The sequence below is a fragment of the Arachis hypogaea genome, chromosome 6 (assembly GCF_003086295.3).
Source record: "Arachis hypogaea cultivar Tifrunner chromosome 6, arahy.Tifrunner.gnm2.J5K5, whole genome shotgun sequence".
Taxonomy (NCBI): Eukaryota; Viridiplantae; Streptophyta; class Magnoliopsida; order Fabales; family Fabaceae; genus Arachis; species Arachis hypogaea.
Genome location: NC_092041.1, coordinates 113,674,448 through 113,746,536, shown reverse-complemented (window position 1 = coordinate 113,746,536; position 72,089 = coordinate 113,674,448). Strand labels below are relative to the sequence as shown.

Here is a 72,089-nt window from a genome sequence, read left to right as displayed (position 1 = left end):
TTTTGTGTGTTTGGATTAAAGTTTGTATTTTATAGTTGAGTCTTTTAAATTTTTATTTGAATCTTTTTAAGAGTTTAAATTATCGGGAAAAAAAAATCACCAAGTAATTAACATAAGTAGTCGCAAAGAAATTATTCTTTAATGAAAATGTTTGGTAACTAAACAAAATCAGCCAAAAATAGTCATAACTTGCCTTATTTAGCATTTATTAATTGTTGCGACAATTAATGAATGTTAAATAAGGCAAGTTCTGACTGTTTTTTTTGTCTCCCTAACATTATCCCATTCGAATAATGCTAAAATCACCAACTAATTAACTCAAATTGAGAACCGAGGTTGACCTTATTATTTAAATAAAAAAATGAAAATTAAATCAACATTATGCCCATATACAATATAAGACGAAATAATTACAAATAAATAAATAGAAAATTAGGCCATGGCTAGATCTGAAATCGAAGTTCAAAAAGTATGGGCGTAAAAGATCTTGAAATCTTGCAGATATATATACAATTACGTCAATATATATGACTTATTATTCTATGCAATTTTTTTCCCCTTAAATTATAGCATTATTGCTTAAAATAAATGGTAGTGTATATTCATGCTCTCACCATTTTTCTTAAGAGCATTTTAGACAAGTCATATATCTAGTGTGTTAGTTAAAAGAAGTGTGCAACTTGCAACATGCATAAAATGTACGTTTTTAAGATAGTATAATTCTAAATTCTTCATCATCATCAGAGGATAAAAAAATACCATGTCCAATTCAAAATTTTAAAGTCTCAAATTAATTTGTTCCCTATCTTATAAATATTCTATTTCTCTCTTTTTTTTTTTTTCTGATGTGAACTTAAATCATTACAATCATCACGCTTGCAATTTTAATATCTTGCATTGTTTCCTTTGTTGATTTTACTTAGCGTCAATATTTTTTAAGTTTTACAAAATAAATATACGTATATTAGCTACAAAAGTCAATTTGCGAGAAACAAACTTACTTGTGAATTTCTCGCTAATCAGTCACTTTTCTCAAGTTCGGATATTTTGTGACCACTCATTAATTTTGTCGTTAGTACGTCACTAATTTCTCGCATGTTAGTGACGAATTAACAACAAAAAATATTTCGCACAAAAATCCGTCGCTAATTTGTCAAATTCTTGTAGTGTACTTTCTCTAAATCAAATCATATCCTTATCAACAGTTATTTTGTCCTAATTAATGTAGGTTATTAAAAATGGTTAATGAAGCATCCTAACCACAAGAAAAAAATTGAAAAGAGAAAGATTATTCTAAATTCTAATATTGGGGGGGTGGCACAAAACCCATGCATAAATGATGGTGATATTCCTCACATACATTTTGATAAGTAGTTTGCATCATTTGGTAGTAGGATATAAAATAATGAAAGGAAAGTGGTTAAATAATGTACTAATTATAGAATAGAAATAGAAGTGTGGAGAGTGAAATCCCCTTGGGATCGCCAATGAATATGACTTGGTCTTTGTCTTTGTTGCTTTGGCTAATAAGATAACATAACAAAGCAAAAAGACTAAAGAGTGTAGTGAGTGACCCCATAACCTTTTCTTTCTTGCAAACAGTCTTGGAGATCCACGCTTGACTGCTTTGGTTAGTTACAACGTTATCTAGGTACCTCCTTAATCCTTATTATAAAATCCCTCCAAACAATAAATAAGACTTAATTATATTAACTGCCTAACACCTGTATATTTAATATCAGATAAAAAATATTTTGGTTATAATTTTTTTTTTTTTTGGTGATGGTTTGAGACGAGATGATATTTGTGATATTTTGTCAAAATAATATCTTACAGGTTAATAAATTTTTTATTTATTTGATGGAATGATTAAGATATTATCTACGATTAAATTCTTCATAACTTATCAATAGATATAAATCCTTTAGTATAAATAGTTTATTATCCTTTAATTTTGATATGTTGAAAATTAATTTATCGTAAATTTGAGTTCTATTTTAAAGTTTATTATTAGATTATAGATTATTGTATACACAAGATTCGATTCGAATTTTAATATTTATTTAAAGAGACGAAAAAATTAATCATTCGAGAAACTCAAATTGATTTAATGCACCAAAAACTAAAACTAAATTTGTGTGTTGAGTAGGTTACGTTATGTATATAATAATGCACTAAACTTTAATACCACCTATTGCATTATTGTATACAACAACATCTGAATAATTGAAGGAGATATCAATATACATGAAATGAACTTGATTTATATCATACACAATTTAAAATGTGAATGCTTCGGTGTAACATTTTATCCCATAAAGTGTGAAATGAAAATTTCAGTTGTAATATTAATGCAATAGAAGAGAGCGTATATTTTATTGTATGATGATGAGATGGAGCTTTTGAATAGAGTTTTTTGTCGTGAAGTATGCATGATTCAAATTAGTACATTAAACACCGAAATTTCGTGGCATAAACTAGGTAGTCCCCACAATGTTGTGTTGTGATTAAATCATAAGCATAAGGTGCCATATATATATAAAATAATAATAATAATAATAATTGCTTACTTTACCAAGAACAGAGAGTGGCATGAATATGATCATGATTTTGAAGAAGAGTGAGTGAGTGTACTATGTACCTAGTAATGCCCAAAAACAGAGGACACCCTAAATTTGCAGTGTTTGCCTCTTTCCTTACCTTAACTTCTTCATCCATCATTAATTTCCTCACTATGTCTCTGCTCCATTGCCTTCTTTTTTTAATCTTGTAATAACTGCTGCTTACCTTCTACCCAAAATAGCATCAATGCTACCTACCATAATTTCAGACATTATTTTCTTTCTTTCTTTTTTCTTTCTCCCTTTAAAGTTAACCTTTTGGGAGACATACATACATAGTCTCATTCTTTTATATATATAAAAGAATACTAAATGACTATTAAAATTTATTATTTTTAGTTAATAAATAATTAATAATATTTAAAGATATAGACTAAAAATATTTTATTAAATTACTAAAATAAAAAATTTATACTAATAACTAAAATACTGATAAAAAATAATAAATTCGTCATTTAATTTGATTCGAAGTTGAGTGAGTTTATGAATTTTTTTTTTTACCAAAAATAATAGATATATTTCATTCAATAAGAAAAAAATAAATGTCCAAGTTATACGATTACAGCACAACAACAAAAAAGGAGACTCTCAAAATTATTACTAAAATTAATAGTTTTAATAAAGGCAAACATAATTGCTAATAGATGAAGAAAGAAATAACGTGAAAAAGAGAGAAAATTAATAAGGCTTACAAACATATAGCATGTTAATAAAAAAAATATAAAAAATGGACAAAATGTTATTTAAAATAGTATAGATACAAAAATCTGTAAATAATTGAAATGTAAACACTTCTCTTTCTTCTTTTAGTATTTATTTATCTATCTATTATTTTGTTGGTTAAAAAAAATTAGTCTCTAACAAAATCGATCTTATAAAATTATTTTCCATTATTTATGACTCCAATAAAATTAGGAGTTTATTTGAATATATAGTGAGAACAAAAAAAATTCATGCATACCAATATTTCAGTGTAATTGAATAACAACATAAAAGAATCTTACTCTGTAATTAAATTCTTCTGACACTAGTTGATGTTCTAATAACTTTAAATTTCTTTTGGGTTCTTGGGATGTTTCTTTCAAGACAAAGGCTTCAATGTTCATGAATTAATGTTGTTGTGGCCAGAAGAGGAAATGGTGGTAGCTGATTCTACAAGTTACAAGGGAAGTAAATAAATAAATAAATAAATAAACAAGTATTTTACAAAGTACAAGAAATTCTTGTTCCACATAGGAAGAAATCAAAGATCAAAAAGAAAGAAAGAAAGAAAGTAAGAAAAGCAAAAGCTTGAAAATTTTCACTTTCTCTATTCCCATGGAACGAAGATCTGCCCCTCATTTTGCTTTGGTTTTCATTCTCTTATGTTGATTGTGTCAGTTGCTATCACAATCTGAAATGTTTTTGATCGGTGATCATCATCATCATCATCAAATAAAAGAATGAACGAATCCCCACTCACTTTAATTTCTTTTTCAGAACAAAATCAATGTCCTATCTATCTATCTATCTATCTATCTATCTATCTATCTACCTATTCACTTTTGCAAAATCACTCTTTGTTCATTCAAAACAAATGCTACATTCTATGACACCTACTTACACACTCACACATATACCTAGGTACACTTTCATATAATAGGCAACATATATATAAAACCTACCTTATATTATTCTCAAATCAATATCACGTGATTTAATTTTATTATGGAGAAGGTAATTGTGTAGGACAGCGATATGGAGAAGCAACGTGCTTTACAGCCATGTGGTGTCAGGGAGCTACAAATCGAACAGTACGAGTACTCTCAAAAAAATCGGACGGTCCAATTTTTGTTTTATTTAAAAAAAAACCCTTTTCATACAATACAGACAATTCGATTTGCTTCTTCCAAAATTCAAAATTTCTCTCTTTGTGAATTGGACCATCCGATTTGACTATGATATTTTTTTTGAAAAACAACTTGCATGGTTCGACTTGTACTGCCCCACATCTTAGTCTAGCACCACTATACCCTCATAATGCAGCACATCAGCCTCCAATAACAAAAAAAATGAGCCTCAATATTACATGCATATTTCAATTTCTCATATCTAAGGTTATTTTTTAAGGAGAGAATAATGAAAAATTTTTAAATGTACTTAGAACATCATTTCAATAATTTTAATAATTGATTTCAATTAATATATATTATATAATTAAAATTAATGGTTAAAATTATTAAAATATCCGATATTTTAGTTACACTTAAAATTCTTTCATTAGTATTATATTTTATTAAAAGAAATTACAAACATTGAGTGGCATGCAACGTAACTTAAATTATACATATTTTTACAAAATAAAAAATATAGTATACAATATCATCTATGTACAAGTGAAATTTAACTTAATAATATAACAAATATGTGTCTTTTTTTATTTTTTTATTTTGGATGTTTAAATTGAATAACAAAATTGCTCATTTAATAACAAATAGTATAACCTACCTAATATAAATGTTTAATTGTTTAGTTAAGGTCTTGTTATAAATGAATTTAATGTATAAAATCAAACATTACTTAAAAGTTATTTTACAATTTACATATAACTAAAACTTTACATTACAGAGGATGTCCCAATTCTGTTGACTCATATATTGTAAAGGAAAATGGTTTGTATTTTCCAAGAAAACACACACTCACACACTATTCATCGTTTATATTACTTATTCTGTTTAATAATAAGTTTTGTATAGATACTCCAAATTAAAGAAGACAAAAATGCAGAGCAGCAACGTTGCTTACATTTTGGTTATAAAATTCACACCTATGCTTATACCATCAATCAAGCTAATTAAGCCATTTAATCTTTTTTATTTTATTATTTATTTATTTAAATCAAAGATAAAACAAAAGTATACTAAAATTGTGAACTGCGCATATAGAAGCAGAGTTCTGTCAACAAATAATAAAATACCAAATCACTTGAAAAACTGTAAGAATCATGTGCTTAATTAAGGGGGGAAAAAACAATAAAATCAATTTGATATGATAATAAAAAATAGAGAAGAAAATTCCATAAAGAAGATTTATGTCCAAATTTTCTTCTCTATTTTTAACCCATACAAATGAAATTAAAAGCTCATCCTAAATAAACAAAAATGAAAATATAAAAATTATTGTACAATAACTAATTAACTACACAGCAAGACCATTAGCAATGGCACGATTAGTGCAAACATGAGTTGTTTCATACACAGGAAGCTCAGCCAAATGATCAAGCTCAAACAGATCCGAACTTGCACAACTTGCCACGTCATCGTCGTCGTCGTCTTCGTCGTGATTTGCATTATTTATTTTGTTATTATTATTTTTATGCAAATCCATTAAAGCTTCTGAAACCAAATTGTTCTTGTTCTTGTTCTTATGGTACTCTTCCAAGAACTCCCTTGCAGCTTCTTTCACCACCTTGCTCTTCTCTACGTTGCTGCTATTCTTCCATGTTTTTGTGGCAACTTTATTATTGATTCCTTCTTCACCCACAATCACGCTCACGGGGTAGAATCGAACCGTTCTTTTTGTCCCGTTGCGAAGCTTTTCCCTTTCGGAAGTTAGACTCTTGCTCAAACAAGATTTAGAAGAAGAAAGAGAAGAATGTGTTGAAGTTTGAACTAACTTGGCTTCTCTTTCTTCTTCTGGAATGTCGTTTGATCTATGTAGCCGACCAGTCTTACTCAAACAAGACCTCGAAAATGAACAAGTAGAAGGCAATGAAGTTTGAATTGACTTTGACTTTTTTGCATCGTTGTCCACGTTCTTACTAGCGTCGTTTGATTCATGTAACCGATTCTGATAAATATTCTTTATATCATGGTTGGTGGACTTGGTTTTCTTGGAAGTAGCGAAGATCGAGTTGAGAAAGCTAGTGATCTTAGCACCGGGTGAAATTGGTTGCTTCACCTTCTTGAGATTGTTATAGATCTTCAACGCTCTTGACTTGGATTTCATGGATAATGATTCATAATCATCTTCGCCACGATCTCCGCCGATTAGAGCACCTAATTCGGTTTTGAAATCGTGGCGAAAGCTGTGGAACTTTCGACGATCATCGTCTCCTTTCTCCTCGTCCCTCAAGGACGCGCTAGTCTTCACCGGCCTCAGAGGCAAGAAGCACGATGAGGACGAGCGCGTTCTTGACGGCCTTGTTGACTCCGTGTCGGAGGATGAAAATCCCGCGGAAGAAGAAGAGGACGAGCTGGAATCGGAGGAAAGTGACGTGGAACTGAAGCACGTGACGTCATTGTCATAGTCACGTGACGTGCTTCTTGTTGATGGTTCCTGTTTCTTGTTCTTCTCTGTTCTTGAAGTTGTTTGTGTGAAGAAGGTCTTCATGTGATTGGGGGTATTTGTGTAATTGTGTTGTTCGGATTGGTCAATGGAACGGTAGATTTGGTCAAGGAGGGTTGAAGAGAAAGAAGGATTGTGAAGGAATCTGCTGCTATGGTGGTAGTGTTCATGATCTATGAGTGTGTTGTTCTTCATATTGGAAAATTACTAATTGGTAGTAGTAGATGGAGTAGGTGAATGAGAAATTGAAAAGGGTAAATTTGGAAGAAAGTTGAGAATGAGAATGGAGAAATTGGGGGAAGAGGGGAACATGGTGGAAGGAGTTTATAAAGGGGGGAAATAGGAACATGTATGTGACACATTGGTCACTATGGTCTATGCTTATTTGGCATTCAACTTCACTCTCCTTTCTTTTTCCAACATCATGTTGCTTCTATACTTCTTTTCTTTTTCTTTTTTTCTTTTCTCACAAATCCCAAAATTTTCTGCTTTTTTCTCTTTCTATTTATGGACTATGCTATCACTTCTTACAAATTAAAAGATTTCTCTAGATTTAATTGAATATTCTAGAGTTAATCTATGTGTTTTATTTGAATATGATGAATGAATCTTTTAATTCAATAATTGTATTCCGTAAATCTCAAATTCTAAATGTTATTTAATTTAAGAGAAAAAGATAAATAGGTCCCTAACATTTTGTTCTGCGGACATTTTTCGTCCCTCACTATTGAAAAATACTTTTAAATTTCTGACCTTTACAAAACTTGGACGGATCAGTCCCTGACGGAAACATTTGGATGGATCAGTCCCTGACGGAGGTATTTGGACGGAGGGACTGATCCGTCCAAGTTTTATGAAAGTCAGAAATTTAAAAGTATTTTTTAATGATTAGAGATGAAAATGTCCGCGAGACAAAAGGTCAGGACCTATTTGTCCTTTTTTCTTAATTTAAATTATACTTAAGTATTTATCATTTGTATTAAACTTATATTGGTTCAAACTCTCTAAATTCAAATATAATTTTTTTTTAAGTTCAACGTAATTTTATTTGCTAAAGTAAGTCATGTCAAATTTTGGGGGAAAAAAAAAACTATTAAATTTATTGTGTTTGCAGACTTTAAATGATGAATTGAATAAATTAACTTGAGAGTTATCAGTTATGTCAATATTTTCTTTTTCTCCTTTAGTTTGATCACTCATTACCCAATTTGAATTTGTACCTTGTAGCCGTTGATCAAGACGAAATGAAAAGAAGAGTTGCATAAAAATAAGTGTTTTTTGGTATGTGTATTTATTTTTGGCAATGCTTTAAATTCAGGAATAAATCATCGAATCATGAATTAATCAAATATGTCTGATCTATAATATCAAATGTGATTTTAATACCTAATTTTTTTGGTTTGGTATCCAAGGTTTCCCAATACATCATTATCAATAAATGAAAATGTTAAAATGATTAAATACTCTTTATGTGGTAAGCAAAGTGGGAAAGAAAAATGGCAAGATAATGAGTTTGTTTGGATGTTATTAATGTTAAATTTTTTTTAGGTGTGTTTAACAAAATTTGAGTAATAAAAATAAAAATATTAACAAAATTTAAAAAAAAATAATTAGAAGCTATAATTTATTAATTTTTTCAATATTTTTTTAAATATTTTTAATATAATAAATAAACAAAAAAAATATTTTTTATATTGTTGTATTAAAATATAATTATTAAAAAATATATATTTTTACATGAGATATTTAAACATAAAATTATATTTATTTTTTAAAAAAAATTTAAAAAAAGAATTCACCCAAATAAGTCCAATAATATTTAGTTGTTGTTGAGTAACATTAATAATAAGCATAGTTTTTTAAGAAATTAAATTAATGTTATCTGTTACAAATACAATAGGGTAACCAAAAAAAATGGCACAAGAATTCGTTTTTCGGTTAGAAAGAATAAAATCAGGTTCTATATTAAAATAATGTTCCTATCTTCCTTTCTTTTTATTTTTTCTGGGTGAGATTCAATGCTTCTATATTATGTCAATTCATTATTGTATTTTTTATATTATAACCTACGAGGGATGAACATGCGATAATCTTGGTCTTATTTATAGTAGTTAGAACATAATCTCAATTACAATTATTGGAAGATAGAGAATTGAATTAGATATGAAAATTATTAATCTGATTTTTCTCCATGAATATAATTTATGACATGATATAGAAAAGTTTTATGATTAACAAATTTAGAATTTGAGCATTATTGTTCTTAACTCTTCTATTTTAATTTAAATTTGAACATTTTATAATTTTTTATTTTATCTGCCATATTCAATAGCTTAGCATGGAGAATAATGGATATTGTTTGGCAACCCTGGCACATGTATTTGCACAAGAATAATCTAAGATGCCGTGATAATTATATATTTTTTTATCCATTAAAAATATTTTTATTAGTAATTATATAATTGTCACTAAAATTTTTTAACAATAAAACATAACACAATTAATATTTAATTGTCTGTAAATATATTAATAGTTATTTTATTATCATTAAAATAAAATAAATAGGCGCTAAAAATAATTTTTCTATCAATATTAACTTATTTTTAATATAAATTTTAACATGTATTTCATACTAACAGTGACTGATTTTAATATATATTTATCATGGTTAATTATTCATACTCTTGTGATTGTAGAGAGTTCCATATTTGTTTTTAGTTCCTAATTTTAGATAATTGTAGCTCATTTTTTTGGATATTGGGTAATTGTTGGTAGAATACCTTGTTATTGGATATTATAGTATTTTGTAAAGTTCTAACAATTCGCAGGAGGCGGATTGCTTTAGGCAATTTTTTTAAAATATAAAAACACAATACAGGGCCGTATTGCATTTTTAAAGAGAAAAATTCAAAACAGTCTCTGACAATTACTTCGAAAGACAACGAGATCATTGACAAAAAAAAAATTCAACCCAACCCTTGACTATTTTTTAAATATTTTTACAGATATCAGATGGAGTATTCACTATTTTTTAAATATTTAAAAAGACCATAGAAAGGGGCGTATTGTGAGAAAAAGAGTGAGATTATGTACTTCATTTGGTATCAACGGCAACGAAGTCACGGAAAAAGGTCATACGCCATATATCGACCATGCAAGTATCAGCCTCCTGTTAAACACCGTTCATATAGCCATTCTCAAGTAAAACTCTATCTTCTCTCCCATAACAAAATAAAAAATCCGACAAATTGAAATGCAAATTTATTTGGAAAAAAATAAGATTACTAAAACTCATTTATTATTATTTCTAATATATTATTTTTTGTTTTTGAACAATTACTTTAAAGCAGAAAAAATAATGAATGAATTCACAATTATTGTTGAGCACCAAAAGGATGGTAACATGAAAACAGAGGTAAAAGGGGATTCTCAAATCCCCTAAACAATTTTACAGAGAATATTTAAAGATTCTTATACTATTTAGAAGGTTAGTACTTAGTACCTTAGCCAAGATATTATGGGGATCGGGACCCGTTTTCCTTTTGTTAATATCATAACGGTTTTCTTTCTTTTATTCCTTTCCTGCTTTTTTTATTTTTCTTTTTTATTTTTTTGAAAGTGATAAAAGCTATTGGGGTAAATAAAATTGAAACTGACTATAAAAAGGTGAAACAAAATTAAGTGGATCAAAACAAAGGGAAGCTTTAATAATGAGAAATGATTCTTTAAAATTAAGATCTAAAAATACTATTTTAGTAAATATATTAATTAATAAGGATTAAAAAATGTATTCTAAATATAATATGTAAAATGTTAATAACTTAATATATAGCACTTTACTGAGAAAAATTATCAACAGACAACAGCAATACTACTGGCAAATTTTTTTTACATTGACCCCTGTAGAATACTGAAATTTCACAATATACACAAATTTTAATTATTTAGGTAGCGTTTATTTTTAGAGATTGAAATTAGAAGACTGAAACTTAATATTATATTTAATAATTAGAAATTAAAACTAAAATTTTAATCTCAAAATACAAAATTTTAGTCATTTTAATATTTTTAAAAAATAAAAATATATAAAACTGAAATTTTAATAATATTAATAAATATTCTTATTTAATCTTTATATTTATCTTAAATCAAATAAAATACTAAAATATAATTTAATCTTATATATTTTATATTAAATATAATACAAAAATTTAATTTAATCTCAATTTTTCAATCTCAATCTTACAATTTCGGTCTCTTTCGATCTCAATTTTTCTTACAAACACAATCTTAATAATTATGATGACTCACGAGGTTTTTAAACCATGAAGTAGGGGTGTGCATGGTTCGGCCCGGCCCGAAGACCCGGCCCGGTCCCGAATACTTTAGGGGCTAATTTGGTGTGATTTCATCAGGTTAGGATCGGGTATGTGTCTCAAAAATAGACCCGGTCATTGTTTCGGGTCGGGTCCGGGCCATAACTCGGGTCACCCGAAATCGGCCCAGTCATCATACATAATTAATATTTTGTGTTATTAATGATGGATGATGGCTATTATTATGTGAAATTTAAGTGTTGTAAACCTTAATATTTTGTGTTATTAGTCATTATATATAAGACTATAAGTTAATATTTTATATTTAAAATACATAAGACTTTAGACTAATGCATAATCTTGTATTATTTGTATTGATTTAAATATTTGGTGTTATTAGACAATATTAGTATTGATTATGGTTATGCTTTAATTTTAGAGAAGAGTTGGTTCTTATTATATTTTTCTAAGTGAATTTTACCATGTCAAATAATGATTGGAGTCTTGGAAATTTAGATATTTTTACATGCTAACTTACAAGAAGGTATCAAGGTAATATAATGTTAACGGCCCGGTTTTCACCCAGTTTTTACCCGGTATAATCGTGGCCCGAAAATGTATAGGTTTCATCGGGTCTAGGGTCGAATTCGGATCTAACAAATAGGCCTGGTATATATTTCGGGTCAAATCTGGGTCACATCAAACCCGGTTTCACCCGACCCATGCACACCCCTACCATGAAGCCCCTTGTTCAGTAGTGCAGTTCTGGTGCATAAACAAAGCACTGAATTCAATAACTAATTGCTGCCTTAGCTTGCAATAATTCCTCCTTGTCGGGTGATTCAACCAAATTTAATTTATATAAATTTTTATTATGAAATTTTTCACGAAATACATTTGAATTTAATTTTAATACATTCTTAACATAAATAATTTTACACAAGATTTTAAAAATTGAACTAATCATTAAATTAATAGATTTTAACTTGAACCAAATTGGTCTTGTCGATTTTTAGTTGATCCAGTCAAACCGGTCGATCTAATCCGATTCTCAAAACTATAGTTTTATACGTACATTTAATTACATACCATGTTAAAAAAAATAAAATAATAACTTTTTAGATTAAAGCATAATTGGTCATTTAAAATAATAAAATGTGATTAAACGATTATATATATAAAATATTTTATACTATCAACATATCAAAATTATACTCTATATATTATTACATTAGTAAAATTATTTAATTTGATTACTTATTATTTTAAAATTTTTACCAGCACAAACTTTTTTTGTTTACATTAGAGAAATAATGAAGTTTAAATTTAAAATCTCATATATATATATATATATATATATATATATACAAAATTTTCATTGCAATACGACTTCCTAACTCTCAAACAAACACAAACATTCAATAAAATAATACTATAAAAAAATTTTATACTATCCGTACATAACAATGAAAACTGAATTCATTAAAAAGTTATATTAATTTTTTTACATGGTATATAATTCCAAAATTTTTCGTTAAAGACATCTCTCTGATCAATATATGGTAGGAAAAGAAGAAGAAGAAGAATACATGTCTTATTTGGTTGTTGAAATTGATGTTGTTCTTTTATGTTATTAGACGACATAACAATATCCTAAGATTAAGTATATGGTTTCTTTAAACAAAATAATCAAACATGCGTGTGAGCGATTAATCTTTTTTCACGATCAGGACATGCACTCAAGCAATTATATCCCTATCTCAATTGAAAGTACAAGATAAAATTAATTAAAAAAAAAGTGTTTATGAATATTCATAGGGGTGGCAATATATATCCTACTTGCAGGTATCTAATCTGACCCCACTCGATCGGGTAGGGTTGCTAACCCGATCCGCAGCGGGTAAGGTAGGGTTCTCGTGCGGGTTAAATAGGGTGCGGGTTGAGCCTCAACCCTACCCGACCAACCCGCACTCTATATATGTTTATGTTATATACTTATATAAAAATATGTTTTAAGTGGATATTGAATTAAAGACCTCTCACTAAATGCAAAAGATCTTTAACCACTAAAAGAAAATTATTAATTGATAATTTAATATTTTTTTAAACATAAAAATCAGTTCTATTTTAAATTATCATCAAGTTATATAATAATGTTGTATATTTTTTGTAATCCGTGGATACGATTGGATACCCGCGGGGTAAGAGCAGGTAAGATTAAGGTTAGAATATTCTCAACCTGCGGGTAAAATAGGATTGAGTTTGTATAAAAATCTCAACCTGCGAATAAAGTTAGGATTTGATCCAAACCTTACTCTATCCTATCTATTGTCACCTCTAGATATTCATAGCAATGTATCCGAAGTAGAAGCCAGTAATAATTTGTATTAGAATATAGGTAAACAATATTTTTTTTAATCTCCAACAAAATTATTATAGCATCTCTGTCCTCCACACATATATAATTCTCATGACACCTTAATTACTTTCTCTTTATAGAAAGTGGGGGAAATCAAAAAGCAAAATAAAAACAATAAGAATAAAAAGATAAAAAAGAGAGAGTCTCCATGATAGACGGTCAAATTAAATAAAATGGGGCAATGCAAATGACATGGTCCCCCCAAATTTCTTTTTGTTAATTTCTTGGCAATTTCGAACAAGATCCATGAAAAATGATTATGGTTTGTGTGGGTCTTATGCCAAGATACAACATTGTTTTCCTTTTGCCACACAATATTGTTGCTTTGCATATGCTTATCAATTGCTTATTGAAAAATCTTTTATTTGGCTATAATAATAATAAATTAAAGTCCACCAATTAATTCATTCCCTCCTTCTTTGACTCTATTTTAGTGACCATACCACATGCACCACAATATATGTTTTTAAGATATTATATAGTGAGATATCAATTTCAAGTTCTAAATTTAAATTTTTAAATAAAAAAATGCTACAAAATCTTTCTCCTTATTTAATCAGATTTTTTAGAGAGTTGTTAGGGTTACAGAAAAAAAAATTAATTACTAAACCAGACATTCATAAATAATAAAAAAAAAAAAGTCAAGAGTCGGTAATTTATATCAGCCAACATTTTTTATTAACAACCTAATATCTTTAGTCCAATAATCTAACACTATATTTTTAGTTAATATTTGTATATATTAATAATTAATTATTAATAAAAAATAATAAATTATACTGATCACGTAGTATTGCTAAATCAAAATACTATATATACATAAAAAAATAGCCACAATTTATTATTTATGTATAAATATATATGGTGTTTGATTCATTTTCAGTATATATTTTGTATTTTTAATACGTATTTTTATACATGTGTCTGGTTTTCTTTATATATATAACATAGTTGGTATAAAATATATGTTAGAATATAAAAAATACATTAAAAATTAATTAAACTATATACATATTTATAAATAAATACATAATAACTTATTTGTAGATGATTTTCGATATACATATAGTATTTTTGAACTTTTTATAATAGAATTCATATATCAAGAGCCCAACCAAACATAAGATGAAAAATCCACAAACACTTATTGTAAACCCCGTTAAATTAGTAAATAATTAGTTAATAAATTAAATTTTAATAAAGAAAATTATAAATATGAATATTATGTTAAATTAGGATAGAGCTCATCAAAACGAGAATTTTGACACTAATTTCAAATAATTTTATACAATATTGGACCGAACAAGTCGAACCGATTGAATCGAGCCCAAACCGGACCAGTAAACCCAACCGGCCCAACACTTAAATGAGCCAAAGCTCATCTTCTCCCCCCAATTCGGAAAAAGTAACGAAGAACACAGCAAGGGGAGGAGAAGGGTTCCGAACCCTTATTCCAATTTCCAATCACCGTAACTTTCCAATCCGAGTTCCGATCACCGCACCGTTTGCGGCTACGTGACCACCGCGTCGAGCTCTACGATTCTATCGGAACAATTTTATAGGTAAGCCACTTTATTACTCTCAGCCTCTTCTTTCCCAAATTTTTCGAAAATTTTATAAGTGGCATTGAATTTTTGCCTCTTTGATGTATTAGGCTCCGATTAGCTTGAGAAAAATATTTACTCTTGTTTATACGACAGTTGGGTAAGGTGAGGATACCCTAACTCTATCTAATTTTCTGAATGTGTGCCTTGGGTATTGAGTTTAGGTGTATGTGTGTTATGAATATGTATTAGGTTGTGTATAAATAATTGGAGTTTGAAATTGTGAATGTTGGAACTTGGTAGAGGTTGAGCACTAGCGTTTTATTGAACTTTTGGGGCTGTGTTTATTTTGGTGAGTTGCCTTAATCACTACGTGAAAATTGGTCAAGGTATGGTTTAGGTTTCTTGCATTTAATATATAATGTTTTGTGAAAATTTAGGCTAGATGACCATAGGATAGGATTTGAATGCATATGTATGTGAAATGGTTTAGTGAAATATGATGGATGAGGTTGGGTTTGAATTTGTTGATGATGTTGATAATGAATTGATAATGTTTGATGAGGTTTGAGGGTAGATGGGTGTTTGTGAAGAATTATTGATGAATTGTGGTTGTAATTGTGAAGTTTATGTTTGAGGTTTGTGTAAGAATGAGATATAATTGATTATAGTAAGTTGTGGAGGTAGTATAGATATAATGTGATGTGTTGACGAAAGGCTGGAGATCTTGAAATGTTAGATTGAAATTGATTTTGGTAAAAATGGAAGTTTAAGAGTTTGGTGAAAAACTTATTTTTGGCCGAATTTCGACGAGTTACAACTTGGTTTCTGGACCCCAGATGATTTCAAACATATTTTAAATAAAAATTAGGTTTATGAAGTTTATGCCGTTTGAAGAACGGATGAAAAATGATTTAAAACGAATAAGTTAAGCGCGTCGGAAGTTTGGATTGGAAATATATAATTCTGCAGTTTTTTTTTAACTTCATTGAGTTTTTTGAAAAACGTACTCCCACACATATGCGTGGCTTGCAATTTTCGCGTACGCATGCACTTCATTCGCGGATTGTCATCACTGCCCCCTTTATATGCGTACGCGAGTAGACTTATGCGTACGCGAAATGGGTCAGGATGTACGTCCACGCGTACGTGTGACCCACGCGTACGCGTGATATGAGGTGCATACACGAGCTGGTCTTTTGTATGCCCACGCGTACGCGTGGCCCCTATTCCAGCAAATATGGTTTTCTGAGTTTTAAACCTAATTTTAAACTTCTAAACCCCTATTTTCATTCTTCTAGTCATAAATAATATTAATAGGCCTGGTAATTAGATGAAGTTAGGAAAAGGAGATAACTTGGAGGTGAAGTAAAGCTGATAAAGTGATAAACTGAATGTATAATGCTATAAAAGATTATGTATAATATTTGGCTTAAGCATTCAAATGATCTGAGATACGAGATTTCTTGGGTAAAATACCGTGGCTTACCACCACATGTACCAGGTCGAAACTTGATACTCTGTTGACCTTACGTCGTAAGGGTGACCGGACACGTATAAATTCCCAGGAATGGTTCCCCATTGAGCAATTGATATTTATATATGAGAAAAAGCCATGCATAGACTCTTGAGGATGCGCGACGAGGGACAATCCAAGGGTTTAGCGAACCGGACTTGTTGGGTTGGCTTGATAACCGACAGATGAGACTCATCAGCCATAGGACAAGCATGCATCATGTGCATATTACTTGAATTACTTGTTTGTGCATTAATAGGGTGTGCCTAAATTTACTTGCTATCTTAAATGTATATTTGTTACCTGCAGTAGTTGTAACCTTCTTATGCTTGCCTTATCTGCTTATTTGTTTGTGATATGTTGTTGGAGATGGAGGTATGGAGGAAAGGCGGTAAGACTTAGAGTCAAGATTAAGTTGAGTTAGGCTTAGGTACTCTTAGAAAACCACCTTTTATGGTTTCTGTTTGATACTCTAAGCTTTATAATATGAGTGTCGGCGTTCTAAGACTGCCTCTGGTATTCCCAGGACCTTATATCTTATATGCGTGGCACCTTTATCATGTTGAGAACTGTTGGTTCTCACCCCGTACTATGTTGTTGTTTTTCAGATGCAGGTCGAGAGGCACCTCGCTAAGCGTCTAGACTTTTGAAGTGGAGTGTTTTTTTTTTTTGGGTTTCTTTCTGATGTTTAATTATGTATTTATGTACTTAGTTTTCTCTCCGAATGACTGGTTTCTTTTGATCCTCTTAGAGGCTTATAGAGAGACAGAGTTTTGTTTATGTAAATTTAGGTTTTGGATATGTATATATATGTGTAAATATTCTCCGGCCAGCCTTGGCTTCGCGGGCTGAGTTAGGAGCTTGTTATTTTGTATTTTTGGCCCTCTATTCCTACTTTTGTTATCTTATGCTTGATAACTATAGTTTTTTTAGTACGCAAGTTAACTCATTTTTTTTAGCATTGCGCTTTTATTTCGCGATTTTTATTTCATTTGTTCTTCAAGGCTCATAGTTTATTATATTATTTCTGCTATTATATGTACACATATTATTTTAGAGGTCATAATACCACACCACCTTTATTTTACGGCTTAAGCGTAAAGTTCCGTGTGGTAGAGTGTTACACCTATATTAGCCAATCCAAATTAATGAAAATGGAAAATAAGAATTTAAGTGTTAAAGTAGAAATTGAGAATCGCACTAAAATTTAAGAATAAAAAAAATTAAAGGATGATATAAAGTATGAAAACTTAGAATTTAAAAATATTATTCCTCTCTTTTTTTTCCTCATCAATGATATCAATATTCAACATCTATCCTCAAAATAATTTTTTAATGACTAATTTACGAGTTGTAGATATTTTAATGGGTGAAATATATTTGGTCTAAAATTTTAAAGTTTTTTTTTTAATGTTTAAAATGAGGATCAAACTCCAAATATTTGGTTAAGTGAAGAAAAAAATAAATCTCTTCCAAATATTTGGTTAAGTGAAGAAAAAAATAAATCTCTTCCATTTCGCTGAAATTTAAAGAGAGTAAAATCTCCCAATTAAATTTATATATTTTTATTCTTAAAATTTAAAATTTTTTATTAAATATATATAACTATTTATGAACATCTCTACTTGTCTATTTAAATTTTTAGAATAAATAATTTTATGATATAATATCATAAAATTACTATGACTAAAAAATCTAAAATTTGATCTTCATTATCTCTAGAAAGATAAAATTTTTTAAAATAAAACAAAAAGAAAAAAAGAATGAAAAATGTCCACAATTTGGGACAAGTAATTTCACAATACTTCTCAGTAAACAATTTGAGAGATTTGTTGCACCACAATATATAGCAGAATGGGCCTACAAAATATTAAATAACCGTGAAGATCCATTGGCATGAGATGTTGAAAGTACAGAAGATGATTGTCTAATTGTTGGTGGAAGCCAGCCTGAGCATGGCATGACGAAAATTGCATCCAAAATTGTTGCAGCCGAATTCAGAGACCAAATGAAGGAGCTTTCTAAATCAAAGGTTTTTCCTTTTCTTAATATAGGGGGCACAATGGGTCATGGGTGTCTTATGTCTTAGTGCTAATAATCAACATAGAGGAAACCAAATACTAAGAGGACATGTGACCTTGACTATGCTGTTGTGTTGTCAGCCCAAATAATCCTTGCTTCTTACAGATTCAATGGCACTTGTTGATTGGGTGTCTATTCAATCTTAATGCAACTGCGATATTTTCTGTTCACTCAATTTCATCGTAATTTTCTTTTATAAAAGTTTAATTTACTGCACTTATTTTATTTAAATGATATTTTTCTAATGTATCAATTTTTTGTTAATGTTGTAAGTGTGACGAGTGTTAAAGTTAGTCTCACATCAAAAAAAATAAAGAAGAATGAGGAGTTTATAAGATGAGAGATCCATTAACTTACTATTTTAAGGTTTTGAGTTGGATATAGTGTACAACGATTTTCATACTACAAGATCTCTCTAGTCTTGGTGATAGTTTCAATTTTGGTTACCATATTTATTTTGTTATTTCACTTTATATTATTACTTTTATGCAGATCCTATTGTAATTGTTCCTCCTAAATTAATTTCTTTGTAGTTGCGTGTTTTTTCTTGAGCTTTTAGTTCCGATGTTAATTAAAAAACATTAAAAATGTTATTTTTATAACAAAATAAATTATTAAAATTAGTTATTAATATATTTATATATAGATACATATATAATTTAATTTATTTTTAATATATATTTTATATTAATAACTGACTTTAATGATTAATTTTAGTTTATATATAACATAATCGAAAACATATATGAGGAGTCTATAACGGAAAAGATGTTTAGACACAATGCATGAGTAATAAATAACAAAATATGATTTTAAGCGTGGACAACAATACCTCTGAAATAGTAAAATAATAATAAAAATTATAAATAGCAAATATAATGACTTATAAATTTTTAGAAGGTAAATGCAAAAAAATGGAATAAAATTCAATTTCTAAAAACTCTTTTTTCTATCTTTTTTTTTAAATTTTTGGCCATTCACACAAAGTTTTTATTAGATTAAATAAGTTGTATTTTTATTTTCAATTTATTATTATTATTATTATTATTATTATTATTATTATTATTATTATTATTATTATTATTATTATTATATGAATAAAAATTTTCTGTTATTCGTAATTCAAAGAAGAAAGGACATTTTGTCCTTTTGTATATAGTTTTCACACATTTTATACTATTATTAGTGTATACAAATTCTATCTAGATATATAGTAATGTGTCTATTTTCCGAATAATCCAATATTATTATTGGAATTTTAATTTTTGAAGGAGTCACTTTTGTCAAAAGGACAAAACTTAATAATATAATATTGAGATTTTACAAATAAAAAATGTATGCTTATTGGGACAAAATAACCACTTGGGGATTCCCACATACAAGATTAGCCGACACAATATATGCAAAAAGTCTTACTTATGCATTATCAAAATTAATCAGATAACAACAATTGCTTGCTATGATGGAGATGGTAATTATTGTTACTTTTGATGGAGATGGTAATGAATGTGTGGAGTTTCATATAATTGGATAAGTACCACGCGCACAATTATTTGATTTCATTCAATTTATGATAATATGGGGGGTGTGTTTTCATACATGAACATGAACTTAATCAAAATACAAAAGCATTATTATTATTATTATATGGCTACGTGTTACTTATTGACCGATTGATTTAAGTTCAATTATTTCCACTTGGAGCAATGTGTTTCTTCCCTTTCATTTGGGGCAAACCCTAATAACCTCAAATTCAGTATAATAACTAGCTAGGTTCAATTTGGTGAAGTTGTTTTCCTCATGTGATGAATCATGAATAATATGGTTGCTCTGCTCATATTTTTTCTAAAAAAAAAAAAAAAAAAACTATTCTGTCATTCACTCTATTGAGGTGACGTATGATCAATGGCTCTGGTGTAAAATATTTGTGTTAAATAATATCTGTCTCAAACATAAAGATTTAGTGACATTTATTTAATTAAAAATATTATTTACACACAGTGGCGGATCGAGGGGCCTAAGGCTAATTTTTTTTTATATTGGGTTATTATTAGTGTTTTTCGTTAATATTATGATGTTTTGATGTAATGCAGTGATATGGGATAAAAAGAAATCGTGAATAACGATTTTAAATAAGACAAAAAAATAAAAAAAGTTAACAAAAATCGTGAATTACGATTTTAAATAAGACAAAAAAAAAAAAATAGGAAATCGTGAGTTACGATTTTAATTTTTTAATTTAAAAAAATGTAATATATGAAATCGTGAGTAACGATTTCTTTTGTTTTACAAATCGTAACTAACGATTTGTATTATGCATCACACTTGTGAAATACACCCATTTCAACTCATACCAACGTAATACACCATTTCATCCATCATATAAAAAATAATTAACTCAGGGGCCTAACATGGCCATGGTCCTTCCCAAAATTTTTTTAAAAAAATAGTAAATAATAATAATTAATAATATTAAATTTTTTTATATATAATATTAAAAAAAATATAAGTTACAAAATTTTATAAATTAAAATAACTAAAAACTGCACTATATATTGGATATTTGAATTATTATTGTTCTTGTTAATAAATAGCCTATTCTAATAATTAATAAAAATGGTTCTATTATATTAGCCCAACTGCCCAAATCCATACTATTAATTAAAGTAACACTAGTACATTTTTCAAATATTTGTTTCAAATCATTAGAGGCATTAGCGCCACTTTTCTCTCTCTTTTAGTGGTTCCCAAACTTTTGGTCTTCTACTCTTCTCATTCTAATTTTCTTTCCATACTAAAACAAGACATATGAAGAAAAACCATTGAAGAGAAGTAAACAGCAAAATATTAACCATTAAATGCACAACAAAGATTCAAAGAGATATATTTCAATTTTTTTAAGTTAATAACAATGTCAAGTATTATTTACATTATTTATTTAAAATAATTATTTTTTTTATAATGGACAATGTTTAAAGATTGAAGTGAGGACAAAACTCAATAGAATTATTTTTTGGGTGAGACTTGGAACAAAAAAATATTCAGGTAAATCAATAACTTTATTTTTGGTTATTATATATTTGTGTTTCTAAAATTATTTGTTATTGCTCAATAGGTTTAATATTTTTTTTAAGAAAATAATATATATGCAATTATTTTTGTTTTTTTTTGTTAGATAGTTCAAGTTAAGTTAAAAATGTCAAAGATGAAAACAATTCACTCATTTTTCAAAAGAAAAGAGAGAATATATGATGAACAAAATTCAGCTTCAGATTCTTTGAGTAATGTTTAAAATATTATTAAACAATCTGCGACACAACTTGTTGAGCAAGATATTCAACCCCTGCTTCCAAAATAACAAGGACTGAAATAGATCAAGTTAATATTGATACATTGATGTGTGATCCCGGAAAGCGTCCGCAAATTTAAAATTATCCTATCAATCAACAAGATGAAATCCGTAGAGCATACATAAAGTTTGGACCATATCAATTTATTATGGATGAGTACCTTCTTTCTGGTCTAGAAAGTCATCCTCGTCGTTTCAAAGCTCATTGGTTTAAGAGTTTTTCTTGGCTAGAATATTCGCCAGAAGTGGATGCTGCATTTTGTCTTCCATGCTATTTATTTTATAGAAAATCAAGTCCATTCACATCAGGAGGATTTTGCAATTGGAAAAAAGTGAATAATGGAAAGGATTGTGCATTTTTATCTCATGTGGGTAAATCTCTTAATTCTCCTCATAATATTGCTGTTAAGTCTTGTAAATCAAATATATATCCTTTAATTGATAGATTAATTCGTCTTGTTTTGACTCTTCCTGTGACAACAGCAACAACTGAACGGGCCTTTTTAGCTATGAAGATTATTAAAATAAGGTTTCGAAACAAGATGGAAGATGAATTTTTAGCATATTGTATGATTGTATATATTGAAAAGGAAATTGCTTCAAAATTCACTTCAGAGATGATAATTGATGATTTTAGTTCCATGAAGTATCGTCGAACAAGTTTAAAAATATCAAAATCTTAAAGTATGTAGTTGAACATTAACTTTTATATAATATAATTACTTTTTTGATATATATGCTACAAATAATATTTTATTAATTTTTTGTTATATTTTATATTTAATTGGCCCCTCTTATAAAATTTTTTGTTCCGCCACTATTTATACACTAAAATCAATTATTAATGTATTTATATATAAATATATATATAATTTAATTATTTTTAATATATATTTATATTTTAATATATATTTTATATTAATAATTAATTTTAATAACTAATTTTAGTATTTATCTAACACATTTTTTTTTTTGGTTGGTAATGAACACAATCCTTATTTAACACTATGTGATATAAGCGTTACTTTAAAATACCCACCAAAGTGGTTCTCATATTAATAGCAAAAAATATATATACATATTTTTAAAATTCAAGTCCATATTTTACTGACTGCATCCAACCGGAAAAAATCCTTTGAAATGAAAAATATAAGTAAAAAATTAATAATCATTAAATTTTTTATTTTTATTATATGTACATTTTTAGTTTATCAGTAATTAGGCTTTTATTTTATCGTTTCACCAATTTTATCACTTGAAAAGAGTTTGATCTTATTATTTAGCCAATAGATGACTATAAATATTTAGGTATATTAATAAATTCTTTATTAAATTACGATTTAATTATTCTGTTGGTCTTTATAATTTTACTAAATTTTTAATTAGGTCTCTATACTTTTTTATTTTTTAATTGAGTTCCTACATTATTTTTAATTTTATAATTAGATTCTTTATAGTGTAAAAAATATTAGAGTTAACTGAATATGTTTTTACAAATTGAAAGTATCTATACCAATGAGTCATAGCTTAAATGTCATAGTCTCTCCATACTCAATTAAAAGGTTGCGAGTTTGAGTCTCCTATCTTTTTGGTAAAAAAAATTGAAAGTATCTATAATTAAGAACCTAATTAGATCTTTAATCATATATTTTTTAAAAAAATATTCTGTTAATTTAAATATTTTTGACATGTAAAGAACCTGATTACAAAATTAAAAATAGTGTAAAAAATCAACTGAAAAAAAATTACAAAGACTTAATTACAAATTTAGTAAAATTATAAGACCAACAGAATAATTAAACTTTAAATTATTATACTAGTTCTTATAGTTTTATTAAATTATAATTAAGTTTGTATAATTTAAAAACTTTCAATTGAATATTTACACTATTTTAAATTTATAATTAGGTAATTTAATTTCCGTACAAAACAAGTTAAAATTAATAATTCATCTCCAAATTGAATATATTCACACTTAATGATTAAATTTTTAAACATGAATGACATTTTTGTGTATAATATTCGATTAACTTTAACATTTTTTTATGAAAAAAATTTAATTACAAAATTTAAAATAATATAAAAATTTATATTATAAAATTTAATTATAAATTTAATAAAATTATAAAGATCGGTAGAATAATTTAATTTAAATTCTACTTTGAATTCTTTAATTACTAATGTCATATTAAAAATCACGCCTTTCGCATTAGATTTTAATTATACTATTGTTTAATTCATTTATAAATTTACGAATTCAAGTATATGAATGTTATCCGGTGCACATTTATAGGTTACAAACGGGACTCTAATAATGCGATACACGTGTAGTGGGGCTTTGGCTTAATTTGGACCATGCTTTATAAGGAAGTGAAGAGTGAAGACATTAACCTTTCAATATTAATTAATGTTTGTTGTCATGTTTAGTCTTTTTCTTTTCTATATCTCTGATGTGTGTCTCTGACATACACTTGAAGTTTTGGAGGGGCCAACGGTTTTTGCTTCATCATATTTTCGGATCCAAAGACATATTTCCCTTTCTTCTCCCTAACTCTCATATAGGAAGGACTATTCTGTGTACAAGTATTATGTGTTACACAATAAACCCTAAAAAGTAAAAACCTTGCCAAAATTAATTGATAATATACAAAACATAAATATTAAATAATATGCTCTTTAGACAAAGGTTAAAATTAATGAATTTTTTTTAAGTTTAAATGAAAAAGTTACAAATGAAATTTAATTTGTCATGAGCTTTAGGCTAATGGATCGAGATTTGAATTTCCAACACTTAAAAGTGAAATTTAAGCTAGTTCTATTTAAGGATTTGTTCTTGGCAATAGGTTACTCCCGACACTTACTTAAGCAAATTCGTGAACTAACCACTAGATCAACTCCAAAATCCAAATTGCGTTTTTTTTTTTTTCATGATATTCCTCAACCCGACAAGTTAAGGACTAATCTGTCGCGGATCTGAGCTCCATTTAAGGGTTTGCCACTAGTCAATGGGTTGCTGCATGCACAAGGCGGAGTTTGAACTCCCGACACTTACTTAAGCGGACGAGTGAGCTAACCACTCGACCAACCAAGTTGGTTCCAAATTACGTTTTTGTTGGCACCTAACTTGGATTGGAATTCATAGTTATTGGGCCCAAGTGCTATTCTGAAATTCAAGTTTTGTTGGTATTGTACTGAAATTCAATTTTTGATGAGCCTGGTAATGTCTTGCAGTTAGATAATTATGAAAAATATGGGCTGAAACTCTGAAAGAATGACAAACCCAAAAACGTCAAACACCAATTTTCACTGGACAATAATAGCCAGCTACCAACCCCAAAAAGAAAATGGAATAAATTTTCTCAATCTGTATCATACTAAATTGCTTCTCTTTCTAAAATATGTATTAAAATTCAATTAGAAGGTAGTAAGTTGAAAAATCGAAATTTCATTCCAAAATAAAATTATATATTGAAAATATATATTATATGTACCTTTTTTTAAAACGGGAATAGTTTTTATATTTTATTATATAAAAATAAAATAAAAAATGAGACAAATGGTAGAATTTAAACACAAATATGATTAATCTATAAAATTATAGGATAATAATACTTTTTTTCCCCCTTTTTATAAGAAATATACATGCTACAACTAGAAATGGCAATGAAATAGATAGGGGCGAGTTCTAGCACTTCCATACCATCCCTTTCTATCTTATCCTCCATAAATCTTTCTCGCTCTTACAACCATTTTTTTAAGTTCTAACACAAACTCGTAATATTGAAATAGCCCGTGCCATGCATTATTCTATATAACACGATTTCTAATGTATTAAATATTGATTTTATATAATTATAATAAAGATATTTTTTTAAATTAATATAATCATGCATTATTCGTTAAATGTTAATTGTAATATAATTATAATAAAAATATTTTTTTAAAATAAATTTAAAAGAGAAAATAGTGATTTTATTTTAGAGAAAAAATGAATTCATAAGGAATTGACACCTTACTTTTATTAGTTGGAGGAAAAATCTAGTTTTAGTATATTTTTTGTTATTATATACTTTTCTCTAATCATATATCCACTGTTTTCTTTCCTTCGTTTGAGCATTTTGAACTTGAGTGTAACTTATCGTAATTCTCACTTCTCAGTCATTCTATTAGATGTAATTGATAACTATTGAAATTCTTTGATTAACATAGAGAAAAATATATTATTAGATGATAGAATTAATATAAGTATATTTTGTTATTAAATACACAAAGTTAATGTAAAATAAAATTACACATAAAAAAAGCAAAGAAAATAAAATTAAAATAACAAAAACGATAAAAAGATTATTTTTACAATTTTGTTTTGTCATTTTTATGTATAGAAGATTAGAAAATAATAAAATTTTCACTAAATTAATTTTGTATTTGTTGTATTCTTAACGAGAAATATTATTTTCTTTGCTTTTTAATTTTATTTTATTTGCTTTTTAGTGAAAATTAATTAATTACCACAAATACAAAATTAATTTAGTAAAAATTTTATTATTTTCTAATCTTCTATACATAAAAATGACAAAACAAAATTGTAAAAATAATCTTTTTATCGTTTTTGCTATTTTAATTTTATTTTCTTTGCTTTTTTATGTGTAATTTTATTTTACATTAACTTTATGTATTTTATAACAAAATATACTCATATTAATTCTATCATATAATAATATATTTTTCTCCTATGTTAATCAAAGAATTTCAATAGTTATCAACTACGTCTAATAGAATGACTGAGAAGTGAAAACTACGACAAGTTAAACCTAGATTTAAAATGCTGAAACGAAGGAAAAAAAACAGTGGATATATATTAGAGAAAAATATATAATAACGAGAAATATACTAAAACTGGATTTTTCCTCCAACTAATAAAAGTGAGGTGTCAATTCCTCATGAATTCATTTTTCCTCTAAAATGAAATCACTATTTTCTCTTCTAAATTTATTTTAGAAAAATATCTTTATTATAATTATATTACAATTAACATTTAATGAATAATGCATTATTATACTAATTTAGAAAAATATCTTTATTATAATTATATAAAATCAATATTTAATACATTATCAACTAATAAAAGTGAAGTGTCAATTCCTCATGAATTCATTTTTCCTCAGCACTATTCTCTCTTCTAAATTTATTTTAGAAAAATATCTTTATTATAATTATATTACAATATTACAATTATATTACAAGTAGCAACTAGCATTTAATGAATAATGCATAATTATAGTAATTTAGAAAAATAAAATAAAGTCCAGTAATTTATCTTTCGACTGCACACGTATGTAGAATAACTTTTAAGAAGGAGTCACGTATAGTAAATACGGTCGATGATTGTAAAACCGTATACTAATATTAATATAATATTATTTCAGATATATGTTTTGCAGGTATCAAAGAAAAGTGTTAAGTTATTTTTTAGTGGGTTTAAATTATTTATTGTTTATTAGAGAATTTTGTGCATTAGAATTCTCTAATAATTTATTATTTATTTTGAGCTGATTTTGATATGTTCTTACTTGACACTAAAATAACATATAAAAAATTGTTGGTTGATCTAAGTATTACTAGGTTATTTATGGTCACATTGAGTATATATATTTGATATATTGAAAAAAGTAAATTACTAAAACTAATTAATAATTATTTTAGAGTTAATATATTTAATATTAGATTAAGAAAAAACAAACAATACATAATATGTTACATTTTTATTAATCAAATTATTATAATTCAAATTAATTTTAACAAAAGAATTTAAAATTATAATTTCAATCTTATCACGTGTATGACACGGGTTATTACACTTGTTTCTTTATCAATAATAGGCTTACCATTGTAATTATTTTTTTAATGAGAGTACATAGTATATAAGGTGTAATAACTCAACAAATACTTTTTAAAGAAATTTTTACATTCTCTTCAAAAAAAAATTTTCTAAGGAAATGTTATAATAACTCAACAAATATTAACCTTCCTTTTGGAGCGGCTAACAAGCCTAAAATTGTTGAAGTTCAAAAGCTATGCTATTGTCAACTCGATTTGCTCCAAACAAAATATAGATAAGGGACAATTACCCCCTTTAACAATAAGGTGGGGGATGAATCTAATTGTCTTTTGGAATGTCCCTAAGAGAATTCAATTCCTGAATATGGTCTATTGGCTAATATATAGAAATGGGCGAATCCCAAATCTAGTTTGTCATTATATTGCCAATTCATTTTCACGATGGGTATTTGAAGAAAATAGACATCCAGCATTGCCTAAAATATACCACTACGAAGAAAAAGAGACTATCCATATCAATATTCTTCGAACAAAAAGAGGCAATAATAGGCTTACCATTCTAATTATTATAATTCAAACTAAACTTAACAAAACAATTTAAAATTATAATTTCAATCTTATCACGTATATGACACGAGTTGTTACACTTGTTTCTTTATCAATAATAGACTTACCATTGTAATTTTTTTAGTGAGAGTACATAGTATATAAGGGGTAATAACTCAATAAATACTTTCTAAGGAGATTTTTGCATTCTCTTCAAAAAAAAATTTCTAAGAAAATGTTGTAATAACTCAACAAATATTAACCTTCCTTTTGGATCGGGTAACAAGCATAAGATTGTTGAAGTTCAAAAACTATGCTATTGTCAACTGGATTTGCTCCAAACAAAATATAGATAAGGGACAATTACCCCCTTAACAATAAGGTGGGGGATGAATCTAATTCTCTTTTAGAATGTCCCCAAGAGAATTCAATTCCTGAACACGGTCTATTGGCTGATATATAGAAATGGGCGAGTCCCACCGTCTATTGGCTGATATATAGAAATGAGCGAGTCCCAAATCTAGTTTGTCATTATATTGCCAATTCATTCTCACGATGGGTATTTGAAGAAAATAGACATCTAGCATTGTCTAGAATATACCACTATGAAGAAAAAGACTATCCATATCAATATTCTTCAAACAAAAAGAGGCAACAATAGGCTTACCATTGTAATTATTATAATTCAAATTAATCTTAACAAAAGAATTCAAAATTATAATTTCAATCTTATCACGTGTATGACACGGGTTATTACACTTGTTTCTTTATTAATAATAGGCTTACCATTGTAATTATTTTTTTAGTGAAAGTACATAAATAGTATATAGTATATAAGGTGTAATAACTCAACAAATACTTTCTAAGGAGATTTTTGCATTCTCTTCAAAAAAAATTTTCTAAGGAAATGTTGTAATAACTCAACAAATATTAGCCTTCCTTCTGGAGCGGGTAACAAGCCTAAAATTGTTGAAGTTGAAAAATTATGCTATTGTCAACTAGATTTGCTCCAAACAAAATATAGACAAGGGACAATTACCCCCTTAACAATAAGGTGGGGGATGAATCAAATTCTCTTTTGGAATGTCCCCAAGAGAATTCAATTCCTAAATACGGTCTATTGGCTGATATATAGAAATGGACGAGTCCCAAATCTAGTTTGTCATTATATTGTCAATTCATTTTCACGATGGATATTTGAAGAAAATAGACATCCAGCATTGTCTAGAATATACCACTATGGAAAAAAAGACTATCCATATTAATATTCTTCAAACAAAAGCATTGTAAAATTTTACAGAAATTGTATGCAACACTTAGATTTCCAGCAAACTCAAACTAGAGAACCAAACTCACTTCAGACTATTCACGAGTTATTTGAACAGCATTACGAAATTACGTTACCATCCATCAAACTGACAAATAAGATTTGTGGGAGGACGGCACAAAACATCACGAACCATGACGAAAGGTTATTTGACTTATATATGTGGAAGGCATAGAAATTTAAAAGATTCAAAAAATTGTTGATCTTCTAATAACAAACTAATGTTAGAGAGCATTGGTAGTGAAACAGTTCCTGAATCGGCAGGAACCCGAGCAAGAGGTTTTTGCTTATTTTTGTAATGCGACGTTACTTTACCGTACGTTATTGCATTCAATTTATAACTTTAGTTCTGATGAATTTTGTTCTGTTAAAAATTTTTTTTTGAAGATAATGAAAAATTTTCTTAAAAAATATTTGTTGAGTTATTACATCTTATATACTATGTACTCTTTATGTATTCTTACTAAAAAAATAATTACAATGGTAAGCCTATTATTAATAAAGAAATAATATAGGTAACACCAACGGATGATTAGACTGGCATACACGTAGTTCTCATTCTTCATGATAATGGGAAATGAACTGAGTTACTTCGCCGTCTTCTTTAGGAGATTTGATGATATGTTGCCATTCACGGTGACAAAAGCATGTCACAGACTCTGCGCAAATGTAAAAACCTTATCAATTTTTTCGATCCTTCTACTACTTTTCTTGATGACTGTGATTCTATCCTGCGTTCAGGACAAGCCGGTATTATCTGAGGACTGGGTGGCAAAGCGGGCCGGCCCGCCCCAACCCGCCTAGGCCTACCCCGCCAACTAAAATGGGTTCAAAATGCTAGTCCGCCCCACTTTATGGCGGATTGGTGGGTTAGCGGGCTAGTCCATTTGACTCTTTTTTTTTTTTGAAAAAAAAATTCATTAAAATTAACCAAAAAATAATAATTAAAAAATTAAATACAAATAAAAAATAATCAAATTATAATATAATTTTTTTACCATATTTTTTTTTAATTTTTAATTTCAATAAAATTGTTCATAATAATATTTGTCAATAGAATCATCTTTATTTTAAAAAATAAGTCACATAATTTGAGCATATATATAAAATTATAAAATAAAATAAATAAAGTTAATAACTAAAAGAAGAATAAAAACAAAAAAATGAAAAAAAAAGTGTTTAAAAATTTTATAATTATTAGTTTTATAATAGTAATCACTCTTTTATTTAATAAAAAAAAAGAAAAATAAAAATCTTCGCCCGGCGGACCGCCCCGCCAAAACCCGCCAATTTGGCAGTGCGAGTTTGACGAATTTTTTTAATTTGGCGGGCTCCAAATTCTAGCCCGACCCGCCTTTTTAGCGGCTTTAGCGGATCGGCCCGACGAGCTCGACCTGTTTTGCCACCCCTACTGAGGAGGAGTCATGTGAGAGGGAAGAGGAAGATGATAGATAGGGAGTGGTTAAATGCTTTCGAAAATATTTTGGACCATGAAGGGGCTGAAGAAACCGATGTTACGGCTGATGGCGGCTGTGGCATTCAACTGGGTGGTCTTGTTCGGGTTCTCTGATTGGATGGGGAGCAAGGTGTATGGTAGGGAGCATGGAAAGCTTTACTCTGTTGCAATACCATTATATACCATAGGCTACTGGTATGAAGCTCGGTGTCTTATGCTAACTTGGGTGGTTACGGGTCTTTTGTCATTTGCTGTGGAGCCCATTGGGCGAGAGCTTGGTGGCACCAAAATCCTTTGGGCAGTTGAAAATTTGTTTTACCCTACTTAGCATTTTGAAACGTGCTATAGGTATAAAATCATGTTTATTTTTCTGGTTGGTAGAAACTCTGGCTTAGCACCACCATCTGATACTAGACATTTTAAAGTAAAACAAGATTGTTTGTTTGTTTTATTTATTGCCTTTAATTTATTTTTTAAACAAGAATGTTTACATTGTATAATTTTGATCTTATGTTATTGTACTATTTTAATCCTACCAGAGAGGATGTTCTCAAGAACAATAGAAATCTGCCCGGAGAAATTCTTTGTTACCCCGTCTCACATACTAAAGCATTTTTCATGTTGGAAATTTTTAGGTTTACTCCTCAATCTTGTAATTGGGGTTTCGAAGGTCAGAAATATATTTATTAAATGTTTAACTTATATATTAATTAGAGCAAGTAAATATCCTTACTTTGTGTCATTTATGTTATCTATTTGATAATATATTTAATATTGATATTAAATCTAATTAATCTATCAGAAAAAATATACTAAACTATTTTCAGAACCACAAAAAAAAAATTATTCGAAGACCACAGGAGCGTTTCACAATTCCTCTCTCAGTGGATGCGCTAACGCACAAAGTCCTCTTAGAAAAAAGTTTTAATTTTAGTTTAATAATCAATTGAAATAATTTCTCATAATTTTATGGAGTATTTGTCAATTATATTTTGCAAATAAATAAAAATGATTAATATCTTTGAAACAAGTGACTCTGAAGGGTATTTAAGGTGAAATATCGAAAGTCTTTCCGGCAAAAAGGTAGAGTTTATAAGATGAGAGACTCATTAACTTAACACCTTATGGTTTTGAGTTGGATGTGGTGTCTTCTCATTTTATGTTCTCTCACTGAATTCTTTCCCAAAATCTCCTTGGTGATCGAGAGCTTCTCCATGGTGACCCAACAAGTAATATCAGAGCCGATGGTGGCCCAACAAGTGGTATCAGAGCCGATGGTGACCTAAGAAGTGGTATCAGAGATGATGGTTAATCAGTCTGTCGGTTTTGAAGGGTATTCAAGGTGAAGCATCCAAAGCTAGTTACGATCTGGAGTTACGATACCTTCTTCTTTTACCAGTTACAATACCTTCTTCTTTTACCTAGTTCGAAAACTCTCTCACTTCGCAGTGTCCCCCTCGAAAGCTATCTCATGATCATGAGTTCACCGCCACAGTTGGAATCAGGCCCAACACAGGTACGAGTTTGTGTTGCCATCTCTAGTCACTACTAATTATTACTTGAGAGTTGTTAGCAAAGCAATACTACCAACATCAAACTCACAACTTTTTTATTGAAAAATTTTTAATCCACCTCTATTTTTTTTTTGTTGAAAAGTTCACTTCCATTTTGTCACCTATATAGAGGCTCGTGGTGACAACTGACAACTGACAACTAACAATACTCTACGAAAAATAATAGAAGGTATGCAAAATTTATTATTTTTGGTTAGTAGTTAGATAACAATATTTAAAAATATCGGTTAAAAATATGTTGTTAAATTACTATACTAAAAAAATTGGACAAAAGTGCGCCAAAAATAATAAATTTTATTAGTCTTTGAACTGTTAGTACTCTGTAATCTACCTAAAAACATAAAACACATAATCTATTAGGCCCAAAACATAATGTCCAAAAAAGCCCAAAGGAAATGGGCTATAAAGCACCAGCGCTTAGACCCAATAAAAAACCGTGACAAAAATGAACCCAATAAAAAATGAGTGTGTGGCAATATGGCACACTTATATTTATATTTATTTATTATTTATTAAGAAAGCAATGGTGAGAGTGAGGGAGTGAGAGTGTATCCAGTGTCTCGCCACATTCCCCAGAGAAGAAAGAAAAAGAAACACCCAACACTCTTAACTCAATTTTACTTTCTACTTATTATTATTAATAATTACCCACAAAACTGTTTTAATTTCCCTCCATTCACCCATCTTCTTCTCTTTTTCGAAATGGAGGAAGAACCTGATACCTACAATCCTCGTACCGTCGAAGAGGTATTCCGTGATTTCAAGTCTCGCCGTACTGCTTTGATCAAAGCCCTCACCACTGGTAATCCTTTCTCTACTCTAATTCCATTCGGATTTTTGTTTCATTTTTTAATTATTTTTATTTTTTGACGCAGATGCTGAAGAGTTCTTCAAGCAGTGTGATCCCGGTAAGCTACTACTGAGCTCTCATTTCGTCAATTACTTTTTTTTTTTCTACGATTTTTAATTTTGTTTTAGTGAAGTCAAAAAGATAAGTCAAAATTGTTTTTGAATTCGTGCATTGTTTGGTTCTGAATTTAAGCTTTCGTTAGAGTTTGAAGCTGCAATTTCCGATTTTCTATGCAAATTTTCCGGAAACGCTGCGCAAAATGTTAAGTTTCAAAGATAAATAAATAAATCCGCGACGGATTAGTCCTTGACCTGCCGGTTGTGGGATACCATGGGAAACAAAAAAAAAATAAATAAATAAATAAAGAAAATAAATGGAAAAGGAAAATTCTTATTCCGTTCACGTGTGTTGACTGATAAGTAATCTGGTATTGTTTTCTGTGATCTACTTGTGGTTTTCTTTTCTTCCGTTTTTAAATTTTTTAATTATTTTAGTTTATTTTGTGTGTGTGTGTGTGTGGCTATTTTTAACTTAATCTCTACAAATATTGTTTCCGATTTAGTCTAATAATAGTTTGTGATTCTCTTATTAGAAAAATTGGTCTTTAGTGTTTTACTTGTCTCTTACTTGGATTAGGGTCTAAATTGAAAATAATTGGAACTTATAAAAGAATGAAAGTATGTTGATCTAGTCATCTGAGATTGGCAGAGTTGGTAACAAATGGGTTTGTATTGCACATTTGCACGTAGTCGTGTTCGATTCTCTCCATTAATGTGTGGATCTTGCTGGTAACTAATCCTGCAAGTCTCTTTTATGTGCTCTTTTAGTGCAGGGGCTGTGTGTGTGCCCTGACTTTGTAGAGATAACTGGCATTGAATTGACCTAAACTTTCTTCATATAAAAGAAAAAACTATATTCCCGTAATTTGTCGTTGTTGTTGTCAGGGAATGTGTATCTTTTAGAAGTTGTAAGCGAAAGGAGGAGGGGAGAGGAAGGGAATAATACCATGAAATGATTTCATTCCCTTTGCTTAGTTGTTTTAACTCCTCTAAGGTGCTAAAGATAGGAAAAACTTCAAATTGTATATAAAAATAATAACCGAGGATATTGGCGGATTTCATGATAGTACCTCATGTACCTTCCCTCAAAATAAAAAGTTTTCAAATAAGGATTGGATTTACTTTATAACTTTCGTTCCCATCCTTTTCACTCCATTTCCCCGCTCGCCCCTTTGTCGCATTTCATAACATCTTTATTCCCTCAACCTGACGGTAAAATTGAATGGAGGGTCGTGGTATACTTTTTTTTTAGTTTAAAAACTTATAGGATTGTTAAGCTGATAATAGAATGATAGATAGGTTATATGATTATTTGCCACTTTTTTACTAAAAGAAAAATAAAATGAAAATCTTATTCCCTTGCCCGTTTCCTCCAAAACTCTCCATTTCATTCATCCTTAAAGGGACTGGGAAACAGCCTATTGTCTACATATGTACATGTGCCATGTGAGCTGAAACTTATTCAATAGCTCCTTTGATGTCTTTAATTATCTGCAACCCTGATGCACAGGAGCTAAAATCTCAGAGGAAGAGGACTACTTAGGTGCATGAGTATAGACGGATAAGATTATTTTGAGTAGAGTTATTTATTTTGAGTGAAATAAACTTGGTTGAAATTTAGTGGCATGAAGAATATCCCATTAGGCCATGATCATAGTTTTTTATTGTGGCGGCTCATGGTGGAGAGCGAAAAATCCACCATAGGATTGTGGCATATGACGTTATGGGAAATGGCGGGTGGACTGAAAATACTATACATATATGTGCACAAAAAGATGCAGAAAACTGCACATGTAATAGATTATAAAATCTAATCACTATAAGCAACTTTCTATTCATAAAGCATGCAATTAATTCAACAAATTCAGCAGCAAATTCAACAAGTAAACCCAAACATTCCACAGTATTGATGTATTTCCAGCCTGGGTCAACTCTATTAGAACCCTTCATGCAGCAGCTGCACGAGCAGAAGAAGCAGGGGCAGTAGAGGCAGGGGCTTGGAATTTATTAGGAGCTGTTGGTTGTCTTGAAGTCGACGTGGTGAGTAGTGACCTATGTAAATTGAAATAAAGGATAGAAGAAGAGAGGTTCAGAATTTCACACTTAAGAGGGAATGGAATAGAGGAAGGAACCAGAAAATAGAAAAGAAAAAAAAAAGGTTCTGTAACAGAACAGTCTCGAAAAGAGAGGAAGGAAGAGTTAGAAAAGAGAGGAAGGAAGAGTTAGAAAAGGAGACCACCTGGAGAGGAGGTGGTCAACCAGCATGGGCAGTGATGCTGCAGTGGAGATGCTGTGATGGCCTCTTCGGTTCTTCCTCGAGCAGTAGACGGTGCCTCCAGCGGAGAGAACAACAGACATGGAAAACAGAGGAGGAGGAGGAGGAGTTGGAGGGTGGTGATGCTGTCGGCGTTCTTACAGCAGCAAAGAGGGAGGGAGTCCGACAGAGAGGGAAGAGATTTTTTGGGTTGGCGAGAGAGCAAGAGGCTGAAGCTAGTATCTGAGAATGTGAGCTCTCTAACTTGGCTATTAAGGTTTTGTAAATGACCAAAATTACCCTCAAATGAAAAAAAAAAAAAATTACACCCAGACCCGCCATATACGTAGCGTTCCGCCATGGCGTCACCGCAATTGCGGCCACCATGATTTCCACAACACAGCATCCCCTAGATGGCAGTGGGCCCAAAATCCGCCACGCCATTTCGCCATGGCCGCAATTCCAAAACACTGGTCATGATTACCCTTCACACTAGATTTAACTCTTATCAATTTTCTTGGAAATAAAGTTCAGTAATTTTCTGTAAACTTTTATTTTTCTGTGTCTCCATATCTTGATAAAATTTGTAAGTTCTTATGTTGCTATTTTGCTGTAAGACAAATAGTTATGATAGTTCTTTTCCAAATAGTATGCACAACTTTTTTATATAGCTGAAAGTATTGGCTTAGGTAATTTATTTGATTTGTGTGAGCTCTGTGATACAGAAAAGGACAATCTTTGCCTGTATGGATTTCCTACCGAGGAGTGGGAAGTTAATCTGCCTGTTGAGGAGGTGCCTCCAGAGATTCCGGAGCCAACATTGGGTATTAACTTTGCCAGAGATGGGCTTGATAAACAGGAATGGCTATCTTTGGTTGCTGCTCATAGTGATGCTTGGATACTCGGTGTGGCTTTTTATTTTGGTGCTAGAGTTGGATTTGACAGGGCTGATAGGTATGTCTTGTTCCTTTTATAAATATATTGCTGCCTTGCTGTTTTACCCTCTTTTAAAAAACGCATATCCGTGCTTCATTTGAATCCCTTGACATCACATTATTCTTTGAAGTTTAACGAGTGTAGTTTTCAATTAAAGTTTTACCCACAGGGGTTTTGATGTATTCTTCAATTATAGTGTAAGCAGGAATTGTTTGAATGTATTCTTCGATTTAAGTTTAAACAAGGATGGTTCGAGTCTATTCTTTGAACAAAGCACTCTGCTTTATTTGCTCTTGGAATGAGTAAACAAAAATCAAATTTTAAGAAAGAAATAGTTAGACATAAAGGAGGCACATGTCTATATAATAAAAGACAGCAGAAGTAGGCAGTGCAACTTAAGAAAACCATAGCACCTGATGCACTTTAGTTAGCTTTTGTACAGTTGACCATGTTGATGGCTGCAACTAGTAACCAGTAACTAAATGTTTAATTAGAATATAAATTCATTACTTTGTCCATTATTGTTGGTATCATACTCAGTTACTAGCATCACTAAAACCTGAGTAGCATGGGGGACATGGTATCCCATGTGAATGAGCGAGGACCACCTTGCGAGGCTAACCATTCTTAGTTGTCTAATAGCGGAGTAGTATCATGAGGGGAGAGTGGAAAGTGAAATATAACATGAGGCTGGTAACTACTAAGCAATTGGCCTAGGTCTTCTATTGTCTTCATATTGGTGCGACTTATTTGTTATTAGAATATTTGAAAGATATTTGTTCAAATAAAGTATAGTTTACAACATTTAGTGGTTTTGACGGTATAGAAAAAATGATATTAGCTGAACAAAGTTACGTTGTTGTTTATACTAATGCTTTATAAAAACGGCTGGGTTATATATTATATTTCCTTTCCATGATTTTATTAATGGAGTATCTAGTCTTGTATAAAAATTCACAAGTTAATACATTTTCTGTGGCTTGTATTTTTCTATTTCTTTTATGTATTCACAATTTTGTTACAGAACTGTTCAGGTTGTTACCTTTCATCTTTTGCATGATTGTGGTTAATCTGGGAATACGGTCATAAGAAAATGATTAAATTCCAATTGTCTTGTTGGTATTCACTTTCTAATTCTAACAGATATCAAATGGAAGGATAAAATGAGAGGATATGAATATTATACACATAATGTGGTTGTAGTGGGAGAAGTGTCAAGGTCACATTTTTTTTTTCGTTTACAGTTTGAAGGATGTAATGTAAGAATTGAATTGGTATAAAAAACTGTGAGAAAAAAAAAAGAGAAGGGGGGGGGGGGGGATGGAGATTTTGGAGAATGTTTCAAGCCTTCGTTCAGGCAGTTGAGCTATTTCTGTTTCATAGTTTCATTAGCAGAGCCTTTTGGTTTTATCTCTAATCTTTGAGCATCAAAGAATTCAAATTTTTAAGTTTAATTAATCACTAATCAGATTCATTCCTTTCTTGTAGCAAACAAAACATGTACTTTCTAATTGTATTCAATGTTTTTTGATGTCCTGAGTCCTGATACTATTTGCATGATGCTGATTTTCCCCCTAAGTTTTCTAATATGCTTTAGTTTGTTTTCATGTACCCTCTCAAGTTAGTAACTGATTTGCGATGCTGTCCTTTTGGTCATGTTTAAGTAAGATCCAGCTCTCATTTTTCATGCAGGAAGAGACTATTTACTATGATAAATGATCTTCCAACCATATTTGAGGTTGTTACAGGAATGGGAAAGACACCAGCTTCTAATCATAGCAGTAACAAATCTAAATCAAACTCAAAGGTACACAAGCTTGAAAATTATACTGACCCACAGTAGTAATACTGTAACAGTTTGCTAGTTGCACAACTTTTTGCACTAAAGCTACTATGTATTGTAAGGGTTGTACAGAAAAATGTACTTTTGTATGAGAGATTTTTTTTTTGGTAAAATCAATACAAATTGAGTAAACAGCTTATGTTTAGCTTTTTCTAAAACAGATTTGTCTTGTTAAAAAAAATAAAATAATAACAAAAAGATTTGTTTGTTGGGGTTATCAAATATGCTCTCATTGTCATGATATCTTGTGGGTTGACAAATGCAGAAAGGTTCCGAGTCTAAGCCGAAGAATTCTAAGGCAACACAATCAAAGGACAAGGATGGTGAAGAACAGGGAGGAGACGTTCCTTGTGGGGCATGTGGAGAGAGCTATGATGATGGGTTCTGGATTTGCTGCGACATATGCGAGAAGTGGTTCCATGGAAAGTGTGTGAAGATTACTCCTGCAAGGGCTGAACACATCAAGCAGTACAAATGTCCATCTTGCAGCAACAAGAGAGCTAGACAGTAACAATGGCTAGCTTAGAATGATTGTTCTATATATTCTGGCAATTTTATTGCTACTAATGTGTCTAGTTTGTGATGTTTTATTTAGTAGTCTTGGTGTTAATTTCAGGTTAAATTGTTTTAGATGATGCTACAGGTATATGAGCTGCTATTGAATCATCTAAAATTAGGATAGTTAACTTGAATATGAGCTGCACATAATGTTCTTTTCTACTTCAAGTTCTAGCATCTGTTAATGATTATTGAAAAAATTAAAATAATGAAGAATATGGTTGTGGTTGAAAGCTGAAACTGGAGGGATTGCCTGTAGAGAATTGCTATATTCTAGAAAAGATTAAAACAAAATAATTTGCTTCCTGAACAAAAAGGATGGACCCAAGATGGTAACATAGAACTAGTATCCTGCAATTTTATTGAATACTGCTGTAATAACCTTAAATGATATATACATTCTTGTTATATGTTACTAAGAAATGATTTTTGATTCAATTCCAAGAGTTGAAAAGATATTATTATTATGATTATTAAATGCAATTCTATATGGCAATTAATTAAAGTAATAATTTGAGTATGAGACTACAGGCCATGCATCCAAGCACTCCGATCCATGGCTGCAACAACACAACACTTGCGGCGGCGACGTTCAGTTCCATACCCATTTGATGGGGGGTGTTTAATTGTTTATGTTAATTGTTATATAGGATTTTTCCAAACCAAACTCAAACTGTATTGAACCATTAATAGTTTGAGAACAGTACCAAATCACTTTTTAATAAATTAATATCATAAACTGGTTTATGAGACACTAGTTTAAATTAGTTTACATAGCCCCAAAAAAGAGTTTTTAACACACTACTAAATTAGTCTAAACCAGTGTTTTGGGGATCGGCCTATGGTCTCTTCGGGATTCGCCGTAGGTCGCTCGGTCTGGCCGGTTTGCAGGCGGACGCGGGCGCTGCATTCAGTTGACTTGGGTTTTAAACGATTGACTATTATTCAATGGTCAAAACATTTGCTATAAAAGTGAGTAGAGTGTCCACAATATTTACCGGCAAATATTTCAGCTGTAACAGTATAGTCAGCTCTAACTAACTAGTTGAAAACTAGGTCTTTTATAAAAAAAAAAAAAGTTAACTTAATTGACTTATATTATAGTTCAACTTCTAGACTTTTTCATATTTCAACATGTGCATACCTTGATGAATCACTTCTTTTGTGACTAGATGAGCCTAATTGCAAAATCAAAATTATTATTTAAATTTTTATACACAATTATTTTGTGAATTTTTACCATCGAAATTGCATAGGAAGAGGGGACAAAAGATATAAGGCCAAATAATAAATAAATAAATAAATCTGTCAGAATTATTTAATACAACAGGATTTATTTATTTATTTCAAACAAAAGAATTATTTAAAATTGTATTAAATCAAAAGGATTCAATAGAAATTTTATTTATTTTGAAATAAATAAATCTCATAGATATAGGGAAAAAAAAAATATCTCTCTCTACATGTGTTTTAGATACAAAACTGAATTACCGAATTTTTAATGAGAATGAAAGTTTTGCGACAATTAATAAATATTAAATAAGATAAGTTCTGACTGTTTTTTTTTTACCTAGCATTACTGAATAAATTAAACCCTTTGGTTAGGGCTATTAGTAATGAATTAATGCTATGCATGAGTTTAAATAATTGATTTAGTATATGTATATCAGGAATGTTACATAATTAAAAATAAAAAATAATAAATAAAAATGCATATTTAATAATATTTTTATTTATAAAAAAGTGTGAATACTTTTCTTAATTAATTGAAATTAATTTTTTTATAATTATCTTTTTTATTTAATTACACCATAAATTAATTCAAATTTTACGTGAATCAAATCACAAGAATCCTTTTTTTTATTATTAGTTTATTACATCCATAATTATACTATTTTTATTTCAAATAAAAATTTTAAACTCTTATATCATTAACCCTAAATATTATTTTTAAATTGGCACAACACGTTTTATAAAAAAAATCAAAATTTTAAATTCGATTAGTCTCAATTAATTAAAAATCAGAAACAATCAGATATAAGAAACTTCATGGAATTGAGGAAGAAATTAAAGCTAGCAGAATTTTGTGATTAATTATACATTATATTGTAACTTGAAACAAACAATCAGATATAAGAAAATGTGACATATATATATATATATATATATATATATATATATATATATATATATATATATATAGTGGTTGTTCATATAAAATGTATGCATAATCATAGACACAAACCCTAGATTATTACTTATTAAGTAGTAGTTTAATACAAAATAAAAACGCATATATAGCGATAAACCCAAAAGCATAAAAAAACAATGATCAATAATGAAGATTTCGGTTGATGTCGTCAGCAATAGCCTCAGCATCAAATTTGACACCAAACAAGCCTCTTCTTGAAAGTCCAGCACAGTATAATCCATGTTCTCCCTTCCAATGCTTTGGAAATGCATTCTTTGGCATTCCATCTTCGTTTAGAACATACTTGTAATTATCCTATTCAATTAAATAATTAATTAAGTAATATAATAATAATAATAATAATCAACTCAATTTAATTAATTAATTATTATATTCTCACCTTCAACCATTTGTTAGCCACGCTTTTATATCCAGTGGCAAACATAATTGCATCAAATTCCTTCTCCGTGTTGTTTCCAAATATGACTTTGTTGTTCTCAATTCTCATTATATGAGAAGGGATAACCTGTTATATATGTTTTAATTTGTTGGTATAAGAAATTACATAAATGAATTAAAAAATATGAATGATTTAAAAAAATACCTTGATTGAACCGTCTTTAATCTTGGCAATGGTTCCAACATCAAGAATTGGAGACCGACCAGCAGCTTCCTTGAGATAGAATGGTCCCTTATTTGGACGACGAATTCCAAATGGAGAGAGATCACCAAATTTAATGTTTGCTACAAAAGTGATCACACTGTCCACAATATTTACCGGCAAATATTTCAGCATGCGCATACCTTGATGGATTAGTTCTTTGCTCACCACATGAACCTACAATTGCAAATTCAAAATCACTAATTCAATTTTTATTTTACATTATTTTCTGAATTTTTTACTGTTGAAATTCAACACATGATTATGGCAAATAATAAATAAATAAATAAATCTGTTTGAAAGACATATAGACAGAAGACATGTTTAAATGAAGTCACCAAAAAAAAAACATGTTTGAATGAGTTTTTTAAATTTTTTTTTTAAATTTTAGAAAAGTAAAAATAATTTTATATTTAAATATTTTATACAATTTTTTTTATTTATCAATTATATTTGGATATAACAATATAGAAATATGTTTTTTTATTTATTATATAAAAAATATATATGTTTTTTAAATTTTAAAAAAAATGTAAATTAAAACTTAAAGATTTTTTATTTTTATCAATTTAATGACACTCAGACAACCACATAATATAAAAGAACTATTTAATGCATTGATGAACTTTTGTGTATACAATTGTATATTTATATTAAATCAAAAGGATTCAATAGGATTTAAATTAAAATTTATTTCTATATATATATAGGAATGACTTATCTATTAATTATGTTGGTGTATAAAAATATGTTTTTGTTTATTTATTATATGAAAAATATATTTATTTTTTTAAAAAAATATCTTTTTAAAAAAGATGTAAATTATCTTCTAAAAAACTATATTTTTTTCTAATATTTTTACTTTATTACTAAAAATTTATCAAAAATATTAAAAAAGATTTTTATTAAAAAGAGATTTTTTTTATCAATTTAATGACACTCAAACAACCACACAATATAAAAAAATTATTTAATGCATCGAAAAACTTTTGTGTTTACAATTGTATTAAATCAAAAGGATTCAATAGGATTTTATATTTTAAAAATAAAGAAGCATAGATACAATTAAAATTTATTTCAATATATATACGAATGACTTAGATACGAAATTAAATTACCGGATTTCTCATGAGAATTGAAGTTTTGGCACCAGAAATTTGAAGATCATATGCAATTTCCATTCCAGAATTGCCGCATCCAACAACCAAAACCTCTTTTGATGCAAATATAGAACCACTTTTATAGTGTTTGGAATGCAATATTTGTCCACTAAAAGTGTCTAAGCCAACCACATTTGGAATATATCCTTCACTATTTTCACCTGTGGCTATCACAACATACTTTGCCCTATAAACCTCATCAACCACCTTCTCCATATCCCCTTCTTTAACCATCGCCTTTGCCTCAATCTTCCACATCTGTTCGCCCTCGTCGTACGTGGCCGACTCCACTGTCCGGCAGTAGCGAGGGCTAATCTCGAAACGTTCGACATATCTGTCGACGTATTCGAGAAAACAAGACTTGGAGGGGAAGGTAGGGTAAGAAGGAGGGTAAGACATCAAAGGTAACTCACAAAACTCTTTGGCCAAATGAAGGTTTACTCTATCATAAGCATGCTTTCTCCAAAGAGAAACATTGCAATCCTCTTTCTCAAGTACTATGTGACTAATTGAGTATTGCTTAAGGCATGCTGATATTGCAAGCCCTGAAGGTCCACCACCTACAATTACCACTGTCGTTTCCTCCATTTTTTTTCCCTCTAAACTTTGATGGTTAGTTATGTAATGTGAAAGAATTGAGGGGTTTATATAATTTACTTGGAGATGCTAAAGGATCCTATTTGTTCATGCATGAAACAAATATTTTTGGTAAGATATTTAGCCAGGATTTGGTAATAAAAATGTGCTACATATACTTTTGCTAAGGATGGAAACAAATCTGGACTATTTGATATATTTTTAAGCAATAATAATATAACAAAAATATTATGTATGGGAATCTTAAAAATTACCTGTAATATTAGTCAATATGTATTTATATATAACTATATATATATTAATTTATTTTTAATATATATTTTATATAAATAGCTGTTTGAATAACTGATTTTGTTTTTATATATATAATATAATTGATAATATAATAAAGTAGGTTAAAAGAGATAACATAAAAATTTTATAATTTTATCTATCTATCTATCAACTTAATATACTAAAATTAGATTTTTCTCCAACTAATTAAAGTGAGATATTAATTCTTCGTGAACTCTTTTTTTTTTATCTGAAATGAAATTATTCTTTTTCGATATAATAATGACATTTATTATTATTTATTATTATCAATTCTTTTTATTTTTATTTTTTTATTTATTAAAAATCTCTTTATTTTAAAAAAATATCTTTATTATAATTATGTTACAATTAATATTTAATAAATAATGCATGAATATACTAATTTAGAAAAATATCTTTATTATAATTATAAAAAAGATCTAAACGGTACACACTACACACATTATATATTTTAAAAAAGTAAAATATATTTTAAAAAGGACTAGGATATCAATAATAAATTGTGATTGGTATCAATATTAATAAATAATTCTTATAATTATTTTTTTACTATTAAAGACTATATATAGTATTTCTTTTGTGGTTCATGAGTATAGATTTAAGAGTCAAAGTATTTTATTTTTAATGTGTTATTTTTCTTTGATTATTTTATAGAATAACAATAAAATAATTAAAAAGTCATTGATCAATCTCATTACAAAAAAATAAATTTAAATTAAATACTAAAATAATTGCCAAATATTATTTACCTTCAATTAGTTAATAAATTTAATTTTAATTGATATATATATTTTATTTTTTATTCATATTTTTATTCATTAATTATTGTATTTTTTATATTTATAGTAAATATTGAATATAAAAAATAAAAAATAAAATTAATAATTATTTATTTTATTTATTTAGAGTCATAATTAAATTTATTATAATTGTAATAAGTATCTATAATTAATAATAATATGATATTATAATTTTAAGTTGTATAATATAATAAAAAAGAACGTAGATGTTTGTATATAGCATACAATAATAATACATATATTATCATTTTTATGTATTAAGATTTGAGAAAATATTTTTTTGTAATTTTTGTGAAAACAGATAATATATATATATATAATATATTAGCTGTAGAGAGTATATTTGATGTAAATAAAAAATTTTTTAGAATAAAATAAAAACAAAATAAAATTTAAGGATATTTTTAAAATTTTTACCAATTTTAAAGATAAAAAATATACTTTACCCTAACTATAATTAATTTATATTTATTATTTTATTATAAAAGAAAGATTAATATAAATTAAATGTTACGGGCATGAGTCAAAACCTGATCAATTCTACACAATTTTACTTTAATTTAATTAAGGAAATAAATTAACTGTGTTTATAAATGGTTTCATATTTAGTTTTGTTCCTAATTTTGAATTTTGATTATTCAACATCCATAGTACAAAGAAACATATTATTTAAGAACATGTAAAAGAATCTTATTACAACATTACTTACAGAAAAAAATAAAATAAAATGTAAGCATAAGTATATCGGATTTTTTTAAAATAAATTATTTAATTATTTTAATTACTAAAATAAATAATTTATTTAATTTGTAGCGTATTTACCAATTTATACCATATTTATTTATCTTGTTTATACTGTAAACGAGATAATTTTGCACATATCTCGTTTATATTATAGTGTAAACGAGATATGTGTATTTTTTAATTTTTACATATCTCGTTTGTACTGTAAACTAGATACATGAAAAATTATCTCATTTACAGTGTAAACGAGATATATGTATTTATAAATAATTAAATATAATTTTAAAAATAATAAAAAATATTAATAATTTAAATTAGACCAAACTCTTAAAAATGAAACGTTTCAAATAATAGAAAAGATGGACGCTTTTAAATAATAGAGAAGATAAGTAATCCATTTTAAATAATAGAAAAAATGGACTATCCATTTAAAATAAACACATTAATATGATTTAAATAAACATTTCACTTTTAAGAGTTTGGTATTTTTATCAGAGTTATATTTTTTTAATTTTAAATTCACATTTATTTTATATATCTTTTTGTATTTAAATTTATATGATGTACTATATTAAGAGAAGTTAAATAAGATATAATGATAACAGTTAAACCATCATTTTTAGATTTTTATTTTTAATTTAAATCATTTCATACGAAAATTTATAACAACTTTTCTATATTTTGTAAATAAACAAGGAGAATTTTAGCCTTAGTTTCATCTCATTTGATGAAGGTTAGCTATTATTATTATTATTATTATTATTATTATTATTATTATTATTATTATTATTATTATTATTATTTGGTAGGTCATTTTTGGTATATACTTAGTATTTTTATAATGGAGTTAATGGGTTCCGTTATTAGCAACATAAAATATTGTTGAGATTACTTTGTTAGTAAATTTGTCAGCATTTTATTCATTTGGCTATACTTTAGGATATAATACTTTTTTTTCTTTGCCATATTATTATTACTGGTATAGTAAGATTTTATCGTCTTACTTTCTAAAATATTAAAATTTCGCTTCTCATATTGAGTATGAGATCATTTTCACTTAAAAAAAAAAAAAGAAAAATATTGGATGATTAATATTTTTTTAATATTTGCCTACATTTGAATATTAGCATATAGATAGCATATTTATCATGTATTCTAAAATATTCTCTCAATTTTTGTATATACATGTATACATCAGAATTTCTAATTTCAATTAATTAACTCATTCTTATTCTCTCTAAATTCATTTTTCTTTATACAATTCTCTCTTCTAACATTGAGTAATAGAAACTTTTCATTTTTTTGACTACCATTATATGAATTAATGTAGATTTACTATAAGAAAAACGTTAAGTACTGTTGGATTTAATAGTGAATTTTTTGACAGATATAAATAAAAATTCATCCCTCGAATAAATTGTCATCGGATTTAAAATTTCGTCGCTAAATCTAACAGTAAATAAAGACACAAAAATTAATTTTATTAGTGCTCAATTTATCGTAGAATTTTCTGTCGAAACATTTCAATAGTAACAAGATTACTGAAACGCATCGTTTAGGCAACGACGAACATTTTATTGTCGAATTTTTTTGCCGATAAATCCGACGATAAATTTGGAATAAAATTCAAACGCGAAACTCCTCTCTCTCTCTCTCTCTCTCTCTCTCTCTCTCTCTCCCTCTCCCTCTCCCTCTCCCTCCCTCCCTCCCTCCCTCTGGTCGAATGAGAAAAGTTGCGCCGCCGCCACCTGGAGTTGCCATCGCCACCGGTAAACAACATTGTCGTCATCGTCACTGCTACTGGAGTCTCTGTGGAAAGTCTCCGTCATGCTGCCGCTGTTGGTGTCCTTTACTGTCGATCGGAGGTTGTCGTTATTACCGTGGCTGAGGTCCACTGCACCAAGTAGGTAAGGTTGTTGTCCATTTTTTCTTTTGGTTGTTTGTTATATTACTAAATCTTAACTCCACCATTGTAGGTTTTACTGCTGCCTCTTGTCATTACCACGTTTTTATCATTCTGCAGCCACCATCAAAGATAATTTTTTTTTATAATTTTTGTATTTTTCTTCAGAATTTTTTTGTTTAGGATTTTCTTAGGTATTTTATTAAATTATTAATTAAAATTTTTAATGAAATGTGTGATTAGGGTTTGTTATATTAATTTAGTGTAATTAGAAATTTGATAATATTAGGTTAAGTAGGGTATAATTTAGGGTTTATTTTGAGTTGATAGTATTTTAGATGATTGTTAATTTTTTGAGTCTATTATTGTCTGAGTTAATTATTTTCTGAGTTATTAGTATTGATTGTTGTTAATTCTCTGAATTAATTTTAGTTTGTTAGTTTTTTAATTTAAATTATTGACTTATTGTTGATTGTTATTTATTCTCTGAATTAATTTTAACTTGTTAATTTTTTAAGTTAATTATTGACTTATTGTTGATTGTTGTTAATTTTCTAAGTTTATTGTTATTTGAGTTAATTAGTATTAATTGTTGTTAATTCTTTGAATTAATTTTAGCTTGTTATTTTTTTAAGTTAATTATTGACTTATTGTTGATTGTTGTTAATTTTTTTAGTTTACTGTTGTCTGAGTTAATTATTTTTGAGTTAGTTAGTGTTGATTGTTGTTAATTCTGTGAATTAATTTTAGGGTAAAAAACAAAAATAAGCCAAGGGAGAAAATAATTTACGTGAATAAACCAAAACGAAAATTGTTTCATGAATCCACCAATGCACGTTTATACGTAGTTCGAACCAGCTTGGTTCGAACTCCATTTTTACATAATTCGAACCAGCTTGGTTCGAATTATACACAAACACATGCACACACATAATTCGAACCAGCTTGGTTCGAATTATACACAAACACACGCACACACATAATTCGAACTAGCTTGGTTCGAATTACACAGAAACACACGCACACACTAATTCGAACCAGCTTGGTTCGAATTACACACACAATAGTTCATGGTATAATTCGAATTATACTGTTAAAAAATTAATAATTTATTAAAAAAATTTATTAAAAAAATTTATTCATGATAATTTTTTAATAAAATTATTTAAATTATATGGTGAGATATTACATGATTCGAATTACGCATAGGGAAGTTCGAATTACTCTGATTCAAATTATATGGTGAGCAATTCGAATTCTATACAATACTCTTCTGCCCATTCTTGATATCTCATGAATATTTTTTAATAAATTTATTTAAATTATACCACAAAAAAATATTTTATTCTATGCAAAATAATTTAAAAAATGGCTTAAAAGATGTTAGAAGTACTATAAAAATTTGTAATATCCTAATGACTTAGGACATTAAAGAAATACTCCACATAGTCACTAATAATTTAGAAATTAAAGAAAAAATATTTTTATCATGTATTTACCTAAATCACTAGAATATTACAAACTTTTATAGTACTCATAACATCTTTTAAGCCATTTTTTAAAATTATTTTGTATAGAATAAAATATATTTTTTAATTATTTTGTATGGAATAAAATATTTTCTTTTATTTCTAAATTATTATTGACTATGTAGAGTATTTTATTTAAAATTTGAGTACATGCATGTATTTACCTAAGTTATTATAACATTACAAATTTTTATAGTACTCCTAACATTTTTTAAGCCATTTTTTTTAAATTGTTTTGCATAGGATAAAATATTTTTTGTAGTATAATTTAAAAAAATTTATTAAAAAATATTCATGAACTATTAAAAATGGACATAAAAGTATTGTATGGAATTCGAATTGATAGCTCATTAATATTTTAAAGAAGTCTCGTAATTAAATATTTTGTTAGCTTTTTTTTAACGTATGAAATAAAATATATATTTTTTTAATTTTTAAATTATTAATTTTTTTAATAAATTTTTTAATAAATTATTAATTTTTTAACAGCATAATTCGAATTATACCATGAACTATTGTGTGTAATTCGAACCAAGCTAGTTCGAATTAGTGTGTGCGTGTGTTTCTGTGTAATGTGTGTGCTTTGTGTGTAATTCGAACCAAACTGGTTCGAATTATGTAGAAATAGAGCGAACTACATATAAACGTGCATTGATGGATTCATGAAACAATTTTCGTTTTAGCTTATTCACGTAAATTATTTTCTCCCTTGGCTTATTTTTGTTTTTTACCCTTAATTTTAGCTTGTTAATTTTTTAAGTTAATTATTGACTTATTGTTGATTGTTGTTAGTTTTCTGAGCTTATTGTTGTGTGCGTTAATTATTTTCTGAATTAATTTTGTTGAGTTGATTGTTATTAATTTTACTAAGTTTGTTACAATTTTCTCATTTGAACATATGAACTTTGATTTATTTATTTAATTATAATTTGTGTATTGATTATGTTTATAGTTTACGATTGAAGGTGTACAGCTTACTATTCCAAAAAATACTCCTATAAATATGCAAGTTAATAGATATACTATTTGAAAGTCATACATATGCAAGTTAATGGATTACTTAGAATCTTAAATAGATATACTATGTGTGTAATTAATTTTGTTTTAATATTTTATTGTCTAGAGAGTTTCAACTATGTAATTTACTTAGTCATCATGAGATATCTTATTTTCATATCGAACTTTATATAAGTTCATCTTTTCTGAATTTAGAGTATATATTTATAGTGCTATTTTTTTCTATACACGAGTGATTATTATTTTTTTTCTTTATTTTTAAATTTTGATGTGTGAACTTATTTGTAAATTTTTAACGAAAAATTATAGACAAATTATTATAAAAAATTATAAAATTTTAAATTTTGTTAATTTAAAAAATATTGAATTTAATCATTTAAAATTATATATTAAATTTCTAAACAAATTTTAAAAAAATTTAAAATTACTGCCGAATTTATGACGGTAACAATTTCTATAATTTCGTTAATTAAAAATTAATATCCGCCGCTAAATTTGTCGGTAATTAGTGGTGGACTAAAAAATCTGTCCACAAATAATTATAAAAAAAGTTTATATCGTCGAAATAAACATATAACTAGCAGATTTTTTTGATAAATCTGACGATAAATTTAACAGTAATTAATATTTTTTTTGTAGTGATTATCATATTATTGACTTAAAAAAAAAGAGAGTAAGTTTTGTTACATGATATTTGGTAGATAATCCTTACATGATTATATGATTTTTGTTTAATAATTAAATCTTATTACTATCTACTAATTATTCAGAAAAGATACAAGAAAAGTGTGAAATTAATGATCGTTAAAAAAGAGAAATTCAATTGGTGACATATATAATCAATTATTTTATTTCAATGACATCAGTAGTATATATTTAGAATCCTATTTACAAGAATCAGTCAAATAATAATTATTCAATCTGATCTCAACGAACGAAATTAAAGTCCTATCTTTTTACCAAAAAAAGAAGTTTTCAGAATATATATTTAATGATAAAACTACTATATATATTTTAAAAGTTTTTTTAATTTATTTATTTTAATAATTAAAATAAATTAATAATATTAATTAATTAATTTAATTAAATATTTAAATCTCACATAATTTATTATATTTTATATCAATTAACTAATTTAGTTAAATATATCAGTTATTTGATTTAATTGGAGTAAATATTAAATTATAAAAGCAATGTCAACTTAAAAGATATACTAATGAACCATGGCAAACATTAAGAGGTTACTTATAAAAAAAATAATAAAGTATCGTTTTTGTCCCCAATGTTTGGGGCAAATTCTATTTGTGTCCCTAACATTTAAATCATTCTATTTATATCCCTAACGTTTGTAAAAGTGATTTAATGTTATCCTGCCGTCAATTACACATCATGAACGCTTTAGTTTGAGTTTTAAAAATCTCTTTTTGAAGTTAGAATACAAATGTCTGGGATAGAATCGATGATCCACTCCGAAGAATAGCTCATCAAAAGCTAAAACTAATTCATACAACATTTACATAATTCATTTTTCTAGGGACATAATTGAATCTAAACACAAATAGTGGGTATAATATTAAAATCGAACATTGAATAATTGAAAAATATAATCTGATTTGTTAGTATAATTGATAGTAGGATAACATTGAATCACTTTTATAAACCTTAGGGATACAAATAGGACGATTTAAACATTAGAACATAAATAGAACTTATCCCAAATATTTGGGACAAAAACGATACTTTACTCTAAAAAAATATAATTTCATAATGTTTAATTTTTACTATTTATTTCGAAAGAATCTTAATTAACTAATGAACTTTATCGTTAAAATCCACTACATTTGAAATTTTATTTTACTTTTTTTAAATAAAATTGTTACTCATAACTGTTCCCTTTTTTTTTTTTACTGAAAATTTAAAACAACTAAATAGAAAAGAGGACTAAAATCTTAAGGAACTAAGAAAGCGCAGGACGATCCCTTTAAATACTCATCTCAAATTCCTTTCAAAGCATTAGAAGTTCTACATGTTGCGAATGTGATCTCAATGCCATTTTTATCATGGTGTCTGCTACTGTGTTTACATCTCGCAGGATTAAGCGAAAATTAGCGCGCTACTTCCAAATCATGATATCTTTGACTTTAAGCACCAAAGGATCTACACACCCGGCATTATCATGAGAATTGTTAACAAGAATGAAAGACTCCAAACAATCCATTTCGCAAATCACATCTTTTTGCTCCAAATCCCAGGCTAAAAACAATCCTCTCCAAATAGCAAATAACTCTTCTTGAAGAATATTACAACTCTTTATTGTTCCCAAACAACCTCGTTGCCAATTTTTGAGTAACTAGCATCACAAAAAGTATCCATCAAAGGAGGAACCCAAGAACAACTAATCATAGAAAGAATAGAAACTCGTTACAATTCAAAGACATTTCGAAACTCCTTCTCGAAGGCTAAAGTCATACGAGCCACTTTAAAAGAATGCTCTTTGCTATGGGATAAGAATCCGTTCTTCAAATCCAGAGAATGACTGAAAATTTCTAGAGTTTGTCAAACAAACTGAGCTTTTGGACAATTCTAAATACAGTGAAAAACTGTTTCCTGGCAAGTCAAGCAATTGGGGCAACTATATGTAGTGAAATGGCTCTCTTGAGATGAAAAATAGCAGTGGACAGTGCCTCTCACATACAAGGCTAAGCCAAGAATTTGATCTTTTTCGAAACAAACTGACGCCAAAGCCAAAGTCAGTTTCCTTTCTCCTCTAAACAAAACATTTTTTTGCAGTGCCATAAGTAGCCGCATTACGGGCATCATAAATCTTAGCCACCCCACCAGACCAAGTCCAGCCTATCACTGAACCCTTTTGCACATCTGACAAACCCTAATTCGAGGGTCGATCTCGTGCTGATTTCAGGGGTTTTATCAATGATTCCACACACTTTCTACATGAAAATACAAGATTTTGCATTCCTTTCCTAGTTTTGCCTCATGAATGAAAACATGCTTGTTTTGCACTAAAATAGATACATTTCTAATCTTCTCTTGATGCCATTCGATGCCGTGACTTGTGTGTTAAGTGGTTACAGGATATAGAGTAGGAATGGACCGAAAGAGAGAAAGAAGACGGGTACGAAGAAAGGAAGCATGAGGATTAAGCCTTGGGAACTTCCGCATAGGCGCGTGCGCGCACCTGGCGCGCCCGCGCGGATACGGCTACGTGGAGCCGAAGCCAAGAGCCGGCTTGAGAAGCGGCTAAGCCAGGATCTTCATGGGCGCGCACGCGTACATCACGCCCCCGCGCACATTGCAAGACATCTCAACGGCGCGTGCGCGTGCCTTGCGCGTGCGCGCCGATTTGCGAATATGATTTTTTTTTAAGGAGTCACGTGACTTAGGCGTGGAGGCAGTTGAGGATTCCACTCTTAGAGAAGCACCTTGGCGGGAAAAGCTTAAGAAGACCAAAGGAACAAGGGTTAAGGACACTTTAGTTCATTTCTTCTAGATCTAGATATTTTTCCTTTTTTGGAGAAAAGAGAGAGTTAGTTACACTTTTTGGGAGAAGAAGAGGGAGATTCCAAGCTTCACTAGGGTTCATCCTCTTCTAATTTCTGAATTTTCAATGACTTTTTGGTGAGATCCACTACAATTCTCATTCCACTTTGTTCATGTCATAGATTTTCTTCTCCAATTTCAAGTAGTAGATGCAATTGATCAATTCTCATAGATCTAGAATTCAACTTTGTAATTTTGGATTTCATCTCTATTTTGGATTTTCATTGCTACTCTTTGAGACTTGTTGTTAGATCTTTGTGTGTAATACTTTCAATTTGACTTTTCTTCTCATTTTACTATGCCTTTCCTTCTTGCCCATCACGTGTTTGATAAAATGACCACACTAGCTATGGAGTAGAATTCTCACACTTGGCATAGGGTTTAGTCTTTGGAAGAAGTTGAATAGTGTATCAATAGTTGGTTTGGAATTAGGGATTGCTAGTTGGCTTGGAGTGCACTAAAGCTAGATTCCCATAAGGTGAAGCTAGGACTTGTGACTCAAGTTAATTACTTTCATTTGACCTTCCTCTATACCTAGGGGATAACTAAATGGAGCAAGGCCTAATTGCTGTCAACATTGAATGGACTATAAGGATAGGATTTCCAACGCCAACCCTAAGCCAAGTCTTTTGATAATTGATTGTTTGTTTCTCATTGTTTTGCTAAAACCTTCAAAGAATTCCAACAAAGTTTACTAAATCAATAAGATGCACACTTTGGCAATTCCAAGGGAGAACGACTCGGGAGACTAGTACTCTCGGATATAGATTGTAGATTTGTTTGATGAAGGATTTGCGTCGGTTTAGACTATACTACGATTGATCAATTGATAATTTCTATACCGGCAAAAATCTATTTGTCAAAATGGCGCCGTTGCCGGGGAATTGCTTAGTGTGCCATGTTATTGTTTTGGATTAAGTGTGTATATATGTACATAGTTGCACTTCATTGTAAATTGCTCAATTGACTAACTCCTCATCGTTACAATGAGTTCCATTTCTCCTTCATTGCATGACGCGTTCACAACCGAATCCGAGCTTAGCCCCTTTTGATCCGGAAATAGAACGAACTTTGTTTCACATTAGGCAAGCTCGGAGGTGGCTAAGATTTGGAAAGGGTGAAGAGGTTCTCACCACCTCGACCACCTTACTACAAGTGAACATTGAACCGTCACTCAAAGAAGGCATTAATCATACTCCCATCAACCTCACTAACAATTCTTCTTTTGTTTTAGGTACTAATACTATGGATGCTCCAAGGAGAGTTACCATCAAGGAAGCGGGTGCACCGGATTATGTCCTTCAACCCCTCCATGTAACTCACCCCAATTTGAATGCGAATTTTGAATTGAAGACCGCTTTGATTAACCTCCTACCCAAGTTTCACGGGCTTCCCGCACAAGACCCTATTCGACATCTCAAGGACTTTCACCGCATATGCTCAACTACTAGACGGGAAGGTTCCGATGAAGTTGCTATATGGTTGTTTGCTTTCCCTTTCTCTCTTGAGGACAAGGCCAAAGAATGGTTCCACACTCTCTCTAGTGAAATTACCTCCGATTGGGACCTACTTAGAAGGGGATTCTTGGATAAATTCTTACCCCCGGAAAAGATGGATAGGCTAAGGAAAGAAATGTCTTGTATTGTGCAAGGTGAGACGGAACCACTATATGAGTATTGGGAACGGTTTCGCAAACTACTAGATGCATGCCCTAATCACATGCTCGACACTCAAGTATTGCTCGGATACATATGTCAAGGGATGCGAGAGCAAGATAGAACCCTCTTGGACACTTCTAGCAATGGTTCCTTGTCCAAATATAAAACTGCGGAGGAGGCATGGCAACTCATTATTGACTTAGCCGAATCAAATCAACATATGAGGCGAAGAGTCAACCGTCCAAGGACCGTGAACGAAGTATCAACTAGTAGTGAAGCCACCGCTTTAACTCAATCCTTGAATGAAATGACATCCGTTTTGAGGCAACTCCAATTGAATCAACAACAACCCCCACCATCTCAACAACACAACCAACAACAATTGGTCCCTCAAAGAGTATGTGGTATTTGCTCTTGCTACTCTCACTATACGGATGAATGCCCAAACCTTCAAGAAGACAACACTTTGGCGGCCACCCATAATTTCTATGACCGCCCCAATCAAGGGTACTACCAAGGAGGTAATCCTAACCAAGGACACCCTTATCAAGGAGGAGGCTACAACCAAGGTAGTGGACACAATAATCAAAATTGGAAAGACAATCATCAACAAGGGAATAGGGATAACAACAACAATGGAGGAGGTCAAAGATGGAACAACAACTCGCAAAATTTCTCACAAAACCGACCATACAACTTCCAAAATCAACCATACAACCAACAAAACTCACAAAGAAACTACCAAACATACCAACCACCACATCAAAGACCACCACCCAACCAATCACAAACTCCTCAACTCACATATGCAACCACCCCCTCCAACCAAGATGAAACACTCCGGACCATCATCCAAGGCCAAAAGAAATTACAAAACATACTTGTTTCCGGCCTCACCGGCCTCACCTCTACACTACAAGCTCTTCTTGCACGTATGGACACACCATCGACCTCTACTCCTCAACCCCCAATCCAAAGTGTCATTCCCTCTCAACCTCAACCAAATCCAAAAGGAGGCATCAATGCCATTACCCTTAGATCCGGTACACAACTAAAAGAAAAGGAAGCAAAGGACCCAAGTCCTATCACAACCGCCCAAGAGGAAGAGAGAATAGATATAGAGGAGGTAGTGGAAGAGGAGGTAGTGGAAGAGGAGACACCACAAGCCATAATTGAGGATGAAGCCCAACCAACAAGGGAGACACCCAAGACCAAAAGAACCTTGGAAGAAGGAATTGCTCAACCACTTCCATTTCCAACACTTGCAAAGAAAGCTAAAAAGCGCATAGAACTCGACCCCAAAATGGTAGAAATGTTTAAGAAAGTTGAGGTAACCATTCCCCTCTTTGATGCCATCCATCAAATTCCTAGATATGCTAAATTCCTTAAAGATTTATGCATAAACAAGGATAGAATTCTTGAATTGGAAACCATCCCATTGGGGAGTTCTATTTCCGCTTTGATGGGAACATTACCGGAGAAGTGTGATGACCCGGGACCTTGTATGGTCACTTGCACCGTCAATGGAGTTCAATTTAGAGATTGCATGTGTGACCTCGGAGCATGTGTTAGCATCATGCCGCTCTCCGTTTATCGGGTATTGAACTTGCCCCCACTAAAAAGGTCGACGGCAAGATTTGTCCTAGCGGATAAAATCATAATAACCGTAGCGGGTGTTGCGGAAGATGTACTGGTGAATATAAAGGGATTGGTATTTCCGATTGACTTCTATGTCCTTGAAATGCCGTCAAGCGAAACCGAGAGAGCATCCTCTATCCTACTTGGAAGGCCCTTCTTGAGAACTTCTAGATTTAAGCTTGATGCTTATTCGGGGAACTACTCATTTGAAATTGATGGAAGAATTGTAAGCTTTAGCCTAGAGGAAGCAATGAAGCATCCACCGGAGAACCATTCTCTATTTCGGTGTGACCCAATCGATAACATAGTAGCCGAAGTGCATCTTGCAAGATTAGATGAGAAGTACATGGTCAAAGAGGCAAATGAAGAGTCAAGCGAACTAAATACCACACATCATACAAGCCATCCGGAAACTCAAACTTCAAGGAATGACAAGAAGATGGAATTGAAGCCACTACCACCTCACTTAAGGTATTCATACCTTGATGAAGCCCAAAAGCTACCCGTGATAATTGCACAAGAGTTAACTCCTCAACAAGAAGAAAAATTGCTGAATGTATTGAGGAAAAACAAAAGGGCAATTGGGTGGAGTTTGGCGGATCTAGTGGGAATAAGCCCCCAAGTATGCGAGCACCGCATATTTCTTGAAGAAGGAGCAAGACCGGTCCGACAACCTCAAAGGAGACTCAACCCAACTATTCTTGAGGTGGTAAAGAAAGAAGTCACTAAGCTACTTGAGGCGGACATCATCTATCCTATCTCGGATAGTGAATGGGTAAGCCCGGTCCAAGTAGTGCCAAAGAAGTCCGGAGTGACAACAATCAAAAACGAAAGTGGTAAACTTATAGCAACAAGAGTGCAGAATTCTTGGAGAGTATGCATAGACTACCGAAGATTGAACGCGGCCACAAGAAAAGACCACTTTCCACTACCATTTATCGATCAAATGCTTGATCGGTTAGCCGGTAAATCATACTATTGTTTTCTTGATGGCTACTCCGGATACTTCCAAATTCATATTGCTCTAGAAGACCAAGAAAAAACCACATTTACTTGCCCCTTTGGAACGTATGCTTACAAGCGTATGCCATTTGGCCTATGCAACGCACCGGCAACGTTTCAAAGATGCATGATGAGCCTATTTGCGGACTTTCTAGAGCAATCGATGGAAGTTTTCATGGATGATTTTAGCGTGTATGGTGAGTCATTTGAGCATTGCTTAGGTAACCTTGAAAAAGTCTTAGAAAGATGCACCAAAACAAACCTTGTTCTAAATTTTGAAAAATGTCATTTCATGGTCAAACAAGGCATTGTTTTGGGACACATAGTATCAAAGGAAGGCATCTCCGTAGATCCGGCAAAGATAAATGTCATATCTAGTTTACCTTACCCCTCCTCCGAGAGGGAAGTCCGCTCTTTTCTTGGACATGCAGGATTCTACCGGAGATTCATTAAGGACTTTAGCAAGGTGGCCTTACCTCTTTCTCGATTACTACAAAAAGACACCGAATTTGAGATGAGCAAGGAATGTATGGAAGCATATGACAAACTCAAGGTAGCATTGACACAAGCCCCTATTGTACGAGGACCCAATTGGACTCAACCCTTTGAAATCATGTGTGATGCTTCGAATTATGCGATAGGAGCCGCGTTAGCACAACGCGAAGGTAAGATTCCCTATGTCATAGCTTATGCTTCCAAAACATTAGACGGAGCCCAATCCAACTACACCACTATCGAAAAGGAACTTCTAGCTATTGTTTTTGCTTTGGACAAGTTCCGAGCCTATCTTCTTGGTTCCAAGGTAGTAGTGTACTCGGATCACGCGGCACTAAAGTACTTGTTGGCAAAAAAGGAATCCAAACCGAGATTAATTCGTTGGGTGCTCTTATTACAAGAATTTGACTTGGAAATCAAAGATAGGAGCGGTGCCCAAAACCTAGTGGCGGACCATTTAAGTCACCTCGAACACACAAAAGGCGACACCACTCCTATCAATGATTCCTTTCCTTTAGATGCTTTGCATGCAATCTCGGAAGTGGTTCCTTGGTATGCCCCAATAGCAAACTATTTGGTTTCACGCACTTTCCCTCCCAATCTCAACAAACACCAAAAGGATAAGCTGAAAAGCGAATCCAAATACTATATTTGGGATGATCCCTATTTGTGGAGGTGTGGAGCGGACCAAATAGTGCGCCGGTGCATACCTCAAACCAAATTCCAAGCAATCTTGGACGCTTGCCATGCTTCCGAAGGAGGTGGTCACTACGGACCCCAAAGAACGGCAAGAAAAATCCTTGATTGCGGATTTTGGTGGCCAACTCTTTTCAAAGATGCTTCTCTCTATTGCAAATCTTGTCCCCAATGTATTAGGTTTGGAGATATTTTCAAGAAGGACGAAATTCCCCAACAAAATATGCTTTTTTGCGAAATCTTTGACGTATGGGGAATCGACTTCATGGGACCATTTCCAAACTCCAATGGTTTTCTCTACATCTTGTTAGCCGTCGATTATGTGTCAAAATGGGTTGAGGCAATCCCCACCCGAACAGATGACGCTAATGTTGTGTATTCTTTTGTGAGGAACAACATCATTTGTCGCTTTGGCGCCCCAAGAGCAATCATAAGTGACCAAGGATCCCACTTTTGCAACAGAAGAATAGACGGCCTCATGAGAAAATATGGCATCATCCACAAAGTCGCCACGGCTTACCACCCTCAGACAAACGGCCAAGCCGAAGTCTCTAACGGGGAAATCAAGCATGTGTTGGAAAGGATTGTCAAGCCGAATAGGAAAGATTGGAGCACTAAACTCTCCGATGCACTGTGGGCCTATCGAACGGCTTACAAGACACCCATTGGCATGAGCCCCTTCCGGCTTGTATATGGCAAAGCATGTCACCTACCGGTAGAGATTGAACATAAAGCTTATTGGGCCGTAAAGAAGTGTAATATGAGCTTGGGTGGGGCCGGAGTAGAGAGAAAGCTTCAATTGGCGGAATTAGAATGTATGAGATTGGAAGCTTATGACAACTCTCGACTCTATAAGGAAAAGTTGAAAGCCATCCATGACAAGAACATTAGGAGAAGAGAATTCCAACCCGGCGACCTAGTCCTTCTCTACAATTCAAGGTTGAGATTACTACCCGGAAAGCTTAGATCAAGGTGGGATGGGCCCTACCAAGTGGAGAAAGTAGAACCTTATGGGGTCTATCACTTGCGCCACCCATCAAGCCCGGACATCTTCAAGGTAAACGGGCACCGTCTCAAATTGTATCATGGTGAGCAAAGAAAGAACGCCAAGGAATTTGAAGTGTTCCTCTTGAGGGATGCAACTCTTGAATAAACACTATAAGCTGCTGAAAGTCCAACTTAAGGACATTAAACAAAAGTGCTAGGTGGGAGACACCCCACCATGGTAAGATCTTCCTTTGAGACTTGTACATAGACACTTGACTTCATGTTTGTTAGTTAGATTTTAATGACAACTCCCCTTCATTTTGATTGACTTCATTTGCTATAGTGCTTAAGTGGCTGTATGGAAAAGGGGGGTTTGAAATGTTGAAATTGGTGTAACCACTTGCAAATTTAGACAAAACCCACCCCTCTGCGCGTGCGCGCACATGGCGCGTCCGCGCACATGAGCGAAATCTACCAATCGACGCGCAAGCGCATGGCGCGCGTCCGCGCCGATTACTCTGCTGCCCCCCTAGTACATTCTACAGAGAGTTAAGCCTCTCTCAAGCCTACACTAAGCCACCAGCCCAACACCTTTGCCGCGTGCGCGCACCTGGCGCGCACGCGTCCATCCAAAGCTAGCACGGAATGCGCGTGCGCGCCACAGCCGCGCACGCGCCCTTTCACTCTGCACTCCTCTCTGGGCCATTTCACAGAGAGTTGAGCCCCCTCCAGGCCCCTCTCATGCCTGGGGCACAACTACGAGGACGCGCGCGCGCCAAAGCACGCTGCAGCCATCTCTGGTACTTCTCCCAGAGAGCTAGGCCACCCCTATGCCTCCCCCGTGCCCCCAGCCCAAGCGTATGGGCGCGCACGCGACCTGCGCGCGCGCGCCCCTCGCCCACCTCGCTCCCTGCGCGAGCGCGCACCGCGCGCGCACGCGCCGGTGATCGACGCCTTAAAAATAGAAGGGACACACTTACCCCTTCATTCTCATTCCACCTCTCTTCTTCTTCTTCTCCATCTCACAAGGTATTATACTAAACTCCCTCTTAGTCCATTAATCTCTTGTAGTTCTTACTCATTTAAGTTGCACCATCTTTTAGGTAGGCTTCCTTCTTCTTTTCTTTCTCTCCTCCCCTCTCTAGTTACTTCCTTCTTTCTTCTTTGCTCTTCATGAGCACTTAGATCTCAAACCCTTTACATGAGTAGATGAATGGTGTTGCTTAATTTTCTTGCAATCAATATGCACTATAATCATTAATAATGGATTGTGGAAAGCCACATTGCCCTCATTTTCACACAATCACATACTACTTGAAGGATGCACACCAAGTGTTCGATGAAAGGCATACTTGAATTTTGGACTCATTGTGACTACCTTGCCTCTCACCAATCACTTTGGAGTGCATCCCCACTTTCCACAAACCATTCTTTCCATTCTCTTGGCTTGCCTCCCATTCATGGTCCCTAAGGGTGTATGCTTCTCATGCCTCTTCCTTGCATGCTTAAACTACCCTTGCACCACATGGAATTATTTGCCTTGCACTTCACACATTATCCTAGTACATGTTGCAGCTGTCATGTAACTAAGATACCCATATTCTATGGCATAACTTTTCATTACATCGAACTCATGTATCTCCACTTCTTTGGGTTTGATATTTTCCTTTCTTGCTTTTACAGGATGGTCATCAAAAAGGACAACGGGAAAGGCCCCAAGAAGCCGACCTCCAATAGAGCGCGTCAAGAACTAACGGCCAAGCCCCTCCTAAAGAAGACTAAGGGCCCCGTTGACGTTTTAGAGAAGGACAACCCTCCTAAGGATTCAAACAAGTTTCCCAACCGTTACTGCGAACTTGTTTACTCCAGAATGATTGAAAGGAATTACCATCCGGAGCCCCTCCTAGTCTTACCGGCTCACCTCAGTCCGATTGTGATACCACATATTGACCGGAGGCAATGGAGGTTCCTCTTGAGGCAACCAACGGAGGCCAATCTCTCATGGGTGGTAGAATTCTACTCCAACTTCCACTCACCACATCTCACATCCATATTTGTGCGCCGAAAACAAGTGTCGGTCACAGTGGAAGCCATCCGAGAAGTCCTTGGAATTACACCGCCACAGGATGCATATGACGCCTACCAAGAGGTCTTAGCTACATGCATTGACCGCGCATTCGATTGGAGCGCAATCCTCCGCGTCATTGCTTTACCCGACGCATATTGGATTCGAGGAACCATAAAGCGAAGACCCAAGGGTTTAGATGTCCGCCACCTCACTCAAGAAGCCACGGCATGGGCCCAAATTCTAGCTCACTACGTGCTCCCGAGCACACATGGGTCATCCATCACCGCCGAGCTTGCCTTATTGATATGGTGCATCTTGACCGAGAAACCGGTCGACGTTCCGCATGCCATCCGCCAATCCATGGGGCGCATTCATGCCAAGGAAAACCTACCATTCCCCGCTTTAGTGACGGCATTAGTTGCGAAAGCCGGCGTCAACCGGGAGACCAAAGATAGGCGAACCTCAATACCGGTCGAGGGTGATATCATTCCGACCAAGAGATGCCTCAAGCCCCCGGAAGTCACCATGGACATTGCATTGCCCACACCAACTGGCCACGCCACCACTTCATCTACATCACAAAAATCGGCCGCCCAACGCCTTGAAGACCTTCACAACAAATTAGACCGCTATGAGAGGCGTAACCAACGCCGCTATGCTCATGTGAAGAGGCTTCTAAGCGTAATCACCCCACCTATGGAAGAACCCGATATCTCCACCTCCACCGCAACTTCAAGCGAAGATAGCAATGGCATTGGAGATGTGGCACACTCGGCCGAGTGCGCCTAACCTCTAGCACGGAGGACCGTGCTAAGTTTTAAGTGTGGGGAGGTCGGCCGACCGATCTCCATAGGTAACATCTGAATAAATCTGAATAAATTAGAATAGGTTGCATGATTAGGTTTTAGTAGGTATAAGTCTGTTTGGTTGGAACAATGAAATTCTCTCTTAGGAAACCAACATTTTGGGGCAACCATGGCATTGCAAATTTTAAATGCTTTGATGCAAAAGTTGCATGAAGAATTATATTTTGGAACATGGTTTTGAGCTAAGAACACAAGCGTGTGAGATTTGAGCCTAATGGTGTGGTTACATCTTATAACCACTTATTTTTCCTTCTTGTGTGCATTATTCTCTCTCTATGATTGTAATCTTTGATTTATTTGAATCTATATGTCCCATTATTCCTTGTATTCATGCATTTATATGATTGAGGCCATCATTTCATTAGCTCACTTATCCAAATAGCCTTACCTTTTACTCTCCTTTGTTAGCCAATTTTGAGCCTACGCTTAACCCACTTGTTCTTACTTTAGCACATTACAAGCCTTAAAGCGGAAAACAATGAATGCCCTTTATTTGGATCTTTGATTGGCTTAGGCTAGTGAGTGTGAGTGTCATCCAAGAGTGGGAAAACTTTGGGACATTGGTTGGGATAAAAGGGTGTTCGTGTCTTGTATTTTTATACTGGGGAATTGGTACATACTCATGTATTGATCAAATGTAAAACCTTATGCATTGATGCTCTTGTATATAAAAAAAAATGAGAAAAACAAAAGAACAAAAGAAAAAGAAAAAACAATATGGAAAAGAAAAGAAAAATATAGAAAAAGAAAGAAAAAAAAAGAGAGAAGAAAAATAATAAAAAAGGGACAAAATGCCCCAAAGTGAAGCTCAATAAGAATCAATGCATAAGTGTTGTGAAATGAAAAGAAAATGCATGAGTATGTGAAAAAGTGAGGAATGGGCAGTTAGATTACTACCTAATTGTATAGGTCATTATATAGGTTAGGTGGGAAAGTTTAAGTTAATCAAAGATTCAAATCTTAAGTCCACTAGCCATATATGACCCTACCTTGACCCTAACCCCATTACAACCCAAGGAAAAGACCCCATGATAAGTGTATGCATGCATTGAATAATTGTTGATTGTTAGACGAAAAACAACTCTTGGAAAGCATGATTAGGGGAGAATTAAGAGAATAAACCCCAAACACCGAGTGATTAGAGTGTAAACACCTCCGGTGAGGGTTCGAAGCTCAATCCTTTGATTCCCGGCTCTCGCGAGCATTCCTCATGCAAGGTTGCGCATATTGCATTTGATGCTTAGGAAGTGGCAAGTCCCATGCTTTGACCACCATCGTGCCCCATATGCTCGCATATGTCCTAAGAAGGCTAATTTGTTCCCAACCAAGTGGATAGTAGCACTAGTCGTAGTTGCATGCATATAAGTAGGTTGCACTTCATGAGTCCTATACTTTTGTGATCCCTCGGTCTTCCGTGCTTCTTTGCATTTCTCTAAGCATGAGGACATGCTAGAATCTAAGTGTGGGGAGGTTGACAAACCCCAATTCGAGGGTCGATCTCGTGCTGATTTCAGGGGTTTTATCAATGATTCCACACACTTTCTACATGAAAATACAAGATTTTGCATTCCTTTCCTAGTTTTGCCTCATGAATGAAAACGTGCTTGTTTTGCACTAAAATAGATACATTTCTAATCTTCTCTTGATGCCATTCGATGCCGTGACTTGTGTGTTAAGTGGTTCCAGGATATAGAGTAGGAATGGACCGAAAGAGAGAAAGAAGACGGGTACGAAGAAAGGAAGCATGAGGATTAAGCCTTGGGAACTTCCGCATAGGCGCGTGCGCGCACCTGGCGCGCCCGCGCGGATACGGCTACGTGGAGCCGAAGCCAAGAGCCGGCTTGAGAAGCGGCTAAGCCAGGATCTTCATGGGCGCGCACGCGTACATCACGCCCCCGCGCACATTGCAAGACGTCTCAACGGCGCGTGCGCGTGCCTTGCGCGTGCGCGCCGATTTGCGAATATGATTTTTTTTTAAGGAGTCACGTGACTTAGGCGTGGAGGCAGTTGAGGATTCCACTCTTAGAGAAGCACCTTGGCGGGAAAAGCTTAAGAAGACCAAAGGAACAAGGGTTAAGGACACTTTAGTTCATTTCTTCTAGATCTAGATATTTTTCCTTTTTTGGAGAAAAGAGAGAGTTAGTTACACTTTTTGGGAGAAGAAGAGGGAGATTCCAAGCTTCACTAGGGTTCATCCTCTTCTAATTTCTGAATTTTCAATGACTTTTTGGTGAGATCCACTACAATTCTCATTCCACTTTGTTCATGTCATAGATTTTCTTCTCCAATTTCAAGTAGTAGATGCAATTGATCAATTCTCATAGATCTAGAATTCAACTTTGTAATTTTGGATTTCATCTCTATTTTGAATTTTCATTGCTACTCTTTGAGACTTGTTGTTAGATCTTTGTGTGTAATACTTTCAATTTGACTTTTCTTCTCATTTTACTATGCCTTTCCTTCTTGCCCATCACGTGTTTGATAAAATGACCACACTAGCTATGGAGTAGAATTCTCACACTTGGCATAAGGTTTAGTCTTTGGAAGAAGTTGAATAGTGTATCAATAGTTGGTTTGGAATTAGGGATTGCTAGTTGGCTTGGAGTGCACTAAAGCTAGATTCCCATAAGGTGAAGCTAGGACTTGTGACTCAAGTTAATTACTTTCATTTGACCTTCCTCTATACCTAGGGGATAACTAAATGGAGCAAGGCCTAATTGCTGTCAACATTGAATGGACTATAAGGATAGGATTTCCAACGCCAACCCTAAGCCAAGTCTTTTGATAATTGATTGTTTGTTTCTCATTGCTTTGCTAAAACCTTCAAAGAATTCCAACAAAGTTTACTAAATCAATAAGATGCACACTTTGGCAATTCCAAGGGAGAACGACTCGGGAGACTAGTACTCTCGGATATAGATTGTAGATTTGTTTGATGAAGGATTTGCGTCGGTTTAGACTATACTACGATTGATCAATTGATAATTTCTATACCGGAAAAAATCTATTTGTCAACATCCAGGTTGTAGGAGAGAATGCTTTCATGCAAAACCTGGTGAAGAGGAGAATAGACTTTCTCAAGGTGCCACTCCCCAACCGACTATAGATCTAAAATCCAGATATTCGAATAAAAAATGTAAACATAATCCATCTCATTACATAGCTGCCCCACTTTCTTCCATTTAGAGAACTAAAAGTTCTAATCCAAATTCCCAATGGACCAATCAAAATTATCCTTCAAAATATCCCAAATTTTACATAGACTTCTCTGAACATAAGATCCGTTATCCGTAGAAAAAGTCACCCAAAGAAAAATGATATTTAGCTGCCAACAGTTGAATCCAAATCTTGTCTGGATGATGAAAGAGTTTTTAAACTAGCGTTCCAAGAAGAGCAACATTAGCCCAAAACATATCCTGTATTCCTAGATCACCAAACTTCTTTGGAGTGACCAACACCTTTTAGCTAATAAGATTTAGCCTCCAACTATTGGCTTGACCTTTTCAGAAAAAATTTCTCATCATAGATGCTATAGAATTTATTATCCCTTTGGGAAAGAGAGAGAGTTGCATGCGGTAAGTAAGAATAGCTGCCATAATCGAATTGATCAAACAGAACTTTTCCGTCCTGTTGAGTAAATGCCATTTCCAGCTGGCTGGCCGTCATCGGATCTTATCTAGAACCTCATTAAAAGATGCTCGAGTCACCCGAGAATGACTAAGAGTAATCCCAAGGTATTTGCCCAAATTCTGGACGAAACGAATGGAGGACACCCCAGTAAAGATTTCTTTTCTAGTCGCTGAAACATTACGGGAACACAACGCTTTAGACTTTTCAACATTAATCTTCATCCCAAAAGCTTTACAGAAACTCTCTAATGCTGCCATTATATTTTGAACTTGTCATTTTTCCGCTCTACAGAAGAGAAGAAAATCATCAGCGAACATTAAATGGAAAATTCTCGGATCCCTCTAGAAGTAGCAACCGGCTTCCACCTCTCTATAAGAACTTGATGGTTAATCAAGTAGGACAATCTCTCTATACACAACACAAAAAAGTATGGTGACATAGGATCTTCTTGCTGAAGACCCCGTCTTGGAGTAAAACTGTCCAATCTGTCACCATTCGAGAGAATAGACAAAGAGAATGGAGTGACACAGCTCATAATCAGGTTGACTGTAGGAATAGAAAAATCGAATTTCATGAGGGTTTGCTTTAGAAACTTCCAATTAACTTTGTCATACGCTTTTTCTAAATCAATCTTAAACGCCAGAGTTCCTTTTTTGGACTTAGTCTTTTTCATGACATGAAGAACCTCTTGCGCTATAATAATGTTATCCGGTGCTCCTCTTCCAGGAATAGACCCCCTTTGGAAAGGGCCAACAATATTCGTGAGATGAGGACGAAGACTATTGACCAGAACCTTAGTGATTGTAACACCCTACCACCCAGAACTTTACACCTAGGATGTAAAACAGAGGTGGTGAGGTATTACGACCTCTAAAATAAAATGTGTACATATAATAGCAAAAAGAATATAATAGACTAGGAGCCTTGAAATATGGGTAAAACAAAATCGCGAAAAGAAAAGCGCACCGCTCTGGAAATGGAATAACTTGCGTGTGAAGAAAACTATAACTACACACACACAGATATATATATATATATTACATATCCCAAACCCAAATATACATAAACAAAATCCTGTCTCTCCATAAACCTCTAAGAGGATCAAAAGAACAAGTTATGCGGAAAGAAAGCTAAGTACACATATATACATCAATGTACAACAAAATGACCCAGTAACTGCTTCGTTTCAGGGGTCCAGACGCCTAACAAGATGCCTCTCGACCTGCATCTGAAAAATAACAACATAGTATGGGATGAGAACAAGAGGTTCTCAGTATGGTAAAGGTGCCACACGCATAATATATAAGGTCCTGGGAATGCCAGAGGCAATCCTAGAATGCCGACACTCAGATTATAGAGCTTAAAGTATTAAACAGTAGCCATAAAAGGTGGTTTACTAAGAGTATCTGAACCTAACTTAACTTAATTCTAAATCTAAGTCCCGTACTGGCATTCCTCCATACCTCCATCTCCGTCAGCATTTCACAAACAAATAAACAGATAAACACAAGCACAAGAAGGTTACAAGTACTGCAGGTAACAAGTATACATTTAACATGGCAAGTACACTTAGGCACACCCAGTTAACGCACAAACAAGTAATTCAAGTAGTATGCATATGATGCATGCCTGTCCTATGCCTGATGAGGCTCATCTGTCGGTTATCCAACCAACCCGACAAGTCCAAAAATCTTAGATTGTCCCTCGACGTGCATCCCCAAGAGTCTATGCATAGCTTTTTCTCAAATAATCAATATTGCTCAATGGGGGTTAACATTCCCAGGAATTTATAAGTGCCCGGTCACCCTTACGTCGTAGGGTCAACAGAGTATCGAGTTTTCAACCTGGTACACGTCGTGACAAGCCACTGTACTTTATCCAGGAAATCTCGTATCTCAGATCATTTAATCATTCAAGCCAAGTTTCATACATAATCATTCATTTGAGTAATCCAACCAAGTATCATATATGATCATCCGTAACATTTCTTAATCAATTCATCACTTTTCAGCTTTACTTCATCTCCAAGTTATCCCCCCTTCCTAGCTTCGTCTGATTATCAGGTTTAATACTACTGTTTATGGCTAAAGGAATGAAAATAAAAGTTTAGAAGTTTGAAATACAGTTTAAAATGCAAAAAAACATGTTTGCTGAAATAGGTACCACGCGTACGCGTGGCTCACGCGTGCGTGTGGGAGTGTGAAACTGCAGCTCTTGCGCGCGTCCCTTTGTCATGCGTACGCATGGATGAAAACTTCATGTCACGCGTGCGCGTGGGTCACGCGTACGCGTGGACATGCTTGTTAGCTCCTTACGCATACGCATGGGACTAGTCGCGTACGCATCGCCAAAGATCCATGCCACGCGTACACGTGGGTCACGCGTACGCGTGGGCGTACGTTCTCTTAAAAAAAAATACATTCAGTAGCAGAGTTGCAGAATCATAAAAGGCCTCTTGCATAGCTACATATAAGTTACATATTCCACACCAAAAATTTCGACGGGCATAACTCAATTGTTTTGAATCATTTTTCTTCCCTCCTTCGAACGGCATAAACTTCACGAACCCAATTTTCATTTAAAACAAGTTGGTATCAATTTGGAATTCCAGAAGCCAAGTTATAGCCCGCCAAAATTCAGTCTAAAAACAAAATTTGTAATTGTTTCCCAAACCTCATTTTCAATTCAAGAGTTTCATTCTTTACACTTCCAAACCTACCAATTCAACACCACATACCCTTCCTCATTACCATAACAATCACCACAATTATCATATTTCAAATTATCAACAAATTCACCAAATCACCACTAATCCATCAAGCATTATCAATTATAAACTTACATTTCTCAAATCTATAATCAACAAGCTACTCAATTCACACAAAAACCAAACCAAACCAACTAATTAAAAAGATGCTAAACAATATTCATATACACATTCATTCCAACCTATCCTATGGTCATCTAACCTGAGTTTTCACAGAATATTATATATTAAATGCAAAAAACCTAAACCATACCTTGGCCGATTTCCACATAACGACCAAAGCAATTTAATTAAAACCAATCACAGCCCCAAAACCTCAACTAAACAGCTTCCTCCAAGTTTTGGTGTTCACAACTTCAAGCTCCAATTATTTATTCACAACCTAATACACATTCAGAACACATATATACCCAATTTAATTCCCAAAACACAAATTCAGAATAGTTAGATAGAATTATTATATCCTCACCTTACCCAAACTTCATATAAGCAAGAGTGAATATTTTTCTCAAACTAATTGGATCCTAAAACATCAAAAATAAAAAAAATTCAATATCTCTTCCAATTTTCGAAAAATTGGGGGAAAAGAGTGGCTGGGAGTGATTAATGGCTTACCAATAAAATTGTTCCAGTAAAAACGTAGAGCTCGACGCGGTGGTCGCGTGGCCGCAAATGGTGCAGCGATCGAAGCTCGGGCGGAGGAGTTACGTGAGTCATCGGAAACCACCGTAAGGGTTATGGAAATGTTTTCTTTCCTTTCCTCCCCTGTATGCTTCACGTTGCTGCAGCTAAGATGGGGAAGAAAAGGAGCGTGGATCCATTTAAAGGCTGGCCCGGTTGGATCCACGAGTTCAGTTTGGCTCCGGTTCAATCGGTTCGGTCCATTTGGTCTAATTTTGGACCGTTTTCTTCGAAATTAGTGTCAAAATTCTTATTTCGATGCGCTTTATCCTAATTTAATACAATATTTATATTTCTAATTTTTTTATTAAAAACTAATTTATTGACTAATTATCTACGAATTTAACGGGATTTACAGTGATGACCTTGTAAATCACATTACAGAGATTAATAGGTATAAATTTCTTCATCGACTGGTGAATCCACCTTGGGAATTAGAACCAAAAGAGTCTCTATCATCCTTGAATCAATAGTACCTCCAGAACAATTTTTCCTAACCATATTCTAAATATTCGAACCAATAATCTCCCAGTATTTCTTGAAGAAGTAAGCTTGGAAATCATCCGGACCCAGAGTCTTAAAGGAATTCATGCTAAACATAACTAACTTAACTTCTTCCATAGTAATAGGCGTAGTAAAATTATAGCAAGTTTCTTCATTTAGAGAAGGAAGTGGAACTTCATTCAGACACGCCAAATCAACATCCTCTAATTGACAGAATAAGTTCTTAAGAAAAATTCAACTTTTCGGCTAAGAACAAATGAATAGTAAGTAGATTTTCACTTTTTTATTATAGTCATCATATTATTAATAATGAATAATAATTAACTACTCATATTTTTAATCAATACTTTTTGAGGATAGCTTTAATTTGTTGATATTAATGGTTGACTATTTCTTTAAAAATAAATTGCATTATGATTTTAGGTTATTTCATAATTAACAATTAAGTCCTGTTTGAGAAGTTTTGAAAGTAATTTTTTTGAACTTTTGATTTATGAAAAGTAGTAATATTAATCTTTGGTGCAATTTTTAAAATTAAATTGTAGCTTTTTAAAAAGTTATTTAGGAGTTTGTAGAGAAGTTAAAAAAATGACTTCTCTCATAATACTATTATTTTTTTATTATATTTCTATAAAATAAACATTTTTAGAATTAAAAATCCGAATACAAAATAACTTATTTATAAATTACTTTTAATATAATCATTTATTATTTAAACTATTTTTTTAAAAGGAGCTTAATTAATCTATTTATCCAAACTGAACCTTAATTTTCATGATACTAAATTACTCTAAATTTTCTATTTCAAAAATTAAATTCATTTCATATTATTGTGTTTGTTTCATTATAATTCATTTAACTTTGAATTCGATGTTTTTCCTTTTCTCCGGGAAGAGGGGATGTTTAGGCATGAATTGGAAACTTTTTTATTTTCAGGGGCGCTGACGGTATAGCAGCCAGAATGGAATCAGTGGTCTTATAATAATTAAACCATTATATTGTGCCTCTTCGAAAAGAAATAAACTTATATTTTAAACATATCTATGACACATCCAAAAAATATTGTCATCAAAATTCAATCAAATAGATTTAACATTAATAAAAATCACTTTTATTAAAAAGACCATGATTATACGTGCACACATCATTCTTTCGATCAAATTATTTATGTTTACACGTGGACTTTACGTTATCGTCGTTGTCGTCTT

General features: G+C 31.7%; 3 protein-coding genes and 1 long non-coding RNA gene across 4 annotated transcripts; 2 read left to right on the top strand and 2 right to left on the bottom strand.

The window, feature by feature from the left end:
- Positions 1-5,798: 5,798 nt before the first annotated feature.
- Positions 5,799-7,142, bottom strand: LOC112755879 (protein BIG GRAIN 1-like B). The gene has a single exon (XM_025804195.3). The coding sequence runs from the start codon at positions 7,140-7,142 to the stop codon at positions 5,799-5,801; it is 1,344 nt and encodes a 447-aa protein (XP_025659980.1).
- Positions 7,143-15,075: 7,933 nt separating this feature from the next.
- On the top strand, positions 15,076-17,616 carry LOC112755878 (uncharacterized). Its single transcript, XR_003179092.2, has 2 exons — positions 15,076-15,244; positions 17,351-17,616. It is a non-coding gene; the product is annotated as an uncharacterized lncRNA (long non-coding RNA).
- Positions 17,617-33,402: 15,786 nt separating this feature from the next.
- LOC112755877 (PHD finger protein ALFIN-LIKE 4) lies at positions 33,403-39,654 on the top strand. Its single transcript, XM_025804194.2, has 5 exons — positions 33,403-33,716; positions 33,790-33,822; positions 36,803-37,031; positions 38,706-38,820; positions 39,122-39,654. Exons 1-5 carry the CDS (start codon positions 33,617-33,619, stop codon positions 39,365-39,367), a joined length of 723 nt encoding a protein of 240 aa, XP_025659979.1. The 5' UTR covers positions 33,403-33,616; the 3' UTR covers positions 39,368-39,654.
- Positions 39,655-41,746: 2,092 nt separating this feature from the next.
- On the bottom strand, positions 41,747-44,014 carry LOC112757850 (probable indole-3-pyruvate monooxygenase YUCCA10). Its single transcript, XM_029294149.2, has 4 exons — positions 43,385-44,014; positions 42,210-42,443; positions 42,006-42,131; positions 41,747-41,920 (listed from the first exon to the last, which is right to left on the bottom strand). Exons 1-4 carry the CDS (start codon positions 44,012-44,014, stop codon positions 41,747-41,749), a joined length of 1,164 nt encoding a protein of 387 aa, XP_029149982.2.
- Positions 44,015-72,089: the final 28,075 nt, after the last annotated feature.

Bases quoted from the DNA above. Each gene is read 5' to 3' on its own strand.
- LOC112757850 (XM_029294149.2), bottom strand. From the start codon at position 44,014: ATGGAGGAAACGACAGTGGTAATTGTAGGTGGTGGACCTTCAGGGCTT. The intron at 42,132-42,209 runs GTATTTTTTTAA...CATATATAACAG, and splicing joins TTAAAGACGGTTCAATCAAG to GTTATCCCTTCTCATATAAT. The intron at 41,921-42,005 runs GTGAGAATATAA...TTAATTGAATAG, and splicing joins TGGCTAACAAATGGTTGAAG to GATAATTACAAGTATGTTCT.
- LOC112755879 (XM_025804195.3), bottom strand. From the start codon at position 7,142: ATGAAGAACAACACACTCATAGATCATGAACACTACCACCATAGCAGC.
- LOC112755877 (XM_025804194.2), top strand. From the start codon at position 33,617: ATGGAGGAAGAACCTGATACCTACAATCCTCGTACCGTCGAAGAGGTA. The intron at 33,823-36,802 runs GTAAGCTACTAC...TCTGTGATACAG, and splicing joins CTTCAAGCAGTGTGATCCCG to AAAAGGACAATCTTTGCCTG. The intron at 38,821-39,121 runs GTACACAAGCTT...TGACAAATGCAG, and splicing joins AATCTAAATCAAACTCAAAG to AAAGGTTCCGAGTCTAAGCC.